Source organism: Arachis stenosperma, chromosome 10 (genome assembly GCF_014773155.1).
Source record: "Arachis stenosperma cultivar V10309 chromosome 10, arast.V10309.gnm1.PFL2, whole genome shotgun sequence".
NCBI lineage: Eukaryota > Viridiplantae > Streptophyta > Magnoliopsida > Fabales > Fabaceae > Arachis > Arachis stenosperma.
In genome coordinates, this window is record NC_080386.1 from 42,033,655 (window position 1) to 42,105,564 (window position 71,910).

At 34.4% G+C, this 71,910-nt stretch overlaps 4 protein-coding genes across 11 annotated transcripts; 1 reads left to right on the plus strand and 3 right to left on the minus strand.

Annotated features, from left to right (window-relative positions):
- Window positions 1–10,222: 10,222 nt before the first annotated feature.
- On the minus strand, window positions 10,223–13,395 carry LOC130956423 (uncharacterized). Of its 3 annotated transcripts, none has more exons than XR_009077099.1 (5): window positions 13,064–13,395; window positions 12,769–12,844; window positions 11,953–12,011; window positions 11,397–11,475; window positions 10,223–10,455 (listed from the first exon to the last, which is right to left on the minus strand). XR_009077099.1 is itself a non-coding variant. In XM_057883462.1 (5 exons), exons 1-5 carry the CDS (start codon window positions 13,210–13,212, stop codon window positions 10,426–10,428), a joined length of 384 nt encoding a protein of 127 aa, XP_057739445.1. In that variant the 5' UTR covers window positions 13,213–13,395; the 3' UTR covers window positions 10,223–10,425. The 3 variants fall into 3 exon arrangements, 1 of the variants encoding a protein (XP_057739445.1); XM_057883462.1 differs by having other exon boundaries at window positions 11,962–12,011; XR_009077098.1 differs by lacking the exon at window positions 11,953–12,011.
- A 13,599-nt stretch (window positions 13,396–26,994) lies between these two features.
- Window positions 26,995–32,981, plus strand: LOC130955407 (probable N-acetyl-gamma-glutamyl-phosphate reductase, chloroplastic). Of its 5 annotated transcripts, none has more exons than XM_057882254.1 (15): window positions 26,995–27,496; window positions 27,740–27,804; window positions 27,879–27,983; window positions 28,058–28,165; window positions 28,245–28,331; window positions 28,460–28,510; window positions 28,621–28,692; window positions 28,991–29,110; window positions 29,458–29,518; window positions 29,630–29,710; window positions 29,857–29,936; window positions 30,020–30,109; window positions 30,392–30,520; window positions 30,609–30,725; window positions 32,776–32,981. In XM_057882254.1, the coding sequence occupies exons 2-14, from the start codon at window positions 27,745–27,747 to the stop codon at window positions 30,714–30,716; spliced, it is 1,152 nt and encodes a 383-aa protein (XP_057738237.1). In that variant the 5' UTR covers window positions 26,995–27,496; window positions 27,740–27,744; the 3' UTR covers window positions 30,717–30,725; window positions 32,776–32,981. The 5 variants fall into 5 exon arrangements, with proteins under 5 accessions (XP_057738237.1, XP_057738239.1, XP_057738238.1 ...); XM_057882256.1 differs by lacking the exon at window positions 32,776–32,981 and adding an exon at window positions 32,088–32,300; XM_057882255.1 differs by lacking the exon at window positions 32,776–32,981 and adding an exon at window positions 31,328–31,442.
- Window positions 32,130–35,336, minus strand: LOC130955408 (serine/threonine-protein kinase SRK2E). 2 transcript variants are annotated; one of them, XM_057882258.1, is made up of 9 exons: window positions 35,031–35,336; window positions 34,869–34,943; window positions 34,425–34,526; window positions 33,945–33,998; window positions 33,743–33,811; window positions 33,411–33,503; window positions 32,974–33,078; window positions 32,768–32,866; window positions 32,130–32,423 (listed from the first exon to the last, which is right to left on the minus strand). In XM_057882258.1, the coding sequence occupies exons 1-9, from the start codon at window positions 35,199–35,201 to the stop codon at window positions 32,130–32,132; spliced, it is 1,062 nt and encodes a 353-aa protein (XP_057738241.1). In that variant the 5' UTR covers window positions 35,202–35,336. The 2 variants fall into 2 exon arrangements, with proteins under 2 accessions (XP_057738241.1, XP_057738240.1); XM_057882257.1 differs by having other exon boundaries at window positions 33,743–33,835.
- Window positions 35,337–61,763: 26,427 nt separating this feature from the next.
- Window positions 61,764–63,712, minus strand: LOC130958007 (60S ribosomal protein L13-1). The gene is made up of 5 exons (XM_057884881.1): window positions 63,617–63,712; window positions 62,907–63,022; window positions 62,618–62,751; window positions 62,256–62,414; window positions 61,764–62,128 (listed from the first exon to the last, which is right to left on the minus strand). The coding sequence occupies exons 2-5, from the start codon at window positions 63,013–63,015 to the stop codon at window positions 61,907–61,909; spliced, it is 624 nt and encodes a 207-aa protein (XP_057740864.1). The 5' UTR covers window positions 63,016–63,022; window positions 63,617–63,712; the 3' UTR covers window positions 61,764–61,906.
- Between the last annotated feature and the right edge of the window lie 8,198 nt (window positions 63,713–71,910).

Here is a 71,910-nt window from a genome sequence, read left to right on the forward strand (position 1 = left end):
AGAGCACCACCACCAATAACACCACAAAATATTCAGTAACAACATAGTATTCAAATTCAAGAACAACATCTCTTCTTCTTCATCACATCATCAACAACAACAACAATGAAATCAGAAGCAAAAACAAAAGAAACATAAATGAAATAGTGGCGACGAGTGTGGAATAGCGACGACGACCGTAAAGTGGCGAGCAATGAGGAGAAATGGCGACATCAAGAAATAGCAGCGACAGCGACTCTGTCTTCTCCACGAAGTCATCTCCACCACACCCGCTCATGGACATGTTTTTCTTCCGCGAACGGTTTCAAATCTCCTCTTCTTTCCTTCTTTGGCGGCGATTTCGGAGTATAAAGGCAATGGCGGTAGCACGACGGTTCCAGCGAGCTCGTGCACTCTCTCTCTCTCCCCCTCTCTTCTCAATCACTCAGATTTCTTTCTTTATTTATTTCAAAAAAAGGGTGTGATGAAGAAGAAGAAAAAGAATAAGGGAATTGTATTTTGGTCCGAAAGACGATTTTAAAAATAAGTTGAATTTTAGGGACGATTTTGTATGCAAAAATAGGTGGAAACCAAAATTTTTTTTGTCTTATACAAAACCGAAATCTTACTTAACCTTATTTAAAATTTAATTAACGTATTTTATTTATGATAAAAAGTACTTTTCTTACTCAAATAAGTCAATCCAAACTAACACTTACTTTTACTAGTAAAAAATTTCCAAACATGTTAAAAAAAAATTTTATTGAAAAAATATATTTTTTATTAACGTAAATGGCACCTAAACAAGTACTAAAAGGTCTACAATTAGAAGTGGCAAACGGGACAAAACCCGTTGGACCGACTTACGTAACCCGCTAAAAAAGGTAGGTTGGGTTGAAAATTTGAAACCGTCAAACTTAAAAAGTCTGTCTAACTCGCACCGTTGGCGGGCTTTGGCGGACAGGGCGGGCTTTCCCACTGGGCCAAGTGTTTTTTTTGTCATGGCCATTCAAATTTCTATGATGTTATTGCTCTACAAGAGGATGAAGATGATAATTGAATATGTTCTAAGTTATATTTTAGATTATGTTTTATGTTTGATTGATTATAAACGTGAAGATATTTAATTATATGTTTTGGATAATGTTTATTTTGTTTTGGACAATGTTAGTTTTATTATTTTATTTCAAAAAATTTAGTTTATAATTATGTTTATTATATATTTATAATTATAAAGACTTTAATGTTTGTGAATTTAGAAATTATAAATTTTTTTATTTCTTTAAAAATTTTAAATTTATTAAAATAATTGTTAAATTATATATATTAATTAATATTTAATAATTTATAAAAAAAAGATTTTGTCAAGATGAATAACACCATTTTAGTACTAGAAAGATTCTAATTTTAAATAGTACCTGAAGGAAAGAAAAGACACTCTTGGACCTCAAAGATCACAAAAGTTGACAAACATAACTAACATGGAACCTAAACGATCACAAATATTTCACAAACTTCACCAATGTCTTTGGGGGGCCACGAATGTCTTTTTTCATTTAGGAGCTAATTTGTTGAAACTAAAATCTTTTCAGTGATAAAATGGTACCCTTTTCTAAGACTTCAAAACTTTTCTACTTTATTATCTTCTATCACTAACGTCCTAAGTCAGTGTCTTAACACTAGAGTGTATTCTGGTTAATATGTAGGCTTTATTGGAGCTTCTTAAGCATGTGGAAAACCTTCACATCAATCCAAGGATGAAGAACCTCTTTGATATTTGGTCGAAGAATATTGGATCAATGAAGAGTTGGCCAATAGAAGTAAGTTTTAGAAACCCCCCCTGGACTTTATAACAGTTATTACTCATGGCAATAACATGTTAAAGCATGTGCATGCTCACACACCCAGACAAAGAATGCCAAGAGTTGTAACTGAAATTGCCATGACTTGTGAGAGTGTATGAATAATTTAAACTGAGGTGTGTCTGTCCTGCAAAAGGTTATAGAGATTTAGATCACCAACTACCTAACCTTTAAGGGTTAATGTGTTCAGCCTTTTATCTCCTTAGGCTTACCATCTGAGTCTCAGAAATACTTGTTTTTCCCAAGCAGAGTTCTTTTAGTTTAGTGCTATTGTGCTAATGCTGCATTTTCAACCACTCTTGAAGTTTCTTTCTGATTGTGGCAGTGTTTTTTTCCTTTTTATTTTATTGCACATGCAAGCTAGGTGAGAGCAACGAGGGTTCTAATTGTGTTCTTATTCACATTTTTGTTATGTTACAACTCTTTGGTGGATAAAACCACTTTATCTAGTGCAAACCGTCTCATCAAAATGCTCCACTTAAGTAAATAAAGAGTCCACTTCCATTCTGGTTTGTAAATAAACTATATTTTTCAATTTCGGAGATTGTTTATGAATTCATGTTGTCATAATAACATTAAGGCTTCAGTGTGTTATACAATTTCACTTGTGCTGCAGAGCAGATATAGAGTTCATGTGGAGTTCATCTTATTCTGTCTTGTGCATGGCAATACTGAGGATGCGTATCAGCTTGTCATAAGGTATGCATTATTCAATTTTAATGTTTATCCCTCGGATTTTATGAGAAATATCTGTTAAATTGTGATCCCATTGCCAAGAATGGAGTGTTGTGTTTCATAACATGTCATTGCTAGATAAGCAGATCAACATGTTTGTCTTAATTCCCATATTTTTAGGGCGTTGCATATTATTATATGAATTTTATGTTGCTCATGATGGTTGATATGTTATTGATTAGCATTACTATTCTAATCCTCTATACATTTTTGAACAAGTCTCATAACTTTCAATTGTTGATTCTGGTGCCTTGACATATTATTTAATTATTGTTTTCATTGACAATGCATTTTTCTCCTTCATCAATGATCATTTTCAGTTCGAAATTCCATCACCAGGTTTGAGAAAGACAGTGTTGTGGTAGTAAGGGGTTGCTGCTCTAATTTTTTCTTCCACTTATTCTTTTTTATCACACTTTCTCTCTCTCTTTTTCGTTTTTTTTAATTGTTTTCATTTCTCCTGTAGCCTTGAGCAAGAAAATTTTGATGTTGATCCTGTGTCAAAGACAATAATGGGCTTGACACTCTATATGCTGTGATATTCAGATTCTTCTATCCCCAAAGAATTTCAGTGGAGGGATTTAGACAAGGCTGACTTTCAAGAGTACTCACATAATACAATTGAATCCTTTCTAGTAAACTCCCAAAGTCATTGTGAATCAGACACCTCTGTTTTGAAGGATAAGCATATATCTAGGGATGTTGGGTTCAACAATGGAGATTGATGTTGATCACAGGAGAAAAGCATCACATCAAAACTTATAGCCAGAAGAAGGTTTTCACTCGAAGTCCAAAGAAAATGAAGGAAGTAGAGACTCCTTTTCCCACCGTGAAGGTCTTACACAAGATACCTTAAATGTTATTAGTAAGTTTTTCAATATTTGTTTTCTTATTTTTCTTTTTCCTTCTGTTGATATTCCTTCCTTTTGGCCATTCTTTTATTGGAACACATTTATTTGCTGGATCATTCACAATTGGGTCTGTTAGAATGCACATGCTTGCATATTGTTAAGCATTAATTTTCCTGCCTTCCTTTTTGTTTCATATCGAAGATATTTTCATAACCATTACAAGACTAGATTGTTAATGATTATTTTGCACATGATCTTTTATGACAATCTCTGTTCAGTCTTTATATCTGGATAATGAAATATTATCCAGCGTTCTTGTTTCACTAGGTGGTGTCAAGTGTCAACTATATGCATCAATCAAACATCGTAATATCCTACCATAAATCAATTTGGAGAAAATTGTCTGTGAACAATTTATTGATAAAATAATGGGATAAGTATGATTTTGGTCCCAACGTAGGGGTCCAAAATTTTTTTCGTCCCTTGCCTTTTTTCGCAACAAAATGGTCCCAAAGGTTCCGGTTTGTTTTAAAATCGTCCTTTGCCCCCAAAAATAATTTTTTAATACCAAAAAGCCCTTGCTGGTTGGTATTCCTTCCCGCGAAATCATTTTTCCTTCCCGAATCAACGCATTGTCTGAGAATAGGATTGTAGAGTGAAACGTTTATGTGAAATGATTGTTTGAAACCCTTGGAAGGCCTACCTGCAAGGACTATTCTGCGTTGGTAGCTTGAGAGAGGTTGCCGCTCAACTTTGTGTGGCGTTAACTTGGCTTCGTTCATACAGAAAGCCCTTGGCGAGGTAAGCATTATATGAATGTAATTTCTCGTTTGTTAATGTGGATTGTGCGATGGTGTATTGAAGGCTAGGGTTTGAACTGATTGTAGTTGTTGTTGTTCATAGTTGGTTGTCTAACTCCCTGTGTTGATTAATAGGGTTTTTCGGGGAGGAGATGGCGCTCTTCAACATGCGGGTGCACCATGGTGGGATATTTGGATATGAGAATGGTGCGCTCAAGTACTTGAAGGGGGCAATCTACAGTTGTGGAGGACATTGACGGCGATCGGTGGAGTGTGTTTGAGGCATACGAGGAACTGAGACGGCTTGGATACCTGAAATCCACCATCGCCGCGTTATGGTACAAAGACTCAACTGCGGATGATTTTGAGAGTCAATTGAAGCTGTTGAGAGGGGCCACAGAGGCAATTGAAATGTGTACCATAGCTGGGAGGAGAGGCTTTGTTGATTTGTTTGTGGTGCATGAGGTTGAGGAGGCCGATGGGTTCCAGGAGGTGGGTTTTCTTGACGTGGGGGGAGAAAGGGTAGGTGGTGAGAATGAGGAACCTTTGGGTGGTGGTCTGGATTTAGTGGTGTTCGAAGGGAATGTACAAAAGAGTGATGGAGCTAGGGTTGCTGCTGAAGCCGAATGCGAGAATAAGGACGATGGAGCGAAATTAGGCCAAGAGGGACATGAGGCAGATAGTGACGATGTTACCAGTGGTGAAGATAGTGATGACCCAACATATTTGCCATCTAATAAAGAGGAAAATAGTGTGGAAGACATCCACTTCACCGACAGTGATGAGGTCTACGACTATGAAAGTGGATTCGGTGAAGATAATGCCAAGCCGAAGGACTGTAATGCAGAGAAGGGCAAAAAGGTTGTAACTAGTGATTTGGATGATGAGGATGCAGTTGACAGTGATGAATTGGAGTAGGACCATGTAATTGCAATGCACCTCATGTACCCCTGCAGAAGCTGAGGATGATGGCCAAATTACCTCCATCGCAGTGGGGAAATCTTTAGGATATGCATCTGAAAATGTTTTCTTTCTTATGTGTTAATGTTTTGCAAGCAGTGTTTTTACTTTTGGTACTGGATATTTACCTTAAGAACATTACCTTAGTTACATTGGTTTGATTACTGTATTTTGGTATTAAGTGCTTTAGGACACTTGAAGTATTGCATCTCTGTGTTTTGGTATTATTTAAGTGCCTTAGGACACTTGAAGTGTTGCATCTCTGTGTTTTGGTACTAGCCATATGTAGGCAAACAGTTTAACTGTGTATGTTTTAAGTAGGCTACAAATGGAATCTTTGCCATTACTAATTACTAAATTTGCAGATCTTGTATTCAATGATTTTGTGCTTTACTCAAAAACTACATTTACATTATAAAATTACACAACTCCACCATTAAAGAAGGTGATAATTTGGGCATCAATAAAGACTACTTTCCTTCATTAAATCAAACAGTTTCAAACATGCTACACACCTAAACCACTTTAACACCACAAAATACCCTCAAACTTTACCCACACATAACATTCCATATGAAATCATCTATAACCTAGGTGCATTCCATTCGACTGCTTTAAGTTGTACTGATTCTGCCGAAATAAGAACAAAAACCCCACCCACCCAACAATACAAAGAGCACCAACAAACCAAAGCTTCGTCTCCACCTCCTTCAATCTTGCCTTTAATTTCGTTATCTTCCTCCTATTTCTTGCAAATTCAACCTCTTGCTGAACACCTCCAGTTTTCGGATCTGCCCATCTGAAGAAATCACAGCCATCCTGAACCTGACAGAAGCAACAGAAACATATGAAGAAATCCCAAATTCTCAGACCCACAATAGCAGAATAGGAAGAACACGTTACCTCATAGTATACACAACCCCAAAATCTTTGTCCCAGGTTATCCTACGTCGATGATGTTTGCAAAATCGGCCTCTCACCATGGCCACAGAGCAACTCCTTCGCATCTGAACGAAAACGTGAGGCTCTTGAGCTCTGGGCAGCCATGGACGCCGTTGTCTCCTGAATCCTAGCCGTCAACCTTCAGCAGCAGCTCCCGTCGTTCATCCTCCCTCCCCTACACTTCACATTCATTCAATTTCATTATTCACTCCTTTTATATTTATATTAATTAACATTATCAATATCTGTTAAAACGGTCGTAACGGAAGCTAACGACCATAGGGGTAAAATCGTCCGAGGGACGATTTTAAAACAAACTGAAACCTCTGAGACCATTTTATTGCGAAAAAAAGGCAAAGGACGAAAAAAATTTTGGACCCCTACGTTGGGGACCAAAATCATATTTATCCCTAAAATAATTTACTATCTTAACTTTTGTTCTGAAATAGTTCATATCGATAAAGTGTCAAGTAAGTTATTTTCCAAATTTCAAATAATTTCAAATGAAAACTTATCAGGGGAAATTAACTATATATAGGGTATAAAATCTGCTCAGAAAATGAATATTTCAAATTTTGAGGGGTTGTGTGCGAGAACTGGTATGAGTGGATGGTAGAATATGCTAACAGACTCCACTGCTAGCTCCACACTTTTTGTCAAGTTTCCCTTTCTATTGAAACTATCTCAAGCCCAATTCTCCTCTTTTTGAATATTGTTATATATTCGATTAGTTCAAGGGGATAACTGTAATTGGGGACTGTGAAAGTTAGGCATGCAACACATGGTTGAAGGGTTGTGTAACTGTGCTTAGTTGCCAAAAATTAGTGTGAGGGAAAGATAGACATGGATGATTCTATTTGAACTCGAAATAATGGTTTAGGTTTTTTTAAGTCATATCCTTAACTAGCACATGCACGTCTTCTTTAACATATTAAATTAATCCCTATGATGCTTTCTGCATGAAGTAACATTTGAGATACTGTTCCACTTTTTTTACTTTTATTTTTTCATTTCTAGCTGTTGTTGATTGGAGAGTGTGTTGAAGAAGCACTAATTTTGATTGAGAAAAAGTGTAGCAATGCACCATCTGTGCTCCCTATAAGGTGCACATTATATTCTCATTGAATCAGCAATTTCTGAGATAAGCAGGTCCTACTACTAATGTTTTTTACTTGCAAAGTTACTGATGCGAACATTTGCAGATTGAGGGCTACGTTCTTGGAGTGTTCTGATCGAAACAACTCTGACTTGATTGTCACATGTTTGAGGATATGCTAATGAAGGATCCACAAGAAAGTTATCCCTTACCAAAACTTATCAGAATGTACCAAAATGGTATTGTCACTTAAAGTTGCATATTTTATATTTGAAGATTTCGAGATGTAACTTCACCCAAAATTATGCAAGAATTCCATGTTAAATTTATCTTGCCTCTGTTGTTATATTCTCTACTCCCATATTAGCATCTTCAAATACAAATAACATGTTGTTTCACTGGATCTTGCACCTTACAGCTAGTTGCTGCGATATAGAAACATTTTTATGTCATAACTTCATTCGTCTATGCTATAAAGAAAGCGAGCTTGTAGTTGCTCAAGATTCAGCTTTTGTCATTAACCAATTTCTCCTGATATTTTGCAGGTGACTATAGACTTGAATCTCTGTTCGAAATGATTGTTTTACGTTTAGATGCTACTAGTTCAGAATACAGTACGTGGAGGATGTTATTTTCATGTTTCTTTAAACTCTCTCACTAGAAGATTGTATATCTTCAAACCATCATACTAATGAAGATGGAGATAGGTAGGGCTAGAAGTGAGTCAAGCCAGCTCATGAGCCAGCTCGAGCTCGGCTCATTAATAGCTCAATAAGCTAAGCTCGTAAGCTGGTGAGCCAAGCTTGAACCTGGAATTGAGCTCATAAATTAAATGAGCTGAGCTTGAGCTTGGATAAGTGATAAACCCCATTTTTAGGGTTTATCTTGTATTGAATTTAGGGTATTTTGATAACCTTTTCTCGCATTTAACCTATGAATTGGCATGGTTTTGTAATCTCTCCCGTATTTGTGTTTAAGTGTAAAAACATGCTTTTTAAGCCTTATTTTGATGAATTCTAGTTCCTCTTTGATTCCATAAGATGCCTTGATGTGTTTGCTAGTAATCTCAGGATGAAATAGGTTAGGCATGGATCAAAGGAGCAAGGAAGGAAGCATGCAAGTGGAGAGAAGCACAAAAACCAAAGAAATTGATCTCGGCCATGCACGCGCACGCGCACAAGGCGCTCGCGCGCACATTGCGAAACAAGCCAGGGACGCGCACGCGTACCGTGCGCGCACGCATCGATGACAGCACATGACCTCATTAATGCAACACGTGCCTGGCGATTTGAGAGGGTTTCTGAACCCATTTTTGGCGCCAATTGCTAAGGGAAAGGAATAAAAGGATGAAGGATTAAGGGGAAGGCATGAATCAATGAAGGAATCAATCATCTAAGTCTGATATAGAATATACTTAGGATTAGTTTAGAGTTTTAGAGAGAGAAGCTCTCACTTCTCTCTAGAATTAGGATTAGGTTTAGTTCTTAGATCTAGGTTTTGATTCATTTTCTCTTCTACTTCTACTTCCCAATTCCTTGTTGTTACATTCATCATCTTCTACTCTTTTGTTGTAATTTTCTTTATATTGTTCTTATACTTTGTTATAGATCTACTATTGCTACTTCCATTTTCTTTCAATTCAATAAGAGGTAATTCATAATAATCTTTCTTCATTGCTTTTCTATTGTTGATCTCTTGTTCTTGTAGTTGTAGATTCCTTTAATTCTTGCATTTAATAATGTTTACTTGTATTGCACTCTATGTGTTTGATGAAATGTCTCTTCTAGATATAGTGTAGGTTTTGTTCCTCTTGGCCTAGGTAGAGTAATTAGTGACTCTTGAGTTATCTAATTCCTTTGTTGATTGATAATTAGAAGTTGCTAATTGATTTGAATGCCTCTAAAGCTAGTTAATCCTCTAGGAGTTAATTAGGACTAGAGGAATCAACTTGATTCATCCACTTGACTTACCTCCATGGTTAGAGGTTAACTAAGTGGGAGCAATGAACAATTCTCATCACAATTGAGGAAGATAACTAGGATAGGACTTCTAGTTCTCATATCTTGCCAAGAGCCTTTTATAGTTGTTAGTTTATTTTCATTACCATTTACTTTTCATGCTTCTTATCCAAAACCCTAAAATAACTCACAACCAATAACAAGACACTTTATTGTAATTCCTAGGGAGAACGACCCGAGGTTTGAATACTTCGGTTTATAAATTTTAGGGGTTTGTACTAGTGACAAACAACTTTTTATATGAAAGGATTATTGTTTGGTTTAGAAACTATACTTTACAACGAGATGTTATTAGTGAAATTCTAAACTGTCAAAAATCCAATCATCAATAAGTTCAGCTCATTAGCTCGTGAACTGGTTCGATATATATATATATATATATATATATATATATATATATATATATATATATCACTACAAGAAAAATACCCATTCAGGTACACTTGAAAAGTGTAGCCAAAAGTGAAAAAAATGATGCCTTAGGCTACGGCTACGCTTTTTGGGCTACGGCTACGCTTTTTGGGGTGATTCCTATTCGGCCGTTGCCTATTCTCAAAGGCTACGCTTTTCTGCACCAAGGGCTACGCTTTTGGCGTTTAGGAATAGGCTACGCTTTTCAAGTGATGCTGTCCAGGACCAAAGGCTACGCTTTTCAGCTTTCATTTTTCCAGAATAGGCTACGCTTTTCAACGCTACTGCATCACTTGTAAAGCGTAGCCACATTGTATACCATAGCTACTTTTTATAAGCGTAGCCTTAGGTCCCTCCTTTTTTTTTTGTAGACCATGGCTACTGTATATAAGTGTAGCCTTAGGTCCCTTATTGTTTTTTTTTTAATTTTCTGTATATATATAATATTCTAATAATTATTAATACAACATAATTATACTAAATAATTTCTTTAAATAATAAAAATTATCCGTAACCAAAATATATTTATAATAATGATCCAAAAATACTAGAATGAAGTTAATTTTGAATATTCATACATCTCATACTAAAGTAAGCATAGTCATACCAAAATAATCATGATACATTTAGAATTTACTACTAATACTCTACGAAAAACTAAAATATTATATCTTACATAAGTATCTTCTAATAAAAGGCATTAGTCAACCATACATGTATCCATTCCTAACACTACTCTATCTTAGCCAATAAACCACAATAATAATCAGCTTAATCTTTATTATCATCCTCAATATTATCCTGCATAATTATATAAAAGAAATTAGAAAAATATTTATAATGACATTCACAATTATAAAAAATAAAAAATCAAACTCAAAACTATCAATGACTGATATCATTAATTCTTTCTGTACTGTGTGCAAGTTTCACCAATGCATAGTAGTATTTCACAAATCCAAATTTAGAATTCAAAGATAAAAAAAAAGCATAAGCTAGATAAAATGCTATAAATGATTGGGGGAACAAGCAGATTCACAAGAAATATTCAAGTTGCAGTTTATATCCAATCAATTATTAAGGAGATTAAATTGTGTAATATACAATGATTTGCCTGTTGGTGCTGTCCAATGTGACATTTGGTAATTGGTAATGGTAGTGTGATTACTCATTAGTCATTAACCACTTCTGGGGGATTGCTTGGGGGAACTCTAACTAAGCAAAAGGGGGCATTTTTTGCAATATTTTTATTTATTTTTATTTTTATTTTATAATTATATAATACTTTATGAGAGGAAGAAAGGTACTGAATGCAAAAATGGATGTCAGTGTTGAAAAGGATCTCGTGTTTTGCATGGAGAGGACATATCATATTATGAACAAGAGGGAGAGTTAATTTTTATACTCAATGAAATAGAACACACAGATGCTAATGTTTTGAAACTTTTAAATAATTATTATTTTTTTAATTTACAATTAATTACTTACTCTTCTTAAAATAAGTTTTCTATTAATAGTATTATTAAGAAGGCATCGAAGTTTGGTATTCCATTTGGGCCTATGATATTAAGTCATGATGATTATAGTATTACTAAATTACGAATTGAGATTAGGGTATAATAGTCAAGTTAGGGGAAGGCGTGTGTGAGGAAGGTGTGGAAAAAAAAAACAGGGCAAGTAATATCTAAATTACAAATTGGTGCAAGTTATTGCTAAATTATATGCCGCAATAAATAACTAACCTGAAATGAAGTTACACTTCTCTCTAACTTTGATATGTATTGCAGCTTCCTATGTGCAGAATGTCTATTTGCCAAGATTCTAATACAAAACAAATAAGAATTTTCAGTCAAAATCATAAAAGTGTAATGTAAAGCAATTTCATATAATAATTGTCAATAAAATTCATTGGTCAGCATTCATAATGAACTCAAGTGCAAATTATAGAAAATGCATATAATAATTCTCAATAAAATGCTAAGCCAATATCCCTAACTAACTGCACAGAGCATGCACCAAAGTAAAATTATATTGAAGCACTTAGCCAAGCACTTAGCCAAGCATAATTACAGAAAATAAGAGATCAAGTTTCAATTCCTATGTGACAATCATTGAATGTCTCCACTAATACGTTTAGCCAAGCATCCAAACTGATCATTTTCAAAATTTTAATGAGTCAGTGGTCCATTTCTTTGTTTCAAGTTTCAACATCCTTATAAAATCCCTGTTCTTCAATCATATGTAATTCAAATGCAAATACAACATACTTCTAAATTAACCACACAGAAAAAGAAATACCAAAATTACATGTCCAGCAGCCTCGTGGCTGAAATTTTGGGCAAAAGTGGAGTTTGTCCCTGAAAGGCCAAAGCATAAAAAGAAATGACGAAATGCAGAACTTAATTCCAAATTCTTCAACAATAATTTGTATCTTTCACCAATTAATAAACATAATTGTATAAGTTCACTCAACTAATGAACTCCGTCGACTAGTAACATGGTACCAAAATCAACATTTTGTAGACACAGTCATGAATGCAGCATAAACATTGTTGTTACTATAACCACTGAAACTGCATCAATGCAGGAATTGCAGCCATGTGAACCAATTTTTCTATGAAATTAATTTTTAATTTGATTCACATGCTAATGAGATAGAAATTACAACTTACAATATGAAACATGGTAGAGGAAAAGCATTAATTAAACATGTATTGAACATTCAGGATATGCAAATTATTTCAACAATAATAGCTATGCACATAGACAAATTGTGCGGTGTTTCTATTGAATATTGAAACCAAAAATTCAAGGAAACCCAATTGAATAATTCGAGCGAATTGTAAATACAGTAGAAGTTAGTATACTATTCAATGATCAAATCTTACGGATTAGAGAAAAGAAATTAACAAAAACACAAAAAATGCTTGACAGTTAGTACTATGGTAGTAGTAGTGGGCAGGGAATCAAATTTCTGGAAGCTTTGGTGGAAGTTATGCATGTCTTCCATAAAGGACTAATTAACTAATTAATTATATATCAACTTAAAAATAAGAACAGAATCAATATGGAGACAAAACTAAAGTGATGCAGCAGAGAGCAGACACCACTTACCACTCTTGGAGGAAAACAAAAATCAGTTCGAATGCGTCCTTTGGAAGTGTCACACCTAACTCTTTGAGCTCCCTTTCTGAAAAAGAACTCAACATACTATTATCTCTGAAATTACCACAACAATGGCGTATCTGGCTCATGCATCAACTTGGTTTACTCTCAAATTTCAACATTGTAATTGAAATACAAGAAATAAATAAGAGCATAGTAGCTGTGTTTGTGATTACCGACCGGAAACCGCTTTCAAAAATCGGAACCCCTGAAATTTCAGAACCAAATAGAAATTAATACATACCTAATCGACGACGTGAGCACAGAGACAACGATGAGAAGCGCAGAGATCGACCCCAGGAGCACGGCAAGCCCTAGTTGCGGCGGCGGCTTCAATCGACCCCAGGAGCGACGAGAGTGCACGGCGGAACAGCCTCCTCTCTTGCATCGCATCTTCGTCCTCTCTCTCCATCTTGTCTGCAAATCGTCTCTTTCTCCCCTCCGGGCTCCCTGCTCTGCGACGGCAATGGCGGCGGCTGCAGCGACGTTGCGGCGGTGACCCCCTCTCACTCTCCATTCTCTCGATCGCGCTCTCTCATCTCCGTGTCCTCCTCTCCTCCCTCTGGTTCACTCTTTCTCTCGGATCTGTGTGTGTGTGAAAGGGTGCGTGGTGGGGTGGTGAGTGATGGTGAGAATGAGTGTGAGTGTGTGGTGTGTTAGGGTTAGGGTTTTGAAGAATTAATTCGAAGGTGATTTGCGAAGGTGAGGGGTGAAACTTTTTCTGATCAGATGGCGAAAGTGAGGGTATTCAAATGTGAGTGTGATTTGGTGATAAGGAAAAGAAAAATTACTAAGTGTTTGGGTGCATTTGGTCTAGATACATTAGGCTACGTTTTTAAAGTGCACTCAAAATATATTAAATATGTTACTCTTTAAAAGCACTTCCTTTGGTATGAAAAGTGTACCCATAGATATTAACATAAGGCTACGCTTTATAAGTGATTTTTATTGTATCTAATGCTACACTTTTTAAATGATGCTATAATTGTGTTTCCTATTCTCTTATAAAAAGGGAACACAGAAAAAAGCGTAGCCCATTCTATGAATAGGCTACGCTTTTCAAATGTAGCTTAAAAAAAGTGTGGCTGAATGGGTGTTTTTCTTGTAGTGTATATACACATACACACACACACACACACACACACATCCTATATGCATTCAGTCTATACTTTTAATATTATATATATACATATAAAATAGTAATATATAATTATATATATTAATGATCTTAATTATTTAAAATTTTATATTTATTTATTACATATAATTTTGATGTAGGACATAAATAAAAAATTTATATTTATTGATAGATAAACAATATATAAAATTGTTCTTTTTAAATATTTTTTAAATATATAAGTTACAATTTATTGATATAAAATTATAGATTTTGTATTTATGTTTCTATTATTTGAGCCAGCTCGTGAGCTTTCGGTGAGTCGAGCTTGAGCTTAAGAAATAGACTCGATTGTTAATGAGCCGAGTCGTGAGCCAAGCTCAATTTTGGTGAGCTGAGCTTGAGCTTGGTCTAGCTCGACTCAGCTCGGCTCACTTCCAACCCTAGAGATAGGCAACATTATTCCTTTAGAAAAATCCCAAGTGTGTTTACACAGGAAATGTCCGGAATTTCTTGGAGGTTTCTGATGGCGGTTTTTGCAAACCACAAAATACCGATAAGTGCACCGGATCGTATCAAGTAATAAACTCAGGTAAGTGAATGTCGATCCCACGAGAATTAATAAATTAAGCAAGCAATAGTTAATTGATTATTCTAGTCAGACAATCAAAATTTGGGTTTTAAAACATAAACAGCAATGAAATAAAGGCAAGGCAATGAGTAACGTAAGGATAATATGATTGAAAGAGTTAAGGCTTTGGAGATGTTAAAACTTCTGGATTAATATTTTTCACTTTCCACCTTAATCATGTAAAGATATTTTTATGGCAAATCATTAGTAATTAATCCCAATTCCTTGGTGATTTAATTTCTCTTTAACCTAATTAATCGCCAATCCCTTAGTCAATTATTTAAGAAAAGAGTTGAAGAATGCCCACTGCTTTATAAAATCACAAAACTCATAAGAATCTCCGTTAGTTGATTTTATGTCATTTATCAATCCAGTTTCAAAAATTAAGAATTATGAGAATCAGTTTTCAAGCATAATTCAATTAATCAACTTTTTCAAGAAGTTAAAAAAATTCAAATCTAAGAAGAATTGTTTGTCAACATATTCAAACCCTTTAAGATGAAGAACGAAAACAAGTCTTAAGAAGTAGTCAATTACATAAATTAAAGGTAGAAAAGCGAATGTATTAAACCATGAAATTAACAGAATTCCTAACCTTAACCGAGAAGAATTAGAAACTCATATTCTTCAAAGAATCTTTAAGAAATTAAAATTGTAAATTTTAGAAGAAGAGAGAACGAGAGAGGTGAGAGAGAGAGTATACCCCTTCTCTGTGAGTGATCTCACTTATTTATACTAAAATTCCTACTAATTCAAATTCGAATTCAAATTCTAAAACTAATATTATCTTAACGAGAGTGGTTAAGATAACTTCCTAATTTAAATTTAAAAAAACAAAATAATATCTTTTTCTAATTAAAAATAAATTAAAATATAAATTAAATACATGAGACTGTGTTGCTGAGGACGTGGGGACCACCTTGGGTGAAGGAATTGGCGCTAAACTTGAAGTTGTGGCGTTTGGTGCCAAGGTTGATTCACAGACTAGTACTAAACGCCAATGTCATGGCGTTTAGCGCCATAATGCCAAAAAAAAAGTGTAAGAATCGGCTTAACCACTTTAATAAAATAATAATTTAATAGCCCGAAATAGGTTTGAAAAGATAGAAATGATATCTTAAAAATAAAAATGTGAAATTTGGTTTCAATGAATTTTTCTTAGTTGAAAAATGTATCTGTTGTGAAAATTTTTTGTAAAAATACGTACTGGAGCTTAAGCCGGCAGTACCGGCTCTAGTTTGCCTGGTACCATGTATTTTGGAAAAATTAAATTTACTGTTTTGAAAGGACAAAATAATTTAGAATAAAAAACCGGGCAATAATCTTAAAGGTTTTAGCCCAAAGTGGGCCAAACGGGTTAAAACCGCTAACGAGTTGGACCGGGCCCAAATCGGACCCAAGGTCCAACATATATATGTGTGTTTAATGAGCTTTAAGCTCATTTTAATGGGAAGAGAGAGAGAGAGAGTGCTTGGATAGGTGATGGTAGGGCGGGGGTGAAATTCCATTGTCACTATTCATCATCACCTTTTGAGAGCCATAACTTGAGCTACAGAGCTTCGATTGACGAGCCGTTTGCGACCACGCAAAGATCTTGATGAGCTCTTCGCTTTTATTTAGGCTTTGTTGGTAAGAACTCGAAACTCACACTCCAGTTTTCATCCCTTACATTTCTGTATTTTTTGGTTTGGTTTTTGAATAGATTTTGTAATTTTGTTTGTTTAGGGGTGATCTAGCATTGGAATATTGTTGGATTTTGTTCCTAATCTCGTTGGGTAAGGTAAGGTCTCACTAATTCCTTGTGCTTAGTTGTTTTGTGAACTCTAGGTTTGATGTTTGTATGTTATATGATGTTAGATTGAGTTTTGGTGTTTGTTGAAGTTGGTTTGAGGCTTTGGATCGAGCTTGATGGCTTCGTTTTGGTGTTCGGTGCATTTTGGGAATTAAGTAAGGTATGGTTTCGGTTTTCTTTATGTAATATGTATTGTTTCTGGACACTTAGGCTAGTGGATCATATGATAGATTTGAAATTGATTGTTGATAATTGTGATGTATAATAATTTTGATGATTATGACGATGTTGGTGAATGATGATATTGAATAATGAGAATTGTGTGAAAGGATAATAACTATGATGTTAAATATTGAGATTGAAGTTGAATGATGCTAATTATGAAGATTGGTAATGATAGAATGATATTTGATGAGTGTGTTGGTTGAGAAATGGTTTTAGTATGAGAAAGTTGATGATTGGGGTTGAGAATTATGAGGATAGTGTATTGTAAGTGGAAATATGGTAAGAGAGGTGAATTGAGACAAAATGGTAAGTGGTTGTGTATGGTGGTGTCTTATGATGATTGGGTATATTTTGGTTTGGTTTGGTTGTGAAATTTGGAAGTTTGAGAACCTAGTTAATTTTTGGTAAAAACCGGTTTTTGGTAAACTTTGATGGATCATAACTTGAGCCTCAATTTTTGAAATTGATTAAAATTTTATTGAATTAAATTTTATCTAAAGATATTTAAATTGATATAAAGTTTGATGAAAATGAATTTTTGTAGAGAAAGTTATGAACATTTAACGTTTGGTGTTTAAAACTGAAATTCTGCAACATTTAGTTTCTGGGTCTGATGCAGCATGTGTACGTGACCACCTCCACGCGACGCGACCAACCCTTTTGAGTTTGGTATCTTGCGTATGCGAGCAAGGTGCACGCATACGCGAGCAAAGGAAAATGCACCCACGCGTACACGTTACCTTTTAATAATGCACTCCTACGCATACGCATGGCTTACGCGTATGCATGACTCCCATTTTGCTGAACAAGTGTTTTCTTTATTTTTAAGGATTCTCTAACTTTCCAAACTTCCTCCCAATGATATTTAAGAGTACTATCTAGTAATTAGGCCCTAAGATTAATATAGATGAGTTAGTGAATTAAAGTAGAAATTTATGTATGAGTTTAGAAAATGGTGGATTAGGCTTGGTATGTCAGTTGGGTGGTTTTGTCTTGTGAACTAATAGGGAGCCGGGTTGATGATGAACATGAGATATTGATGTTGGATGATGAGATGGAACTTGAAAATGAATGCTTATGGCTAATGAGGTTGAGTATGTGATTGTGACATGCTTTGTCATGGAAATTCGCTATGCTCCTCGGGCAAGGGCTGTGGCAGTCTCCCGCTTGTCGAGGTATTGATGTCGTCGTAGGGGCTGTGTCAGTCTTCCGCCTACGTTCGGATGTAAGGGTTGAAGCTGGGCTTCCCACTCGTATTTTCTCACTCATGGAGAAGGTGGTAGAGCATTTATCCCTTGGAATTATTCCTCCTGAGCATGCATTTTCTCTCTGGTTGCAAGGTGGTAGGGCACTAACCCACGGAATCATGCGGCATCCAGAGGAAGGTGGTAGGACACTCTCCATCGGAACGTTTTCCTCTCAAAGGAGTGGGTGGTAGGGCACTCATCCCACGGAATTATTCCTCCTGAGTATGCGCAACAGAGAGACTAATTCGGGAGTTTCCGTCCGAATTTTGTGTCGGGTTTGGCACTATAACTGACATGTGATATCACAGCCAATAGGACAGACATTCATCATATGTATCTTATATATGCTTGCTTGCTTTGATTACTTGCGGTTTGCCTAAATGTATTACATGCCTACTTGCTTCTTGAATTACTTGCTATATTTGAATATTAACTGTATATTACTTACTTGCATTATCTGTGATTTATCTGGTGCTGAGGAGGTTAGGTAGGCGGTGGCGAAGGAATCGCATGGAGGGTAGGTTGGTGAAGGCTGTGGGACAACGGTAACTAGTTTTAGTTAGAAATCCCCTATGTTTAGATAACCCTTGTTTATTGTTTATGGTTTAAGTTATTTATTTTTGACAAGCATGGATATCTGTTTGGTATGAAGTTCTAGGATTGCCTTTGGCATCTCAGAACCTTATATCTTACATATTGGGCACTGTTACCATACTGAGAACCTCCGGTTCTCATTCCATACTTTGTTGTTATTTTTCAGATGCAGGTCGTAACCCACCTCGGTGAGTTGCGGGATGGTGACAGAGCGGAAGATCTTTTGTTATCTTTTTGGTATTTTTGATTATTTTGCTCTAGTACTTTTTCTCACCTTTCTGTTTTAGACTTTATGGCCTTAGAGGCTTGATTTGAGAGATAAGTTGTATAAGCTATTTTAAACTTCAAAAACTCTGTTGTGTTCAGTTTGACTAGCCGGCCTAAACTCTGTAGGCTGTAACTAGTTCTCTTCTTGGTATTTCATACTTATATATATATATATCTTGTTAACTTGATTATTGCCTTGTGTCTCCTGGAGCTATTTACAAGGTTTATATGTATTATGTCTTGTCTTATTCGTGCTTAAGCGTTTAGTTATCGTGTGTGAACGCTTCGCGTTTTGTATTTCCGCTTTACGTGACTTTGAGCTTTATTCCTTCATCGGACTTCTACTTATATATATATATATATATATATATATTGGACATATATTATATATTATAAGCTTTAGAACTGTCGTGGCATTTTGTTATTTTTTGCCTTACGGCTAGAGGTAACGCTTAGGGTAACGGGGTGTTACAGAAAGTATGACTCTATATCCTTGGAAGGCTCTGAAAGTTGGCTTTCTAATGCCACTGAAATCGCATTTTTTGAACCTCTGTAGCTCAAGTTATACTTGTTAGAGTGTGAAAAGGTATGGGTTGATAGCATCCACGAATTTTCTTTGTATTTGTCTTTAATTCTTGGTTTCTCCTTGAGCTTTTGCTTTCTTTTCCTAAAGTTTTTCTACAAGAATCATGAAGCCAAAAAATTAAAATACTTATAAAATAATCTTAAAAATCATATAATTACCAAATAAAAATAAAAAATTTTCTATAAAAAAATACTTAAAAAAAGTATTTAAGATGCTCATGCATCAGCTGTAGGAGCTGGCTACTAAGTAGTACTAACACATTTCAGCCGTAGACATCTTAATTCAGATGTTGAAGGTTAAACTTTGTTTTTAATTAAGATCATTATCAATTTATTGTATTATGAGTTTAATCTGATATGACTTTTAGTGTAAAGTGTTTAATAATTTATTTTTATCGAATTAGATGCTTATATTTATATGATTTTTTATATGACATGTGGTTTGAAGGTTAGACTTTGATTTTAATTACGATCATTATCAATTTATCATACTACGAGTTTTTTATATGACTTGCAGTGTAAAAGTGTTTAATAATTTACTATTATCCAATTTGATGCTTATGTTTATATGATTTTTGACATAACTTGTGCTTTAACTCAATTACTTTTGCTGACGTGACCACACAAAATTTAATATTTGTGTAAAATATTTTTACCGTAAAAGAACTTAAAAATTAAATCCAAAATTGTGTGTATTATTTTTAACATGCATATCAACTTCTTTAAGCATGTTGTAACATAAATACATAATCATGCACTATTGCTTTATTTCTGGCATGTTAATTTGTTTTGGCAAATTTTTACATAGTGCAGGTGATTCGCAGCTACTCACATACAAAGCAGCATGCGCATCCTATATTTATGGACAAGATTTTCACTATGTTTTAAAGGCTTATTTTGTATTAGAAAATGAAAATAATAAGGACATACGGTTGATTTTGGGTGAGCACAGGAAAAATTCATTTGAATTTTACCCACAATTTTAAAATAAACTGAAATTATAACATGATATGATTGTTGCATGTAGTGGTTCTGTGTAATTATTATTATGGTTAATTACTTTTTTCGTTCTTAAAGTCTCGCATCAAAATTAAAATCATTTCTGATATTTTTTTCTTATTAAAATCATTTTTTGTCCATAAACGACATCTTTCGAACAATTTTACCCTTAAACAAAAATAAAAAACACCTCTCTCTCTCTCTCTCTCTCTCTCTCTCTCTCTCTCTCTCTCTCTCTCTCTCTCTCTCTCTCTCTCTCTCTCTCTCTCTCTCTCTCTCATAACACTAGCCACCCCTTCATTCAAACAACAGCAACTCAATTTTGAAGTGAGAAGAGTGGGAGAATGCTTAAGAGCAACTTAATGACAAAAACAACACACCCAACCAAGCATTCCAATTTCTTAAAAATAACTATGTATCCGAGGTCGCACAATTGGCTGATGCTTAGTAGATTGGGTTTCAATCCATCAACAAGAAAAACATCATTAATAATAGAAGAGGAATTTTTACTTACTTTACCTATGGTCACGATTTTTCCTTTACCATTGTCACTAAAAGTCATGAAGCCTCCATTATATTTGTCAAGCTTGATAAAGAATGTAGACTTTCCGATCATATGCCTAGAACATCCACTATCTAAGTACCACATGTTGTCCTTCCTCTTGGATGCTAGACAAAGTTACATGAAGCTCTTAAGTGACCTTAGGTATCCAAATCTTTTTGGATCCTTTAATGTCAAACCATTTTCTTTGGCCAAGACCATTATAATTACCAACTATTTGTAGACTTTATCACCTATTTGTTTTTCAATTATAAAGCATTGAATGGAAAAATATCCATCCCAATTGCATAAGTAACATAATCTTTTGGGTTGCTGTTTTTTAAAAAGATTTGAGCTTTGAAATCTTATGTCATTAGAAGTGGAAGCCACATGATCAAATTGTGAACTTTTAAAAAAAGTTTCAAATTTTTTATAAAAGCCCAAACCAGCCTTTTCATAAAGAGGTCTTTGACTAGCCAACATGTTATTTAAATTTTCAGAACTTTGAGCAAACTGAGCTAGATTTTGTTTTAAACTTTTAACCTCTTTATGCAACCTGTCATTTTCTTCAAAACAGTTTAAGTATGCAATCACTAAATGCTATTTCTCACAACCACTAAGTTCAGCCTTAAGCCGCTTATTTTCTTCAATAAGATCAACAGTGGTTTCAGCTTCTCTTAAATTTTTTTAGAAAAACATTTTTAGCTTTTAGGATGTCAGTTTCCGATTCAAGATTATGACACTAGTTCAAAAAATTTCTTAATTTTTTAGTGAGATGATCAATCATGAGATGAAGATCTTCATTAGAGGGTTCAATGAAAATTACCGCATCAGTTTTGGTGTGGTTGGCCATAAAGCAGGCTTGAGAACTATGTTCTGAATCCTCATCTTCATCTAAATCATTCTCTAGATCTTTCCAAGGAGGCCATAAGCCCCTTCTTCTTGTCTTTGTGGGTTTTGTCTTCCTTCTTCAGTTTAAGACAATTAAACTTGTAGTATCCTACTTTTTTACAGTTCTGGCAGATGACTTTACTTAGATCCTTCTTTGGTCTTCTTGAACTACTTCCCTTGCTTCTTCCTTTCATTTTCATCATTCTTCTAAGTTTTTTGAAAAAAAAAAACACAAACTCGTCATCTGATGAATCATCACAGGATTCATCACCCAGTGATTCAGTACATGATTTTAAAGCAACTCCTTTCTTTTTTGTATCATTTTTTAAGTGAGTGATTTCAAAAGTAAGTAATTTTCCTCTTAGTTTATCATAAGTCATTTGACTAATGTTACCGCTCTCAGCTATGACTATAGCCTTCGTTTTTCACTCTTTTGTGAGACTTCTTAGAACTTTTCTCATGAGCACTAGTTTAGAGTGTGTAATCCCCATAGCATCTAAGCCGTTGATGATGATAGAGAATCTTTCGAACATATCATCAATGGATTCTCCTTCCTTCATTGAGAACATCTTGTATTCTTTACACAACATGTCTATTTTGGTTTGCTTTACTTGGATAGTGCCTTCGTATGTTACTTGGAGCTTATCCCAGATCTCTTTTGCTGTTTTGCACCTTGATACCTTTCGGTATTCCTCAAAGATGATTACACAGTTTAGCATGTTAACAGTTTTGGCATTGAGCTCTATTTTCTTTTTGTCTTCATCATTCTATTTGGCTTCAGTCTTGGGAATGACAACTCCATCTGATCCAGTTTTGGTTGGAACTTGAGGATCGTTCATGTTGATCTTCCATATGTTGTAGTCCACTGATTGAATAAAGATTTTCATTCTTTCATTCTAATAGTTGTAATTTTTCCTATTAAAGAATGGATGTCTGTTGTTTGATTGTCCTTCTATTAGAGTGTATGCCACCATGTTGAAACTATTGTTGCATGCCATCAGGATCTTTTCTCCAAGTTGCAAAGCTTGATCTCTTTGAGACCAAGCTCTGATACCAATTGATGGTTATCAGTGGCTAAGAGAAGGGGGGTTGAATCTTGGCCCCTTTTCCTTTTAGTTAAGGAAGTACATGAGATATTTTGATTTTGTTTCTTTACTCGGTAGGAGATACTTTTGTTTTGTCTCTTATTGGATAGAATCAGAAATAGAGATGAGAGATGAGATTGACATACAGATATATTCTGGTTTAGCTACCTAGTGCAATGTAGCCTACATCTAGTCTACATCACAACTTGTGACAGAATTTCACTATCTTTTCAACAGATTACAGTCACCAATTCTCCCTAGGATCTACCCAATCCTATCTGGGACAAGTCCAGATTCTAACCCAACCTGAACTTGACTAGGACTCAAACCTAACTTTCAATAGCGAAGTTCTAACCCAACTTACAAAGAATTTTTGAGACAACTATGGTTTTTTCTCCAAGTCTAGCTCATTGCCTTTTCCCATTCATTGACTTTTTCTTACAAACTTCACCATATTTGCCTTTTTCCAATGAAACTATGACAGACTAAACTGAGAAAAATTATAAAATAAGAACCATGAAGGAGAAGAACAAGAACAGCTCAGGGAGCTGTGAAAACCTAAACAAGTGCTCTTTCTCTCTTGCATTTAATCTTTGGCCATTCACCATTATTATAGAAGAGTGAAGCTTTCAAGGTTTGAACCAAGTTCAACACTTTAGGTTGTCTTCTACTCCAGCATCAGAACTAGCAGCGGGCGTGGTCAGAGGTGAGAGAAAGTAGAAGCAATGACATGCCATCTTACCTTTCTCTCTCAATCTTTTTCTTCAAAAAGCTTGAATATGGGCCGTTGAGCTTTGCTTTGGCCCCAAGTTTGATTTTCGGATGTTGATGAGCCTCTGTGTACATTGACTTCATTTTTTTCATTGTTGCTTGATTTGTGCTTGGAACTCAGCAAATTTTTTCAAAGTTTCTCGGTGAAGCACAAATAGGGAAACCAACTTTTTGTGATCCTCTGTTTACCCTATTATCAGAGCTTTTCCATTCTTTCTTTCTTCTTGGTGCAAAGTGATTTGACATGAGGAGAATGAAAGAGAGAGAAAAGAGAGTATGGTTTGGTGGATGTGAAAGTGAATTCAAATGAGTTATGGAGTTCAAGTTCCAGGAGAGTGAGTTTTGGTGGATCACCAAATGGGCTTGTGTTGGGATTTGGGCTCATTTCTTTCTTTCCTTATGTTTTCATTTCTAATGAAAAATGTGTGTTGAGACTTTTTGTTTATAGAGAATTAATGTGCATATGTGAACTAGATGGGTTCGGGCTTTATTTCATGCTTCTTGGGCTGGCTTTGATTAAATTATCTTCCTACACACTTAGCAAAATAAATCACACACAAAATTGATAATAACCCAATAATGTTTGGTCATCATTTCAAATTTTAGTTTTCCAAACTCAAAAGAAATAATAAAGTACTTCAAACAAAGCTTTGAGAAAGATACTATACCAAGCAGAATTAGCAATAACCCGGTCTAGTTTTTTGGCAATGTTTCTAAATCTCTAAATTCTACGGTACCAAGTGAAAGACCTTCTAGAATTAGGAATCTCCAAAAGACTACAATAATCCATCATCTTAACAAACTGATTAGCACGAGAATTATAAAAAAGTTAAATTACACAATTGGTCCCTATACTTTTAGTGAAATGGCAAATTGGTCCATACACTTTAAAAGTTTGTAATTGGGTCCCTAAAAAGAATTAAAATTTACAATTTAGTCTCCATCATTCAAAAAGTGTTTAATTTAACAGAATATTCTTAGCATATTTTCTATTTTAACAGAATATTCTGTTAAATCAACACTTTTTGACCGGCGGAGACTAAATTACAAATTTTAATTCTCTTTAGGGACCTAATTACAAACTTTTAAATTCTAGGGACCAATTTGTAATTTCACTGAAAATGTAGGGATCAACTGTGTAATTTAACCAACGGTAAAACTTTTTTTATTTACTCCTTGGAATGAACTCTATCCATTTTATTAGAGGCTCTCATAGCATTTCAAACTAAAATATTAAAGACACTATCCATAGAAAAAAATAACAAGAGAGAGGAGGAAATAACCCCATCCAAGCTAATGCTCAAATTTTGATGCTTCCTTGGTGCCATTTGAACAGTCACCCTCACACCTTATATTGATTACTTGAATGCTCTCTTTAGGAATTGGGCAAACTGCGGATGATGGTGAATTCTATAAGGAAGGAGGTCTTCAACGTTTGTATTTGTTATTAGTGATGGGTGTTGCCTTGTTAACTTGAGTAGCATCCCTACCCTTGTTTCTTTCAAAAGTTAGCAAAGAAAAATTACCATGTGAGAGAGAGGTGTTATTCTTGGTGGAGGAGATTGGCTCGGCTCTCAAAATGCCTATGTTCACATGTTTAAAATCAAGTTTAGAGCCCCAATTTGTTGAAGCAACAACAACATGAGAAGGGGTCTAGGCCCATTTGTTGTAGAAAGGGGAGTTGGGCTTTGTTGCATGTAGCCTTCCTTGCTCTGGCCCATTTTAGTCTTTCCCTTATGCTTTACTTCAACCCTACTCTTATTACTTGCATGCATATCACTCACGTTAAATGTATCCGGATTCTCCACCGTATTCTTCTCCAAAACCATTTTGTTTGCGATCTTCTTTGAATTCAAGTCAACATCATTAGCACCTTGATTCTTTCCAAATTCAAAGACGATGTCGGAGTTGGCTGCCACTGCCGTCACCTGTCTTTCATGCATCTTGGGATTTTCACTATCATTAAAATTAACACCTTGATCGCTAATAAGAACTTTCTTCTTGCAATCACTTGTGATATGTCCATAGTAATTACATACTTCACACACCAATTGAAGGCTTTCATACACAATCGAATACTCAACTCCATCAACAATATAACATTATGCACAATTAGAAGTTCAAGATTAACTTCGACACACGCTTTGTGAACTTTTCTCTTTCTGCAGAGCTAGTGGCAAGATCGACCTTAATAGGTTTTCTAATAACGGATGTGATCCTATTCATCGCCTTGTCATGATAGTACCATATCAGAAGACTTCTAATTCTAATTCATACCATAATTGCCCCCAAAAAATTTTTCTTTTAACCAAATAGATGGGCACCAAGATTTAACCGCAATGTAATGGCAGTCAATCATCTATGGGCCACCTGTTAAGACCTCTTTTTCATCCAAAAGATCAAATTTAGCCAAAAAAATATCCATGATCCACATTCAATATTTCATAGCCTCCATTGATCCTCTATGATGCCTTTAATTTGTGAGAAAGTATAGTGTAAGGGCTTGTTTGGATGAGCTTCTAAGAAAAGATCTTTTTTCGAGTTATCTTTTTTTAAAAGATCTTATGGAAAAGTAAAAATAATTTTATGTTTGGGTATCTCATACAAAAGACCTTTTTATTTATCAATTATGTTTGGGTATAACAATATAAAAGTACTTTTTTGTTTATCTATTACATGAAAAACATCTTTTTTTTTTAAGAAAAAAAAGATCTTTTAAAAAAAGATGTAAATTACAACTTCTCAAAAAAGATGTTTTTTTTATTTTTCTAGTGCTTTTACTTTTATTACTAAAAATTTGCCAAACACATTAAAAAATAAAAAAAATATTTTTTCATTGAAAAAGATTTTTTTTTAATCAAAATAATGAAACAAGTATTAAGGGTGTGTTTGTTTGAGATGAAAATGAGAGGAAGGAAAAGGAAGGGAAAGAAATTGGAAGGAAAATGATTATTTTCCCTTGTTTGGTTGAGAAGAGAAATGGGAGAGGAAGGAAAATGGATGGAAAAATATTGGTGGGGTCCACTAATTTTTTTTCCCTCCAACAATGGAGAGAAAATGGAGAGAAAACTAATTCTCTCTCTACTTCCAATATTACCCCTTTACTTTTTTCAATATATTTTATAATATAAGGGTAAACATGTCTTTTTATACCATTTCTTTCCTTCTTATTTTCCTTTCATCCAAACACATCTAAAGAAAATAAAAATCCACTCAATTTCTTTCCTTTCCTTTCTTTCCTCTCTATTTCTTTTCTTTCTATTTCTTTCCTTCCAACCAAACATAGCCTAAGTAAACCTTTTGTCCAACATAAAACCACAATAACATCCTTATAACATCTTTACTAAGTAAACCTTGGAAGTAGATTCGCTCACGAGTTTGTCGCAAAAAAAAAAAAAAAATCGCTACTTTCGGAATATCACTTCTTGTTACCCTCTCTTTACCACTTGAAGCAATCTTTCCTCTATTATCTCGTCCTATCTCCACAGTCGGCATGGCCAACAACCTCATTGTGTTTCGCCTTAACTCTTCTCTCTCGCTCTTACCTTCTCTCATTATTTGTTTAGTTAGATATTTTATTTTATTCTTTATTAAAAATTAAAAAATAATAAAAATTAACTTTAAATAGTTTAACATTATTTTATTTTATATTTTTAATTATTATTTATTTTTGTATTTTTTAAATACTATTATAATAATTAAATAGTATTAAACGTAATATATATGTAATTATAATTGTTTTACATGTATAAGACTATAAGTATTAAGTTAAATAAACTACTAAAAATTTTAATTTAATATAGATATTCAATTACATTGAAACCCCAACTCCCCTTACCTTTGGTTGCTGCTGCTACGAAAGCTGCCAGAGTCGCCGCCGGGGACATTGTTTCTCTCCTCTCGGGCGTAGTTGCCGGCCTCCGTCGTCCCTAGTAAGACTTACTACACTCTCAATTGCTGCATTGAATTTGCTTCATCATTCATGAGTTTGATTAGTAATTTATCAACATCTCGTGGGGTCAAAATCCAATTTAAAAAAGCTGACTTACTCCCTAAATTGGAATCCAAACACAAGTCTTTATTTCATTCATCACATTGCCACTAACTCGTGTTTTTTTATTTTCATTCAATGAAATATCTGAGAGCTGATCTCAAAACCTTTCTTTTTGTCTCAGAAGAAATGAGCTCCACTTCATTCACTTCACTTAGCTTCAACACTGCTTCCTCTTGGAACTTGAAGGTACCCACCCTTTCTTCTTCAATCTTGGAATCTTTTTAATATATATTTATTCTGTTGTGTCGTTTCGTTGAAAGAGACGTGAAGGAGGGAAAGCATATGTTAGGTGTGGGAGCCGTGCTTCTTCAGAAAACACTGTTCGTGTTGGTGTTCTTGGAGCTAGTGGCTACACGGGTTCTGAGGTAGGTTCAGTGCTACCTTAATTATTGCCACCATTGCCATTGTTTTGTGTTGAGTTTAGAGTCTTTTGTGTTAGGTTCTTAGGCTTTTGGCGAATCATCCGCAATTCGGGGTTGCTCTATTGACTGCTGATAGGAAAGCTGGACAGCCGATTGCTTCCGTCTTCCCCCATTTGGCCACACAGGTATGTATGTTTGATCATGTTAATTGCATTTGCTAGGTACTTGTCCAATGCTGATTCTTCTATCATAATGGAATTGCAGAAATTGCCAGATTTGATTGCGGTCAAGGATGCAGATTTTTCTCATGTGGATGCTGTATTCTGTTGTTTGCCGCATGGAACCACTCAGGTTAGCCATTTCAGAAATACTTATTTCTAGGAAATACTTTTCGTAGAGTCGGCTTTTTACACACGGTACCCCTGTTTTTCCTTGCTTTCTTTTCTCAAATCCTGTTTTTTTCTCGCTTTTTCTTGCAGGAAATAATTAGAGGCCTTCCCAATCACTTGAAGATTGTTGACCTTTCAGCAGTATGTTCTAAATAACAGTTCTCTTCCCCCAACCAAACTCTATAATTTCTTGTTCTTTAGAATATAAATGAAGTTTAGCGTATATCAGAATTGTAACTGAGATTGTGTAGGATTTTCGTTTACGTGATATATCTGAGTATGAAGAGTGGTATGGCCAACCACACAGGGCACCGGAGTTGCAGGTGAGTACATTTCAATGGCAAAATTCTCATTTTGAAACTGTTAAATTGCCCTTCATTTCAACAGAATCTTATTCAGCAATCTGTGGAACCTCTAATGATGCTTATATCCGCTGCATTCAGTGGCATTTAGTCATTAGGAATTTAACTTCTCGATCTTGATTTCTGTTGAATTCTGGGAATTATGTTTTTATTATTTGTTTTAGTACTGTAGTGTCAAAACTTAAAATGAATTTTCTTAAAGTCACCCTTGCCATTGTTTTGTTCTTAATGCTGAATTTACCTAATTTTCTGTATCCAGAAAGAAGCTATATATGGATTAACAGAGATTTTAAGGGAGGAAATAAGGAATGCACGCTTAGTTGCTAATCCTGGTTGCTATCCAACATCCATTCAAATCCCCCTTGTCCCACTGATAAAGGTTTGTAACTTAATATGCTTATTTCACAATGCGTTTAATATATAAGTAATTTCTGTTTCACTGTTTTTGTCACTTTTATGGTTGTATCCGTTTTCCTTTCTTTGTATTTTGAGTTGTCAGATATGGTCTAGGGTGTTAAGCTTGGGTTACTCTCCTTGTTAAGAAGCTTGTCTGTTAATCATCGCTCCAAAGATATTTATGTATATGGTGTTGCTTACTATATGATATGGTGTCCATGGATTATGAACTTGATAGAATCTTTATACTTCTTATTTGGAGTATTAAATTTTCTTTGTAATGAATATTGATTTTATGTTGCTATTTTCTAATTTTTATTTGGTTTACAGGCAAAGCTTATTGACATAAAAAATATTATTATTGATGCAAAATCTGGTGTGAGTGGAGCAGGTTAGAATTCTATTACACAGTTTTTGTATTCAATCTCAAATATAGAAGAAAATGTCTCAGCAATACCTGCTCATTCGAATAGTGGTTCTGCTACTTGGTTAATTACTGCAGGGCGTAGTGTCAAAGAAAATTTATTGTACACAGAAGTAGCTGAAGGTATCAATTCTTATGGTGTTACCCGGCATCGCCATGGTAGGTGTAATTTACCAATTGGAATTTAATTTATGCACTTTAAGATTAAAAAATGATGCCTCTTTTTATGCCTATCATATTGATCTCTATACTGAAGTTTAAAAGGTTCTGGATCTGTAGTGATAATCTTATTTTTTTATTTCCAGTTCCAGAAACCGAACAAGGGCTATCTGATGCTGCACATTCTAAAGTAACCATCAGTTTTACCCCACACCTGATGCCAATGGTGAGTCATGCCCTGGGATCTGTCTTATCTGATATTATCTTTCCTGCCTACAAAACTAATACATGTCCCTCGCCATTGATCAGATACGTGGTATGCAATCAACTATTTATGTGGAAATGGCTCCAGGAGTAAGCACCGAGGACTTGTACCAGCAACTGAAGCGCTCTTATGAAGTATGTCGAAATGTCACTTGTCACCAGAAATAGATGCTATTTTAACATTTTGTTGAATGCATAACATATGAATACGGGGGCAACCATGCTAAGACTACTGATCTAGCATTTGTTACTTAATGTTTATTCTTCAATGCCAGAGTGAAAAACTTCGTCACTCTGAGACCTCAGATATCTATTGGTGATGCCACCGAATATACCATCACTTTCTTTGGTTGCATGGTTTAAATTTCTCTGCTCCTTCTTACTTCCTCCGCCTTCTCCCTTTTACTGTGGTTTCAGAATGAAGAATTTGCCGTTCTGTTGGGGAATGGAGTAGTTCCCCGAACTCACAGCGTCAGAGGAACCAATTACTGTTTAATAAATGTTTTTCCTGACCGAATTCCCGGAAGAGCAATAATCATATCTGTGGTATGTATAAGCTCCTTAAACTGAAATATTTGCATAAGTAATTGTATTATTCTGTTTCGTCACTCTAAATATGTTCGTGCTGTTGTAGATTGATAATTTGGTGAAAGGAGCTTCCGGACAGGCTTTACAAAACCTTAATTTGATGATGGGGTTTCCAGAAAACCTAGGGCTGCATTACCAGTCTCTGTTTCCGTAGATGAGAGTGGTAACCCTTCAACAAAACTACCCCTAACACTTCAACTTTTCAAGCCTGTTTTTCCTTCATTCTCTTGTGTAAACTGCAAGTCTTCTCTTTTTCTTTTAGTAGCTTCATCTGCTTTTTCATTTCTTATGTGAAATAAAAGGGTACTGATAACTTGTTGAGGGATGCAGTTTTTTCAGGATGAGATTTTGAATATCAATTAATATTTTTGGTGGATTATTTTATCTCTCTTCACCTTATGTACAGTTGATTTAACAGTGTCTTTTTTATTTTAAAAAAGGAGTTTTCATAGATTCAGCAAGAGAGAAATTGATACACAACCCATGAAATTTGGAGAGTTGTTTGAGAGACCCTTATTAATATATCATTAAATAGATGCAAACAAAAGAGAGAACCTAGCAAACAAAAGAGTTTTTCTATCCTTAAAGTTTTGATTGAGCCTCTTCTCGATTATTTTCTTTTCAAGATGAATTATTTTTGGAGAGAGAGAACCAATTTTTATTTCACGGGTTGCCTATGAGAATGATTACTCAAAGCAAATTGTTGTCCAATTTATTTAGACATAAAATTCAGCATGAGTTCTAACTTTTTCTTATTTTCTATAGGTACGTGAGGTGAAGTATTCGTCCGCTTTTAGAATATTACAGATAAAAGAGAATGCATTAAAAATGGTATCTGTATCATTTCATATAACTCAACCAAGCATGCACTCAATATATAAGACGAAAATATAATATAATTAATATACGATGCTTAAAAGGAATTATAAGATAATTCCGCTATAAAGATACTTTATGAATGATATTCATACAGTAAAATTTTTTGTTAGAATATTATGTTCACCAAAAGTAAATTTACGTAGAAATTAGATTTGACCACATAAGACTACAAGAGTTACAAGAAAATTTTGTATGGTATTTAACCACATTTAATGTTTGCTATGTGAGGGGAGTGGATCCTCTCCAGTGAATAAAAAACTGGATGGTGTGCAGTGTTTAATCTAACCATTCATCATTCTCTCTCTTATTTATTTCTGGTCCCACTGTTAAAATTAAAGGTGAGAGATTGCACTGTATTTTGTCAAGTGTTGACAAAATTGGAGAGGATTCATTTCCGCTATGTGAGCCACTACAATCACTCAATTATTATGTTAAAAGTTACATAAAGTTTAAAAATAAGTGATTGTAATAACTCTAAACACACATTAAATATACATCAAGAACACATAAGTAGAAGCAACTTAAAGGGGAAAACTCAATCACAAAATCTAGCCTTTTACAAAGTGAGAGTTACATTTCCCAAACTGAAAGAAACCAGGGTATTATAATAATAATAATAATAATGATAATAACATTCAAATTGCAGACCCCAGAAACCAAATTATAGTGTTCCAGCAATGTTACTACATTACATAGCATAGACAATTTCTCCACTGCTATCAAGGTCAAGGTCAGGATCACTGTCTAGATCCTCATCCATGTCATCGTCGATGTCCAAGCTTCCGGTGAGGTACTGGTTGAGGGACTGGCTTCCGGCTGGAGGAATCATGGCCTCGGATATTATCTGCATGATCTCTTCAATGCTTTGCGTCGGTTGATCAGGCTCCTCATACTGGTTGCTCATTGTGTCCCCATCCATGAGATCAGCTGGTAGATTCTTCAAGAACCATTCATGGTTTTTGATCTCCGGTATACTTATTCTCTGTTTTCACAAACAACATTCATCATATGAAGTGTTAAATGTCATTATTTCTCCAAAATGCTAATTATATAGGGTCATGTATCTAAAGAACCCACACATAAACAGAGATAAAACTTCTAGAATCTTTTTTGTATTATGTATTATCTATTACGTGTATAATTATTCAAGTGTCTTTACCTATTAACTTTGGACTACAAACCAAAAATCAATTAAATTGTGACTCCGACAGTCTCACTTGTATTTGTTATTGGTAATTCATGACACAGATTCTCTTATTTTATTTCTCCAATTCAATTAGTGAAAATTTTCACTCTTTTGGAATGAGATTGATAATATTAATTGACCTGTGCAGGATCAGCAACAAAAATCCTTGAGATCAAATGGCGGCACTCAGGAGATATATGAACATAGTCAGGAATTGAGTATTGGACATTCAAAATCCTCTGCAACCAACATTCAATATTAGTATACCATTTAGAGAAACAAGTTCCATCCATCAAATAATTAAAAAAGAAAAGAAAAGAACAGAAAGGAGGAAGCAATGTGTTACATGTATTGTTTTGCGGAAATTTTTAGGTTCCTCTGGATCTTCAAATGGATAAGCACCAACCAACATCACATATAAGGTTACCCCACAAGACCACACATCTGCAATCTGAATCATGGTTCAGTTACAACATTACTACATTACTACATTCTGTTAGTATATCATATCAGTTTTACACTTGCATGCAATCACATAATGACACATCAATAAAAATAATTATTTTTACATTGATTTTGAGATTAAATGACTATGTAAAATATTTTACACTGTGAGTATATCAAAATTAAACTCTTATTCATACCATTCTCTTCTTCCTAATCAGCTAAAAGAATTCGACTTTCACGACAATCGTAGCACATAGCTTTTAAATAGAATTCTATCGACGTGACAACTATACTTGAAAGAATATAAATTTCGATTTAAACGTAATGAAAATTTACCTTGCCATCATATTCCTTCTTAAGCAAAACTTCAGGAGCAATGTATGCAGGGGTGCCAACTGTAGATTTTGGTTGTGAATGTAGCACTGAAGACTGGAGAAGTAATCAAGAACAATTGCAAGATGCATAAGTGTCACTAATTCCACTCCCAAATACAAAGGAAAAATTATAGAAATCTGCTTGATCTTAGACTTATAGAAACCTAGAGTTTGAGAGCCAAATCTATAATGTGATTAATATAGTTCTGTATAATTTAGTTTCTAAGTACATTAATAAAATAATAATAATAAAACTAAAAGATAAAGAGGACAATAAAAAGAAGAACATTATACCTTTGAATAACCAAAATCACAAATCTTCAAGCGAGGAGCTGGACTACCATCCAACAATGTATTTTCCAACTTCAAATCACGATGACACACTTGCTTTTTAATTATGAAAAAGACAAATAAAACCAAATATTCAAGTAATACATATCTTTAAATAACTATAAGTGTAGAAGAAATAAGGAAAAAATGTGCTCAACTTATGTACCATTGCATGACAGTAGCTAACCCCAGATATAAGTTGTTGGAAGAAGAAACGTGCCTGCGCATTATAACATGTAATTAATAATAGCCATTAAATGTAAAATAATACATAATAGAATAAATGTTTCCTATATTCTTTATTTTTTTTACACATTTCGTCTCACATATAGTATAAAAGTACGTATTATATTCCTTTGTTTTGCAATGTATTATTTTAAAAAACTTTATATGCACGTATTATACACTAGTGTACCAATAAGTACTATCTTATTGATTTATTTTTTATTTATTAAATGTATAAAAGTAATAAAAATAAAATTAGTTGAAATAACAAGTTAGGTAAAACTTAATTAAAAAATTGAGTACAAATCCTAAAAATAGGAAAAAGATATTTTTATAACTTATTTATTTAAAAAGAAAATTATACAATAATCTTTTTCATATTCCGATAAATAAAATGATGGAGTTAATAGAAGAGGGGTACCTCGTCCTCACTAAAGCGCCCTGCATTGCATATTCGTTCAAATAGCTCTCCTCCCGAGGCATATTCCATGACAATAGCCAAATGTGTTGGGGTCAGTATAACCTATAGTTGATCTAATTTAGTAACAATAATATTACGAGAAGATTGAAATAATTAATTAATCAAAAATATTATTTATACATTAAAATCAATCACTAATATATTTATGGATAAATATATGTGTAATTTAATTTATTTTTGAATAATACTATATGTACATTAAAATCAACCACTAAAATAAATTACTAATATAAAATACATGTTAAAATATAAATACATATTAAAAATATACATATTAAAATACATATGTATTTATATTCTAACATATTTTATACTATAACTGATATTAATAACTGATTTTAGTATACACTTAACATAACTCTTACTTAATACATATATACATACCTCCTTGAACCTCACAATATTGGGATGCCTTAGTGATCTGTGATTTATAATTTCCCTCTGTACATTTTCATCGATCTGTTTTGTAATAACTCATTACTATCCATATAAACTTATAAAGTATATTACTTAGAGTGCATAAGAAGAAGAAGAACGTATAATTACCTTTTCACCCCTCTCAATATACTTAACGGCAACAAGTTGGTCGGTGTGCTTATCCCTCATGAGCCTGGCGACTCCGAAGTTTCCAGAACCAATATCTCTAACTAACTCATAGCGATCACTCTCATGCATTATGGGTATATCCATTCCTCCTCCTCCGCTTCTATGATCCATTTTTCACAATCCAAGAACAAGAAGATGATGATGATAATGAAGAAAAAGAAGTGGTTGAGGATTGATGAGAGTTGGGTGAATGTGAAAGAGACCAAAGATATGGAAACGAACTTGCAAGAACCTAATAAGCAAGGAACCTCGTGAACTCTACACCAACTTCATCAATTTCACTTATTATTATTATTACTATTATTATTAATGTTATATATATAGACACATAAGCTCCTGAATAATGATACATTTTCTCCAAGTGTTTTAAATGCTACTTTTTATATATTGGCTTTCACAACATCTGATTCAACAAAGTTGTAGCTAGTTAGAAATTAGATATTGATTTTATTCATATGGGAACACTAATCATACACTTTTTCTTTCTGGTCGGTTCCCAATTTCACTAATCATTTCATGCCTTATCATCCCCTAAAAGACATAATTGCCCTTATCTTTTTATCTTAAACTCCTTTTTTTTCTAATTGGAATCGGTTAAATTTTTATGAGAGATAATTCTTGATGTTAAAGTCTAAATAAAAAGATAAATTTTTTTCTATATTTTTTGTTTTTACAATTTTGTGAAAAAATAAATAAATGTAAGAATTTAAATAAATTACAAAATTTTGAAAATAAAAAATATAAATAAAAAATGAAAATATAAATTAAAATCTTTTTATTCATTTCTATTCATTTTTTAAATTATATTATTTTTAGTATTATCTGTCTTCAAAACTTTTTTTAAAGAAAAAATGAAAATAATAATAATAATATATAATTTTTCATACAAATCTAAAAATAAAAATATCAAAAAACTAATTAAAGTAGTGGTCAAGTTTTTTGGTTGTGGATTTGAAGGATTAGTGATGCAGGGCAAAAAAAAGGGGGGATAAAAGAACAAAAGAAAATCAAGTGATGAAATGACGACCAATAATGTAAATGTGTTTGGTTTACAAAAATAAATAAATAAAGAGCATAGGAAATGAAAAGCATTTTGGATTTGCAGAGAGACTAGAAACATGTTGCAATTGCAGTACTGCACCATTATATATATTGTTCTTCGTGTGATGATTGGGATATAGTTCGTCTTCTAGCAGTTAATTCTGATTTTTTTTTGTCTGGAAAGAGTTATATTTTGGTACAGCAAAATAAAAAAAAAGAGGTATCTACGCTTAAGTAAGTAAATGTGTGAAACGCGATCATATCTTAATAAAATATCTTACTTCTTATATGTGAGGCGAGATATTAACAGTTATGTTTCACGAATAATTTGTAATAAAGAAGAATAGTATCATATCAGAACGTTATGATATTCATTTTGGTATATAGAGCCGAGTTATAACATTTGAGCGAGTTATAATGTACGGAGCTCGAGTTATAACATTTGACCGAGTTATAACAGCCATATCATAATCCCTAAACTTGGCCTAACAGTATTTTGATAAAGCAGGTTGAACTTTTAGAAAATGAGTTATAACTCTATGAGTTTTATGGATATAGAACTCCTACTTCAATATACTCGGATTAAAATTGAAGAAATAAAAGAAGTCAATAAATAATTAAATAAATAAAAGTTAAAAAAATTTAATGACATCATTAAAAAAGAGTGTTACTTTTTTCACTTACCAATGCCATTGATACCGTTGTTGTGATAGGATGCTATGGTTGTGATCTTTGAGATGGAACTCAACCAGTTTTATTAACTTGGATGTAGTTTTTATTTTGGAATCAATTCTCATAAATTTAACTTTTCTTCTACCAAAACGTATTGAATAAAGTATTTATAAAGACATGAGTAAAAGAGGTGAGTACCACCTTCTGTTTTTTTTTTTTTTTATTTTGTTTCCTTCTTCTACTCTTCTTTTCTGTTCGTGAGAGGTATGGATAATGAAAGGGAAAAAAATATATAGTACATATAAATGGGTGAATGAAAATGTGAAGATACAAGGGTCATTGTTTGTAAATAAGGAGAGTGTTAGTGAGATAGATGTGACAAAAATAGTGAGGACACGATCAGGAGTTAATGTTGAGTTGTTAATATATTCTAGGGTTGATCATGTGTTTCATAGGAAAAATGATTTTGAATTTTTCTACATGTATAGCTGTGCTTTTGAAGAACTGCGAGTTAAACTTTCATTTACCGTTTTTCAATGTAATGTGCTAAATCAGTTAAACTATGCCTCTCGCAGCTTTACCCAAATAGTTGGGTGTTTTTGCAATGTTTCGAAATTTTGATAGAGATTTTAGATTTAAAACCTTTATTAGAGTTGTTCTTTTCCATGTTTCAAGCAAAAGGAGTTTGGAAGAGGGGTTGGATGAATTTAAATAGTACACCTGATTTTTCCATTTTCAAATTGTATAAATTGTCGTTCAAAGATTTTAAAGAAATATTTTTAAAAGTAAAATGTGCCGACTGCCGAGGATGTTTTTCCGTTTTATCTGGATGAAAATCTTGGTGAAAAGTTTCCTTTTTCTGGTGTTTTCAGCCACAGCACATTCTGAGCCTAAAAAAATTAGTTTGAAAAATAAGTGTATAATTAAATATTTGGTGAAAGTTGTTGATAGAAAAAATTTGATATTAGATTTTGACTTGCTTCCATGAGAAGACAATAAGCAAGCTGCAATAAATTATTTTGGTAAGATTTGATATAGGAAGACAAGAAGTTGCCCTAAGGTATGTATAGTAAGTAATATGTTGAATTTCTTTTTTTATTTTATTTTTTTTAGGTGAAAAATATCCAGAGTCTCGGTTGTGAGCTTGAGAGCTCGTTTTAGGACAAAAAATTTTGAGAGGGAAGGTTTGTCGTCGAACCTTAACAAAAGAGGCAGAGAAGGGGAGATGAACTAATCCCACCAAAGACAAAAGAAATTCATTTTCAAAAAGAGGAAGTCAGACCTTATTGACGTTGACTTGTCCGATGATTTGACTGAGAAAAGGAAAGATATACCACTGGAGGAGCTTACTACTTTTGCGGATAATAAAAAAAGCTTCATTGTTTTGCCGAGGATGCTAATGGGTCCTCAATTTGGGATAACGATTTCCTTTTTATGGTTGTCGCCGATGAAGTATGTCAGTCGTCTGCCGAGGTGGCCTTAGCTAATAAAGTTGGGGATGTTGTCATCGATCAATATATGCAGGTATAATATGTATTACCTTTATATATCAGTAAAGTGAAGGTGTGTAATTATTTATTTGTTTGATTTAAGTGCTCGGCTTGTGCTTGGCCAATTTAGGTCGGAGTCAGGAGGTGAAGCATAAAATATTGTTAGAGTAAGCCGACGAGCTGAGCAAGCTGAAAAAAGAGTTGGAGTTGAAGAAAAAATTAGTAGCATATCTGGAGGTTAAACTTGCAGAAAAAGAGGAGAAGTTAAAGGTTATGAAGAGCAATTATGAGAAAGAGTCGGAGTTGCTGAAGAAGAAGAATGGTGACTTGTCTAGCATGAAATATCAGATTATTGATGTTACTGTGAAATTGAAGGATATGGAGAAGACTAAGCAAACTGAAATATTAGATGCCTTTGTGGAGGGATTTGAGCATGCTGTCATGCAAGTAAATTTTTTGACCTTGGACCAAGATTTTTCTCAAATGGATCTGGAAAAAATTGTTTATAATGGAATTTTGGTTAACGATGAGGAGGGAGTTGAGGAAGGAAATAAAAATTTGAGATAGTGGTATAGTTTGTTATATTTATGACTTTCTTATTTTGTATTGTGATGAGTTTGTGGTTTGGATGAAACTTAGTTAGCATTGGTTTTATTATGATAAAAATCATGTATATTGGGCCAAATATATTGGCTTTTGAATAGCTAGTTGCTTATATGACTTTTTTGCATATTTTGGTGTTTTGGAATGTGGTAAGTAGTTGTATTTGAATTTTGAAATGGATTGGTTATATCCACTATACGAAGAATATTGCTCGGGAATTTGATTGATCTTGATAGATTAGTAATTATAGAATTGATAGATGGATAGCTGTCAGTTGTGATAGGAGAAGTTTGATTCCCAAAAATGTCATCATTAATAGATGAGATTGCAATGTGCATTGAGCATTTATTTGTAAAAAGATTTGTATGACATGAGTGATTATTTGTGTTTTGACAATTATATCTCGAAGAGATATAGATCGGTAGAGAAAAAAAGAACAGTAATTGATAACTCGGTTATGAGAAAAGACGAGTATATAATATTGTTGACCCTTGATTACACAGGTGCGGGTAGGCTTGCCTCGTTAAAACCTTTCCAAGCAAAACCCATCTTGAAAAAATATTAGAAGTAAGAAAAAGAGTACAAGTATGTCCCTATCTTTTAACTATAATAAAGCTTTAAAGAGAAAATGTTCCAAGCATTAAGTAAAGTTGTACCATTTAAAGATTGTAAACAATATGCGTCGTTTCCTAGTATTTCAATAACTCGAAAAGGGCCTTCCCAATTTGCTGCTAATTCTTCATGTGCTGGAGGTCGTCTTACTTGTTTAGTTTTCCTGAGTACTAAGTCATTGACTTGAAAGGATTGAGGGCAGACTTTTTGTTTGTATCACCGAGCTATGTGTTGTTACATAGCTCGGTGACATAGTGCTGCTAAATCTCGAATTTCTTCAATAGTATCTAAATCAAACTGCCAAGCTGCATCTTGTAAACAAGAATTAATGAATTGAGTTCGGAGTGATGACTGAGAGACCTCCAGAGGAATCATGGCTTCAGATCCATAAACTAATCTAAAAGGTGTTTCCTTTGTTGTTGAATGAACGGTAGTGTTGTACCCCTACAGAATTTTTGGTATAAGTTTGGCCCAGAGCCCTTTTCGCATCATCTAGTTTTTTTCGTAAAGCATGTAGGACGGCCTTATTGGCTGCTTCTGCTAAACCATTTGTTTGTGGGTGTTCAACTGAAAAAAATGTTGTGTTATCTTTAGGTTCTGTAAAAAAAGGTAAACTTTTGATCGACAAACTCGCGACCATTGTCAGTGATAAGGTGCCGATGTATACCAAATCAGCATATGATATACCTCCAAACAAAAGAAATTATCAGCTGAGACGTTATTTTAGCTAAGGGTTGGGCCTCAATCTATTTGAAAAAATAATCGATAGCAACTACTACAAATTTTACTTGACCTGGTGCTAGTGAAAAGGGACCGAGGATATCAAGCCCCATTGATGGAAAGGCCAACTTACTTCAGAGTTATGCAAGACCTCAGCCAGTATGTGTATGATCAGAGAGTATTTTTGATAATTGGGATAAGCTTTCACTTCGCACTGCAATCTTGTTGTAACATCGGCCAGAAGAATCTGGCATGAAGTATTTTGGAGGATAGGCTTTAAGCTCTCACGTGTGTGCCATAAATGTCTTCATGAACTCTAGAGCTAGTTCGGCATCTAACCTGGAAAGACATTTTAACAATGGACAAGTAAAACCCCATCTATATAGAAGATTATTGAATAGTGTAAAAAAGGATGCTTGTCGTCGAAATTGCCGGAGATTATTAATTCCTAGTGGGATATTTCCAGTTTTTAGATACTAGATATAGGATCATCTCCAATCTTCTTTCTGAGTGACACTTAAAACCTCGTTTAGACTGATACCTGGTGTGAGCAAGGTAGATTGATAAAGAAAATAAGTGTGTGATTGTGTGCTTGCGAGTTTAGATAAAATATCAGCTCAGTGATTGTGTTCCCTAGGGATATGATGGATTTCAAACTTTGAAAAATTAAAAATGAGGGATTTTACAATTGCCAAATATTTTGCCAATAAAGGGTCTTTGACCTGGATGAGACTGTTTACCTGTTTTACGACTAGTAAAGAGTCACAATATACCTTTAGCTCCGAGATATGTAGATCAATTGCTAACCTTAGGCCCGCGATTAGAGATTCGTACACTGTCTAATTGTTACTTGCCTTGAAAGAGAGATGTAAATAATGTTCAAGAACAAATCCACTATCATCTTCAAGGAGAACTCTAGCTCCACATCCTTGTGGGTTAGATGCACCATCTACATAAAGAGTCCAGTCAATGGAATGTTAGTCCAAATTGGGAGTAATGAACTCGGCGACAAAGTCTGCTAAATATTGTGGTTTGATTAGCCCTCTACTTTGATATCTGATGTCAAATTTGGAAAGTTCAACTGACCACTTTATAAGTCGGCCAACTAGTTCTGGTTTATTGAGAACTTGTCCTAGTGGTTGTTCAGTTCAAACATTGATGACATGACTCTGAAAGTATGGTCGGAGGCATCAAGCTGAGAATACCAAGGCGAGAGCGAGCTTCTCTACCTTTGGGTGACGAAGATCGGCATGCTGTAGTGACTTGCTTACAAAGTAAATAGGTCTTTGCACATTTTTCTTTTTGTAACAAGAACATAGCTTACAGCCCAATCAGTAACAGATAGATAAAGAAAAAGTTCCTGCCAATAATGAGATTTTTATAAAATTGAGGTTTTTGAAAGGGTGACTTTTAGATTTGAAAAAACATTTTCACATTCATTATTCCAATTGAAGTTGTTTCTCCTTTTCAGTGTTTGGAAAAAGCAAGAAGACTTAAAAGGTAAACAGGGTAAAAATCTGGGTAAGGAAGCGAATCTCCCTGTTAAATGTTGTACTTCCTTGATAGTTTGTGGACTTTTCATCTCAATATAGCTCGACATTTGTAGGGATTGGCCTCTATATCTCGGCTTGTAAACAAAAAACTAGAAACTTGCCTCCTTAGCTTGCACACCAAAGGCGCATTTCTCCGGATTTAGTCGTATGTTATACTGTCTGATTTGATTAAAGATTTCAGTGAGGTCGTTGACAGGCTTGTTGCTGAGCTTTGTTTTCGCCACCATGTCGTCAACATAGACCTCCATGTTCTGCCCAATTTGGTTAGCAAACACCTTATCCATAAGGCGTTGGTAAGTAGCCCCTACATTTTTAAGGCCAAAATGCATAACTTTATAGCAATAATTACCGTATTCATTTCTAAAGGCAGTTTTATCTTGATTAGAAGGATGCATTAGGATTTGGTTATAACCAGAGTATGTATTCATAAAACCTAGTGTTTCAAAACTTGATGCATTATCAACTAAAGAATCAATAGATAGTAAAGGATGTGTCTTTTGGGCATGCTTTGTTTATATCAGTAAAATCAACACATATGTGCCATTTACCATTATGTATTTTTACCATGACTATGTTTGCCAACCAAGTTATGAACCTGATTTCCTGTATGAAGCTAGCATTTATGAGTTTTTTATTCTCTTCCAATGATGCCTGTTTTTTCTCACGACAAAGTTGCATTTCTTTTGGGTTATACGTCAGACAGATGGATTCAGTGCCAATTTGTGAGGGATGACCGAAGGATCAACCCGGGTATGTCAGCAGGAGTCCATGCAAATAGGTCGGCATTTTGATGTAGGAAGTGTTGAAGTGCATCTTTCTCATTTGGGTTCAGAGTTGTACCTGCATAGGTGAATTTATTTAAATCGTTAGTTAAATAGATTTTTTGTAATTCCTTCATTGGTGTTGGTCGTTCAAGGAGCTCGGTTCTTGGATCAAGGTCGGCTAATGCTAGGAGCTCGATTGAATTGTGGACAGCGTTTACTTGTTAGCCTATAGCTCGCTTTGGAGCTGGTGATTTCAAACTGATGTTGTAGCAATGTCGAGCTTCACGATAATCATTGTGAATAGTTGCAATGAGGTCGTCCGGCATAGAAAACTTGACACACAGCTTAATTATAGACACTATAGCACCAAATTTATTCAAAAAAGGTCGGCCAAGTATTAAGTTATAAGGACTGAAACAATCAACAACAAGATATTGAATATCGGAAGTTTTGGTTAGAGGATGCTCACCTAGTATAGTTTGTAACCACACAGATCCTGATACCGGTATACATTCACCTGAGAATCCCACTAGGTCTCCAGTGGATAGTTGGAGTATGTTATTGCTCAGCTTTATTTTTTGGAATGTAGAGTAAAATAGGACATCTACACTGCTTCCAAGGTCAAGCAATACCTTATGTACTAATAGATCTCCTAGTTAGATAGAAATGACAACTGAGTCATCTAACTTGGTGCCATTTGTATTGAAGTCGAACGGTTGGAATGTCATTTTTGAAAAATGAGGAGGGGGTTGGGATTCGTTGAGAGTACCCTCTAGCGAGAGCATAGCTCAGTATGTACGTTTTCGGGCGGAGTTTGAGGCCCCCGACTAGCGAAGCCTCAAGATATACCGTTAATGTTACCTCGTGGTTGATCAGGGTGAGTGTGAGTAGTTTTCTCCTTGCCCCGGGAATATTGTCCGACAGAAGAATGGTCGGCAGAGTGTCCTGTGCGTTTTTGAATATGGCCACCGATGTGGGTGTGTTTGGCAAACGCCTTGGCAAAGAGAGAAGTGCATTTAAGTCTCTTGAACGTTTCTTTTTTTTTATGTTTGGCAAATTTTTATCCCATGCAGAACTGATTCCACCTCTGAACGCACGTTCACATGAAGCTAAAATTTATTACTTCTGCGTTCATGTTCATGGTAGCTGATGATTGAATTTTTGCCGGTATAGAAATTATCAAGTAATCAATCGTAGTATAGTCTAAACCGACGCAAAATCCATCATCAAACAAATCTACAATCTATAATCGAGATTATTAGTCCCGAGTCGTTCTTCCCTAGGAATGCTACAAGGATGCATGTTATTGGTTAAGTGGTCTTTTGTGGCTTGAAGAGTGTGGCATAATAGTGCTAATAAAAGAAAACAACAATCAATCAATATTAAAAACCTTGGCCAAGGTTGAACATTGGAAGTTCCATCACTATAGCTTCCCTCAATTGGGATAACAAAGGAGTGTTGCTTCACTTAGTTAACCCCTAATTATAGAGGAAAGTCAAGTAAAAGTAATTAACTCAAGTCACAAGTCCTAGTCTTACCTTAGGGAAGTCTAGCTTTAGTGCACTCTAAGTCAATTAGCAATCCTCAATTCTTAATCAACAATTGACATCCATTATTCAAGTGTCTCCAATGACTCAACCACTAGGCCAAGTGAGGGAATGCTACTCCATATCTAAAGTTGGCATTTTCTCAAACACTTGGAGAGCAAGAATGAAAGACATAGTAAAATTGAGAAGAGATTTAGAACTAAAGCAATTCAACACAAGAGATTAACAACAATCAACAATGAACAACAATGAAAATGAGATCTTCAATGAATCAATAGAATCCAAAACAACAAAGTTAAACCTAAGATCTACAAGAATTGAACAATTACAAACACTAATTGAGATTAGAGATGAGGATCTACAACATGAACAAAGTAAATTGAGAGTGGCAATAGATCTCACCAAGGAACGGTTGAGAATTGAGAAAATGAAGATGAATCCTAGAGAGAAGTTGGAGTTTCTCTCTCTACAAATGTAACTAACTAAAAATATCTATCTAAGGATCTCCAATTAGTCTATGGATGTGAATGTATGTTCATCCCCTTCAATCCTTGGCTCTTATATGCATTTTGGCGCCAAAGTTGGTTGCTAAAACCTTCCAAAATCGCCAGGCACGTGTTGCAATAAAAGAATCATGTGCGGACTACGACGCGTGCGCGCACGGTACGCGTGCGCGTCCCTGGCTAATTCTGCGATGTGCGCGCGAGCGCCTTGTGCGCGTACGCGTGCTTGGCCAAGATCAATTCTTTGGCTTTTTGTGCTTCTCTCCACTTGCATGCTTTCTTCCTTGCTTCCTTTGATCCATGCCTAGCCTATTTCAACCTGAGATTACTAGCAAACACATCAAGGCATCTTATGGAATCAAAGAGAAACTAGAATTCATCAAAATAAGGCTTAAAAAGCATGTTTTTACACTTAAGCACAAATATGGGAGAGATAACAAAAACATGCTAATTCATAGGCTAAAAGTGGCAAAAGGTTATCAAAATACTCTAAATTCAATACAAAACAAACCGTCAAATTGGGGTTTGTCAGTAGCTGGTTAGCATTGAAAAATTAGGTGAGAAATTTTTTTTTTTCTACCAACCCTACCCTTTATTTTCTTCTATAAAAAAGATACCAGTAACCATTACCTTCATGGCTTCACAGTAGTTCTTTCTAATTCTTCGTATTTATTCGTTCCAATTTTTTTTATCAAAATCTTTCAGATTTATTTTAATCACTAGTAAGATGAATATTTTAATTTTCTTTATTATTTTTAGTACTCTCTTTCGTATTTTAATTTTTATGTTTTTTTATTCATATGATATATGTTGTTGGTTTTATGGAATTTTTATTGTTTCATGAATTTTTTTTCTATTCTTTGATGTACTTTATTTTTATTTTGTATAAAAAAATTTATTTTTTATTCGGCTTTGTAAAGTTTGTAGTTGTAATTATTATATACTACGTTTATTATCAAAATTTTGTATAATATGAATTATGATCCTATCAAAAAGGACAAAATAAATGAAAAACTAATTAAGTAACGATAGAATCATAAATGATGAAAATTTATAGTTTAAAATAATACTAAATTAAAGAGGACTGATAGTACTAAAAAATTATAGAATATTTTTTTGACATTAAAAAATTTAGGTATAATTACTCTGTTGGTCCTTATAATTTCATAAAATTTTCAATTAGGTCCCTATACTTTTTTTCCTTTTAATTGGGTCCCTGCACAAAAACTTTTTTTCAATTAGGTCTCTCTTGGCAGTAATTGGCTTAATTTTATAAGGACCCAACTAAAAAAAAATTGCTGCATGGACCTAAATAAAAGAAAAAAAAGTGTAGGGACCTAATTAAAAAAATTTTGGTGCAAGGACTCAATTAAAAAGAAAAAAGTACAGGGATTTAATTAAAAATTTCGCAAAATTATAGGGACCAACAGAGTAATTAAACCTAAAATTTATAGTACTCTCTTTTATATTTTTATTTTTATACTGTATTTCTTTTATTTATATGATAAATAACTTTTATATTATTTTTGTTAGTGTTCTGACTTTTCATGTATATTATTATTTTTTGCAATTTTTATTATTTTTTGTTCATATTAATTTTTTTTATCATTTACTGTTCTTTATGTCTAATATTTTTGTTTTGGTTGAAATTTTTTATTTTTTATTTGGTTCTATAAAATTTATAATTATAATGCTCGTATACTATATTTTATTGTAATTTTTTTATAATATAGATTATAATCCCATTTAAAAAGATAAATTAAATAAAAAATTATTCATAGATAATAAAATATATTTTTCATTTTAAATATAAAATATATTTTATTAACTTCTATATGTTACTTTAATTTAGTAAGTAAATATTAATTTTATTATAAAATTAATTAATAAGATTTATTTAAATATTTAAATTAAGTGGATAGGATAATATTAAAAAATATTTAAATTAAAATCTCTTTTAGCAATTTTTCATCTAAAAGTGATTTTGAGTAGTATAATCTAAACAACATTTATTTTACTATAATTTGTTTTGATATAAAGATTGTCAAACATAAATCACGTTAACACAAACTTACTTTTCATCAAATTAATTTTGCGAAATTAATTTTATACAAACTTTCGTTTGCAAACTCTAATCCAAACACATACATACTTATCCAAATGTCCCTGTCGAGCTAGTCGCTCTAATAGATCTTTGGTTATGACGCACTCATTAGTAGTGTGCCCATGTTTCTGATGAAAAATGCAGTATTTGGATTTATCTACATTTTTTATGTCCTAATAATTTTTGGCTTTTCAAGGAGGCTTGACGAGCTTTGCATTCAGGATTTTTTTTGTTATATCCTCTCTTTTAGTGTTGAATTGTGTATAAGAATCATAACAGGGTTAATTTAAAGTTCTTGTTGTTATCCCGAGATTTATCCTTGTCCTTATTATTGTGGGTTTTTTCCGACTTTCAAACTTGACGGAGTTCTTCAATCTCCATTTGACCTTTAGCTTTTTTGCGAAACTCGGTAAGCATTTTTCGTTTTGCTACTGTGATTGCTTCTTAGAAATTTTTTTGCCGAAGTCCCCTTTTGATGGCATGTAAATGTACTTCGGGATGGAGATCTAGATAGTTACCGCCACCTTCGTAAAACAAGTAATATAGTATCTCAAGCTTTCATTTTGTCCTTGCTTGATTGTGTTCAAGTAGTTGGAATCATGTAGATAAATAGAAGATGCAGCGAACTGATCTTCAAACAGTTTCGCCAATTCCTAAAAATGAAAAATAGAATCTACAGGCAAAGAACAAAACCAATCAAGTGTAGGACCATCTAAAAAGGTAGGAAAACAACGACATAAAACAAGATCAGAAGCACCGTTTACTATCATTATAGATCGAAATTTCTTGATGTGCTTTTTCAAGTCGCCCAATCCGTCATAAGGAGTTAAAGTCAACAGCAAGTGAACCTTTTAGGCATTTGAAAATTCATGACATCAGCCGTGAATGGACCAACGACATTGTCCAATTCATCGTCGTCATTGGCTTGTGGATCTTCTTCTTGCCATTGAGTTTCAGATACGTGTGTTGGATCAGAATTGTCTTCCTCATCCTCTGGTTGCTCATTATGACCATCATGATTTTCAATCCGAACATTGGTTAATTCGGCTATTTGATTTGTCATTCTTTGGTTTTCTTTCGTCATGCGCTAATTAGCTTGTTATGACTTGGTCATCATCCGAAGAAGCTCGGATGGTGTTGGAGGAGGTTAGTCAGCTATAAGCGAATAAGAAAATTTTTGGGCCTAAAGAAAAAAAAGATTTTTATTTCTCGGGCCCACGGTGGGTGCCAATTGTGCTCGTGTGATGATCGGGGTATAGCTCGTCCTCCAGCAGTCAACTCTGAGCTTCTTGTCTGGAAAGAGTTATACGTTGGCACAGAAAAAACAAAGAAAAAAGGTATCTACAAAAGGCATTCCAACGCTCAAGTTAGTAAATGTGTAAAACGATCATATCTTGATAAAATGTTTTATCTTCTTTATATTTTTTTTGAAAGTAAAAGCTCAACACTCAAGTAAAGAAAAGTAAGATAAAGAAAAGAACGATAAAGGCATAACAACTCCTATGTGAGATGAGATATTAACAGTTATGTTTTAAGAATAATTTGTATTAAAAAAGAATAATATTATATCAGGATGATATTCATTTTAGTGTATAAAGCCAAGTTATAACGTTTGAATCTTGATTATTGACGCCAAAATCGGAATTCTTTTTATTACATAACGGTTAAAAAGTAAAAAGGAAGTACTAGAAATTGTTCACATGTTTCTTTGTACGGAAGCGGAACATTTTTTTCCGAGTATATACCCATTTTGGCCCTCAAAGAATTTTAAATCAGACATTTTAGTCCCTAACTAAAATTAATTACTTGATTGGTCCCTAACAATTAATTCCGTCAGTCACTTAGGTCCTTGACTCCGTCAACTCTAACGGAAGATAAAATGGTCCCTGATAACTCTAACAGGGATAAAATGATCCCTAATAACTCTAACAAGGGACAAAATGATCTCTGACCCCTTTATTCGAAAACGACACTGTTCTTCCCTAATTTTTATCATATCTCGCATAACTCTAACATTCATACTCTCCTTTTTCACCTTCACAATCTTCTTTCCATCTTTTCCTTTCTCCTCTTTAGCTTGTGTAATTGTCACACGTGTCGCACCTACCTCAACATGTCATGGACCACACACTTCCTAAATTTTTGTGATTGGTACATCCACCTCCTCTGCACTTCACCCACCAAAAGCATCCACTTCCACGTCTTTGATAACATCACCTCCAACTCCGACAACGTCCACGATATCCTCAAGACCAAGTTCCACAACTACTCCAAGGGCGCGCCTTTCTCCACTCTCCGGCAAACAATATAGATTGTTGGACATTAGGACATCATGAGAAGATTCTCCTTCGACATCATATGCAAATTCTCATTTGAAATAGATACCGAGTGCTTCATTCCTTTTTTTCCGGAGTCTTAACAAATGACTTGCTGTCTGGATTCTTGGGATCCATCGAAGACGACAACTAGTTGAGAGACATAGGCATTAGTTTCCTGAGTATGAATTGGTTGAGAACAAGTTGAGAATTTTTTTTTCTTTTTTAGATAATTATATCTCCACCCAATTCCAAACAAAGTGGGCGTAGTTCCAAAAAAAAACAGTAACAAAAACAGAGCAATAACTACAAAGAAAACATAAAAACTAGCATAAAACAGCAAACAAGGAGCAAAAGAATATAATGATTTTAGCTCCTTCAAAGACACTTCAAGATGAACCCGATCAGTTATACCACATCAAATCATGATAATTCTCCTTCTAACTTTTACTCTGGAGAATTATTGGCCTTTTTCATAGATTAGTAAATCATGCATCAAAGATCAACTTCATATGTCTTCTTATTCACCTTAGACTTGATATTTGCACTCATAAGTACATCAATTACTCTTATATTGTCGATCTTGACACCATCAATTTGTGCATTCTACTACTTCCTCCTTTAACTTCTCTAATACCAACACACCATTATTAAAGACAATGTTACTTCTACATCTCCATGTGCACTATATTACAGAAAAAAATAATACCATCCACACTTCCTTCATATCTTTTCTTATCTTTCTATCCATCCACACCTCAAAGCATTCTTTGGTGGTTCCTGGCCAAACTCAAATCACACTCCAATCCATCAAGATTGATCTCCACAACTTCCATATACGATCACATGAAAAAAACAAGTGATGCACCGTCTCCAATCTATCCTTACATAAGACACAAAAGGATTCCGCTTCTAGTACAATCTTAAACTTACATAATCTATCTCTAGTATTCAATCTTTCTAAAATTACAAACCACATTGATGCATGAGCATCTTGTCTATCTTTTTCTAGTGAATTTTCACTTAATTTGTTGAGTTTAATTAAGAATTAATTATATTTTAGCCACTATGGATGCTATTTTGTGTTTTGTGCAATACTGTTTATTTTAGGTAGCATTCGGCGGAATTTGATGGAGTTTCTACAGCACAAGAATCAAAGGAGATGGCTGTGAGGAGCGACGCACACGCGTGCCTGACGCGTGCGGGTGATCTGGAAGTATCCGTGACTGATGCACACGCGTGAATTGAAGATTTGCTCAGCGATACGTCCGCGTGACCGACGCGTCCGCGTGACTTGCAAATAAGACCAGCGACGCGTACGCGTGACGTGCGCAATCTGCAAAATTTACAGAAATCGCTGGCGTGGATTTTGGGCCGCGTTTTGACCCAGTTTCAAGCCCAGAAAACACAGATTAGAAGCTGCAGAATGGACAAATCAAGTGGTCTCCATCCATTAACTGAAGATCTGTTAATTAATTCGAATTTAAATTCAAATCTTATCTTTTAGGAAAAAATATTATTTTTAGATAATTAGATTTTAAATTTATTAGGATTAGTTATAAATAGGAATTTAGATGCCATCAGATAGAACTCTGTACATTTAGACACGGTACATTTTTGACAACCCTTATTTTTCTCTGAACCATGAGCAACTAATCGTCCATTGTTAAGGTTAGGAGCTCTGTCTATTTTCATAGATTGATTTGTTTGATCTTTTTAATTTAATTCATGTCTTGATTTATATTTTAATAATTGTTTTCGTTCTTTTTTTATGAATATGGGTGGAACATAAGTATGACCCATGTTCTAATTGAGTTCTTGTAAAACTTAGAAAAGCTCTTTACTTGAACAACAGTTGGAAAACATATTATACTGAATTTCTAATTGTTTGTATTTAACGAGATACGTGACATATAATTCCCTTATTTTTGGATAATTAGGATTCTTTTGGCATATAAACTAGAAATTGATTATCACCCTCTAATTGGAATTAATTGACCAAGGAATTGGCAGTTAATAAATTTTAGAGGAGACTAGGAAGGTCTAAGGAATTAGCGTCTAATCACATATAGTTTGCCATGAAATTAAATCTTGCATGATTAAATTAATTAGTAATAAAAGTTAATCCAAAAAATAGATAACTCTGAAACCTTAACTACTTTCTCAAATATTTTATTCCCAACTCATCGCTGCTTGCTTTCTGAAATTTTTAAAGTACTGTTTAATGCTCTTTGAATATCTCAAAACCATTTTCTGCTTGCTTAACTAATCCTATCAAATGCTATTGTTGCTTGATCCATCAATCCTCGTGGGATCGACCCTTACTCACGTAAGGTATTACTTGGTATGATCCGATGCACTTGCCAGTTAGTTTGTGGTTGTAAAATACCGCACCAAGTTTTTGGCGCCGTTACCGGGGATTAATAGTGATTAACAACTATTAGTTGTTTGATTGCTTAGATTAGGCGTTTTAGTTTTAATTTTATTTAACTTTTGTTTTATTATTTTCAAAAAAAATATATAAATAAATAAATAAAAATATTTTTCACTCTTATTTTCCATGAACCCCCCTCCCCCTTGTTTCGTTTTAAATTTTTTTTCTTTTATTACTTGATTTTTGAAAAAAAAAATTTTAAATAAATAAATAGGACCAATATTTTTCTTAATCTCTGAAATTAAGTTTGCTGTTGACTATTTATTATTTTTTCTATTTATTTATTTATTTTATTTAGTATATATTTTTTTATTTCTTTACACAGGTTATCTCACTGGGAATTCTCTACACTCTGACGTAGAGATTTCCATTTTTTTCTTGTTTTCTGTTTGTTTATGAGCAGGAACAGGGATAAAAAACCTCTTTTAGATTTTGATCCTGAACCTGAAAGGACTTTCAGACGGCGTTTACAACAAGCAAGACTTTACAAGGCTGCAGGGTCCAACATGGATCATAATAATGCTGTTAATGCCAATGTGGCAAATCCAGATGGGAATGAGCAACCCAGAAGAATGCTTGGCTCTTACTCTGCTCCTACTGCAGATCTTTATGGAAAAAACATTGTGGTACCTCCTATAGTTGCGAACAACTTTGAGTTGAAGTCACAATTGGTCATCCTAGTGCAATAAAATTGCCAGTATCAAGGTCTTCCCCACGAAGTCCCAAATCAATTAATTTCAAATTTTCTGCAGATTTGTGATACTGTGAAGACAAACGAAGTGAACCCAGATGTGTACAAACTAATGCTCTTCCCGTTTGCTCTGAGGGATGGAGCAAAACTATGGCTAGATTCCCAACCCAAGGAGAGTTTGGATACTTGGAACAAGGTTGTCACTGAGTTTATGACTAAATTTTTCCCACCAAAGAAGCTGACTAAGCTTAGGGTGGCGGTTCAGACCTTCAAGCAAATGGAAGGTGAAACTTTTTATGAAGCTTGGGAGAGATACAAGCTACTGACTAGGCAATGCCCTCCAGACATGTTCTCTAAATGGACTCAACTATATATCTTTTATGAAGGCTTGGGTGAAATATCCAAGATGTGCTTAGACAATTCTGCAGGAGGTTCACTGCACAAGAAGAAGATACCAGAGGAGACTATTGAGCTGATTGAATTGGTTGCAAGCAACCAATATTTATACTCCTCTAACAGAAATCCTGTGAATTCTGAAACCCCTCAGAAGAGAGGCGTGTTGGAAGTAGATGCTGTTAATGCTCTTCTTGCTCAGAACAAGCTGATGTCTCAGCAAATAAATCTACTTACTCAATAGATGGGTGGCATGCAAGTCTCAACTATCAACACCCAAAATCCACCACAGGAAGTCTCTTATGACATGGCAGGTAATTTTGTGCAAAATAATAATTATGATTATGCTCAACCATTTTTTGAACAGGTGAAGTACATGGGGAGTGGTCCTAGGAATCCTAACAATGACCCATATTCTAAGACATACAACCAGGGATGGAGAAATCACCCAAATTTTGGATGGAGGGATCAACCTCAAAAACCTCAGAACTTCAACAATAGTTCTCAGGGCGATGTTGAAGAACTGATGATTGATGGTTTAGAAGTTACAATAAATTCTCGTTGTAAGTATAGTTTCTAAACCAAGCAATCAACCTTTCTTACAAACGTTTGGCTGTCACAAGTAACAAACCCAATATAATTTATAAACCGAAGTATTCAAACCTCGGCTCGTCTTCTCAAGGAATTGCAGGGAAGTATGCTTTATTATTGGTTATGGAAAACAGTGTTTGGGTTTGAAAAGGTTTTGAATGAGAGAAATGGTTCGCTGAAATTAAGAAATTAATAATTGATAAGACTTTTGGCAAGGTATGAAAACTGGAAGTCCTATCTTAGTTATCCTTATCAATGGTGATGAGAATTATACTGTTGCTCCCACTAAGTCAACCTCTAACTATGAAGGTCAGTTAAGTGGACAAATTAATTTAATACCTAAATTCCTAGTCAACTCCTTGGGGAAAGACTAGAGTTATAGGAATCTAAATTAATCAGCAAGAATAATAATTATCAATCACGATGAGTTTGATAACTCAAGAATCACCAATTAATCAACCAAAGCCAATAATAAATAATCTAAATTAAAAATAAGAAAAAACAATCATGAGTCTGAAATACCTCAATTTATATCAAATAAAGAAAATCATTACATGAATGGTCATTAAACAAATAAAAGGGAAAATAAATAAATAAGAACATTGAACCTGAGATGAAGAAGATAAAAATATTCCTAAGTTCTAAAAATCCTAATCCTAAATCCTAAGAGAGAGGAGAGAACCTCTCTCTCTAAAAACTACATCTAAAATTATGAAAAGTGAATTATGATCTGATATGAAGTGATGTCTTGGGTCTCTGAATGTTCCCTGACTTTAATCTGTGTTTTTGAGCCAAAAACTGAGTTGAAATGTGGCCCAAAATCTGTGCCAGCGACTTCTGTAATTCTGCAGATCGCGCACGTCACGCGACCGCGTCGTCCACGCGATCGCGTCACTCAGCGTTTTTCGTACCCCGCGTGCGCGTCGTCCACGCATTCGCGTCGTTCATGAAGCTTCCAATCTGCGCGGTCGCGTCAGGCACGCGAACGCGTCACTCTGATTTCTTCCATTTCGCCCGGTCGCGTGAGCCATGCGACCGTGTGACTTCTCACTGGTCATCTCCTCAATTCCTTGTGTTCCTTCCATTTTTGCACGCTTCCTCTTCATTCTCTAAGCCATTCCTGCCCTATGAAGCCTGAAACACTTAACACACAGATCAAGGCATCGAATGGTAATAAGAGAGGATTAAGATTAGCTAAATTAAGACCAAAGAAGCATGTTTTCAATCATAGAACTAAACTAGGAAGGAATTGTAAAATCATGCAAATCATATGAATAAGTGGGTGAAAAGCTTGATAAAACTACTCAATTAAATACAATATAAACCATAAAATAGTGGTTTATCAGGTATCCAGTAGAACAATGATTTGGAAGCAATATTGACAGGTTTTAGACAGGAAACCAGAGCATCCATCAAGAACCTAGAAATTCAAATGGGTCAAATAGCCACCAGAGTTAATGAAATTGATCAGAGGACCACTAATAGCCTTCCTGGTAACATAATTCTAAATCCAAGAGAGGAATACAAGGCTATCACCTTGATAAGTGGACAAGTGGCAAGTACAGAAGCACAAGTTATACAGGAAACCAGAGCCTCCATTAGAAATTTAGAGGTACTAGTGGGCCAACTGAGCAAGCAAATACTTGAGAGGTCTGCAAGTACATTTCAAGGTGATACAGTGGTGAACCCAGGAGAAGATTGCAAGGTTATTCAATTGAGAAGTGGTAAAGTAGCTGGCTCTGAGACCAAGGCCAATGAAGAGCTAGTTGAAAAGGAAGCTCCAGAGGAGAAAAAGGGAGAATTGGAGCACGCCTCTCCAAAGCGTGCGGACAATCCATTCCCAAACTCTCTTGACACTCATCCTACATTGCCAAAGGCTCCTGAGTACAAGCCTAAGATGCCATATCCTCAGAGATTTCAAAAGGAGACTAAGGACAAGCAGTTTTCAAAGTTCTTGGAAATCTTCAGAAAGTTACAAATCAATATTCTTTTTGCTGAGGTTTTGGAGCAAATGCCTATCTATGTCAAGTTCATGAAGGAGCTGTTGTCAAAGAAAAAGCGTTTAAAGGGAGATGAGACAGTAGTCCTGACTAAGGAATGTAGTGCTGTCATTCAGAATAACTTGCCAAAGAAGATGTCAAATCCAGGGAGCTTTCAAATTCCATGCACCATTGGGAGCACAACCTTTGAGAAAGCCCTATGTGATCTGGGGGCAAGCATAAATCTAATGCCCTTATATATAATGAAGAAACTGCAAATCCAAGAGGCACAACCCACAAAGATAGCATTACAGATGGCAGATAAATCTATGAAGCCTGCATACAGATTAGTGGAGAATATCCTGGTCAAAGTGGGTAGGTTCTTCCTCCCAGCAGACTTTGTGATTCTTGACACAGGGGAGGATGAGAATGCCTCTATAATTCTAGGAAGACCATTCCTAGCCACGGGAAGAGCTCTGATTGATGTAGAAGTGGGTGAATTAGTGCTTAGAGTGCATAATGAGCAACTGGTCTTTCATGTCTTCAAAGATATACATTCAACAAGTGAAGAAGAGAGATGCATGCAGGCTGAGCTTATTGATTCAGACCTTCAAAAATCTCCTGATGATACACAACAGAATTTGCAGCTCAAACCTCCCTTGGCAACAATCAATAAAATTCCTCCTGACATCAAACCTAAGTTTGGTGTTGGGAATGCATCATCTACCAAGGAGGAGGTTCCCAAAAAGAAGAAAGTACCCAAAGGATGGAGAAACAAAAAGATTCCCACTGAAGGTTTCTCCCCAGGAATGAAGGTGGTGTTGACCAGCAATCCAGCATGGGTTTATACAGTAATCAGAATCCTTTCTCTGGAGCATATTGAGCTACATTATGGAGACACAGGAAAGAAGTTCAAAGTAAGGGGTGAAGAGCTGAGCCTCTATGACCCTCCTCCCTAGAGGAGCTGACCGTCAAGCTAGTGACGATAAAAAAGCGCTTGTCGGGAGGCAACCCGATAATTTCGTATCCTTAGTTATTTTTTGTAGTAGTAGTTTTCTTACTTGTTTTATTTTTACTGAGTTCTTACTAATTTTCTGATCATGCAGCTATTTTATCACAGGAACCGAACACCTCAAGCTCTATATATAATTCAAAAAAAAGCATACGATGCACAAGCGTCACTGACGTGAACGCGTTGATCATGTGTAAGTGAAAAATAAAATTTGACAGAGAGTTGAGCGGGAATGGAGCCGGAACCAAGCCTTTAGCACAAACAACCCACGCGTCCCCGTACCTCACGCATGTGCGTCGTTTGTGATTTTCGCCATTCACGCGGGTGCGTACCCGACGCGAACGCGTGATCTACAAATTCGACGTAAAAGAGTGTTTGGGCAGAGAGTTGTGCTGGCTTGGGGCAGGAAGTGTGCCAAAAGTACAAGTTAGAGCACGCGGACGTGTGACTGACGCGTCCGCGTCAGTTGCACATATGGCCATCCACGCGAGCGCGTGCACGACGCAAATGCATCGTATGAAAATTTGGCTCCCAAGCCATGCGAACAGAGAGTCGCGCGGGCGCTTGGCTGGCTTCGCGCGAATCGCACAAATTGTCCGCGTGCTTGACGCTTACGCGTCATTATGAAAAATTCGCGACCCACGCGTACGCATGCTGCACGCGTACGCGTCACCGTTGCCGCACCATTTTCACTTTTCTTTCTCTCTCTCCCAATCCTTATTCTCTCTTATTCTTTTATATTTATATTCTTCTTTCCTCTCACAATTTATTCTTGTTTTCAGTTCTTATTTGCTTGAGGACATGCAAACCTTTAAGTTTGGTGTTGACGATGCGCTTATGGGTTTTCTGGCACAAAAGGGAGGTGAATCATCTTCACTAAGGAACACAACCTGAAGAATAAAACGACCGCTAGGATAACTAAGGTGGTTGAGTTCCTTTCATTTTTATTCCTCCCCTCTTTTTCTATGTTATGTTCTGGCTTTCTGCTATTTTGCTTTGTTTGTTGCATGATCTTTTATTAGTTAGAATCCTAGGACTAGTTTAGTTTTCTTTTAATTGCTTTAATGCTGAAAAGATGTTTCATGTACCACTCACTGAACTTGAATCTAAAAAAAAGAAAAAGAAGTGATGTATTGCATGAGAAATTGAGTTAATTTTAAGAATAATCCTATTTACTTAAATGTGGTGGTATTTTCTGTGATTTTTGAATGTATGATATGAACAATGCATATTTGAATTTGAGTCAAGGGATGTTGGTGTATAAGGAACAGGAATCTAGAGAATTATTATGACTTCTCTGAAATAAACAAAAATTTAATCCTTGAAGCAAAAGAAAAAAATTTATAATAATTAATAAATAAAAGCAAGGTCCAAGGCTCTGAGCATCAATGACTAGGGAGGTCAGACATGATTAAAAGTTCAAAGAGTTATTTTCCTAGTCATATGCTTGTGGTGTGATTGTGTCAAGTAATCCTTGAGACAGAACACTTAGAGTCGAGACCAAGTGCATTTAACAGGGTATGCCAAAGGCTTTGAGCACCACTGTCTGGGAGTAACTGAAAGAAAAATCAGAACTCAAAGAGAGTTCCCCAATTAAGTGCTTGTGGTGTTTCTGTATCAAGTAACTCTTGAGACAAAACATTTAAAATCACGGCTAGGCTCAAGGTGCAAAGCACCAAAGAAAAATAAATTAAAGTAAATTTTGCTGTGTTCAAGGATTAAAGTGAAATATAAAAGATCAGAGAATTCATAATATTATCCGAATTCTAATTCCGAATGATATTTACATTCTTCTGATTCAAAGGAGAGTGAGATGCCAAACCTATTCAGGATTGCAGTTGTAAACCCCACTATAAGAAGAGACACGAGCTTAATCGAACTCTCATTCTCACGCAAATTCACATCATAAGCTTATATTAGTTTTGGTTGCTTGAGGACAAGCAACAGTTTAAGTTTGGTGTTGTGATGCGTGAGCATCTTGTCTATCTTTTTCTAGTAAATTTGCACTTAAATTGTTGAGTTTAATTAAGAATTAATTATATTTTAGTCACTACGGATGCTATTTTGAGTTTTCTGCAATACTGTTTATTTTAGGTAGCATTCGGCGAAATTTGATGGAGTTTCTGCAGCACAAGAATCAAAGGAGATGGCTGCGAGGAGCGACGTGCACGCGTGACTGACGCGTACGCGTGACGTGCACGATCTGCAAAATTTACAGAAATCACTGGCGTGGATTTTGGGCCATGTTTTGACCCAGTTTCCAGCCCAGAAAACACAGATTAGAAGCTGCAGAATGAACAAATCAAGTGGTCCTCACCCATCAACTAATGATCTGTTAATTAATTCGAATTTAAATTCAAAATTTATCTTTTAGGAAAAGATATTATTTTTAGATAATTAGATTTTAAATTTATTAGGATTAGTTATAAATAGGAATTTAGATGCCATCAGATAGAACTCTGTACATTTAGACACAGTACATTTTTGACAACCCTTATTTTTCTCTGAACCATGAGCAACTAATCCTCCATTGTTAAGGTTAGGAGCTCTGTCTATTTTCATGGATTGATTCGTTTGATCTTTTTTAATTTAATTCATGTGTTGATTTATATTTCAATTATTGTTTTCGTTCTTTATTTTATGAATATGGGTGGAACGGAAATATGACCCATGTTCTAATTGAGTTCTTGTAAAACTTGGAAAAGCTCTTTACTTGAACAACAGCTAGAAAACATATTATACTGAATTTCTAATTGTTTGTATTTAACGGGATACGTGACATATAATCCCCTTATTTTTGGATAATTAGGATTCTTTTGGCATATAAACTAGAAATTGATCATCACCCTCTAATTGGAATTAATTGACCAAAGAATTGGTAGTTAATAAATTTTAGAGGAGACTAGGAAGGTCTAAGGAATTAGGGTCTAGTCATATATAGTTTGCCATGAAATTAAATCTTGCATGTTTAAATTAATTAGTAATAAAAGTTAATCCGGAAAATAGATAACTCTGAAACTTTAATTACTTTCTCAAATATTTTATTCCCAACTCATTGCTACTTGCTTTCTGAAATTTTTAAAGTACTGTTTAATGCTCTTTGAATATTTCAAAACCATTTTCTGCTTGCCTAACTAATCCTATCAAACGTTATTGTTGCTTGATCAATCAATCCTCGTGGGATCGACCCTTACTCACGTAAGGTATTACTTGATACGACCCAGTGCACTTGCCGGTTAGTTTGTGGGTTGTAAAATACCGCACCACACATTAGCAACTCAATCCGTGGAGGATTTTTTTTCTTGTGAACATTAAATATATAGAGTGTGCATTGTGTAGTTTGAAGTTACAGTGCTAGACTTTTAGTGTTATATGAGATATGATGGAAATTGAGAGAGAACAATGTCATTTCCGAACAGATGATATCAGGGACCATTTTGTCCCCTGTTACAGTTGTCAGGGACTATTTTGTCCTCCGTTAGAATTAGCGGAGTAAATGACCTAAGTGACTGACGGAGTTAATTGTTAGGAACCAATAGAATAATTAATTTTAGTTGGGGACTCAAGTGTTCAATCTAAAATTCTTTGAGGATCAAAATGAGTATATACTCTTTTTTTTCCAAGCATTGTGACCGTGTAGATTTATATTAAAAATATAAGCGGTTGACACTAATAAAATGCTGGTTGTGGTGGACATGAACTGAAATAAATTTACGATGGGCAAGTGACCGGTCCACTTGTTTGGCAGTCCAGAGGGGTATAAAATTCATTTGTTGCCCAAATATACTGTTATGGATAATAAGTATTTGAAAGAATTGAATAGCCTTCACCTCTTTAAGGAATAACCAAAAAATATTAAACACCGATATAAGAATGGGTACATTATTTTGTGATTGCAGTTGAAATTAAGATTGTTAATTTAATATTAAAAAGAGCTAATTTCTCCATCATCCTAATTAATTAAAAGTAAAAATTATTCTTTTTAGTTAGCATCAATTAAAATAAACAACTGGTTATTTAATGTTATATAATCAATAAGTAAAAAAAATTATATTTAAACCTAACAATTTATATTTTCTTATATGTATATCTTAAATATTAATTAAATTTAAAAAATATTATATATTAATTTTCATACTAAAATATCTTTTTAACTAAGAAAAGATTAAACAAACAAATTTTTCAAACCAAGTAAAATCTCTAAGTCCACGCTCTTCTTCTTATTTATATTTTTGCTATTTTCTTTTTCTTTTTAGTTAAATTTCACATAATTAGTTTAACGATTTATTTAATTGTAAATGACATGTTAAAAAATTTCGGTATCAAAAATAAAAATTTTTTTGTATCATAGTTAGAAAATTTTGGTGATATTTTTTATTTTCTGATAAATTCTACACAATTTAAAACCCTCATTCCTCCTCCTTCTCCTTCTCCTCCTTCTGGTCCTCATCCTCGTCATCATTATCATAATCATAATTCTTTTTTCACTGTCTTAATAAGAACTTATGTCACGGTTAAGAAATTTCAGTATCAAAATTAAGAAACTTATTATCTTACGGTTAAAAAGTTTCAATGCGTTTTTTATTAAATTTGATAAAACTCAAAACTCGTCTTCCTCTTTTTCTTCTTCTTCAGTTTAATACCACACAATCAATTCAGTGATAACAAAATACAACATTTAGTTAAAAGTAAACGAAATTTTTAGTAAATAACATAAGAAGTCTCAAAAAAAGTCTAAAATTTTAACTCAACCAATAAAATACATTCAAATATGTTTGAATAAAAAAAATATATCAATTTATTATAAATAACACATAAATGACTAAATTTATTTATAAATTTAATATCACACAATTAATTCAATGATAAAAAAACACATCATTTAATTAGAAATGATACAACTAAAAAATACATCATTTGATTAGAAAATGATACAACTAAATTTCAATATCAAAATTTCAAAATTCCTGTCAATTATAATGTTACGTTTTTTTTATAAATTCTACATAACTCAATAGTCAAAACTCTCCTTCCTTCATCATATATATAACAATTATTTTGACATATCATTGTAATGATTTTTAAATTAAATAAAATATATTAATATTTGTGTATATAGATTACAAAGAAAAAATGGTAATTACTCAAATGATAAAATAATTGTTAAAATAATATTAAATAATAATTTACTTAAACATGTCAAATGCAATTTCTTGTTAAAAATGGCCGAAACAAATTACTAAATCAGAGAAAAAGCTTCATTTTGTGTAAAGAAACATTAAACCAAAAATAAATTTGACATTTGTGCAATGGAAAATAGTGTCCATTGCCACAACCAACTCCATGACAGGTAAAATAAAAAATAAATACTCGGTGAGATCCAATTGAAATTTAAATTGATGAAATAAATATTAGAAAAGTAATAAAGTGGACTAATGCCATCCATCGGCATTTATCATATGTTAGAAATTTAAATTGCATGTAGACATTTTTTGTTCATCACCATGTGATTGAAAAAAGGTAAAATTTACCGATCATGGGATGGGGCTTAAAGAAAACGAGGTTACTATGCAATAAAACCAAATCGGCAATAATAAAACTCAACATGAACACAAACATTGCAAAACTAACAAAAAAATCCAGACAAACTAGTGCACTAAAGAAACCAACAAACTTCAATATTCAAAAAAGAGTAAAGGATCCATGTTATCCGCAAAACTAATCTCAGGCATAATCGTGTCTTGCAACAACTATAATATTGATTGATAACAAAATCTGATCCCGGAGGGTCATTACTTCTTTTCTTCCTTTTCTGCCTCAGCAGCCTTCTTGAGTCTAGCACCATAATGCTTTTTGTTTGTGCGTTCAAGACGAAGCTTGTAGTAAGCCTTAAATGCCTTCATTTCATCTGTAACCTTAACAAGCTCTACTGATGGCCTCTCCCTCACAATTGGCAAGCATGAACCCTGAACTTGGGTGGCATTTGCAAGTTCCTCAGGAGTAGAATCACCAGCCTGCAATATACAGATAGTATGTATTTCCAGAAAATTTTTAGTCACATATCCTTTGCAGGAGTTAAATTAAAATCGAAGACAGAAGAACTCACATCATAACCAATTCATATGCTAAAATTAGTATTACCTTAACCTTGCGTGCACGTCTTGGGAACACAACCAATTTGGCCTTGTATGTTTTCAGCCGCTGAACATTAGCCTGCATACTCTCCAAGGAACGGTTCTTGCGACGGTGATCAACAGCAATGCCTATGGTTGGAGCTAGCTTTTTCGGAATACCTGCAGCCTAGGATGTGAAACAAGATTTGCATACATTTAGAAATATATATAAAGTAAAAAAACAATGTGGCAAAGCAGCAAACCTTGTTAAATTACAACATTAGAAACAATCCAGTTTTCTTCCTCTCCACTACCCCATTAAACCCAATAAACAATTAGCAATTATAACTTGCAAGAAAGATAAAAGACATTACTTCAATCCAATTTTACCTTCAGTTCTTCAAGAGAAAATCCCTTGCCAGCTCTGACTTTCATGTTGTATTTCAAAGTCTGCCCATGAACAACTGGTCTGAGAGGTCCAGCAGTAGGCCTGGGAAAGATCTTCACAGCTTTTTTCTGGCGAGCTAAGGAATACATAAACATTTAAAAAAGTTAAATGAAAAGTAACCAGCATGAATCTCATCTGACTACATAAATGCATTTTTAATATTAAGGTAATCCAAAATAAATTATAAATTATTAAATACAATTAACAATAGAAAGATGCAACCGAAATTACCTAACCGTCTTCTGGTCTTCCTTGCTGGTTGATTGAACCAGGTCTTCACATAGTTTTGCCAATGCTTACGGAAGTGTCCGTTAGGGATAACATTGTTGTGCTTCACCATGGCTTACCTATACAAGGCAATCAATGACCAAAATTACAAAACAAACACAAACTATATACTTCTCTAAATACGGATACCTAAAACGTAATGCTCAATAAGACAGTATAAAATGCTAAGAACCCTGTAAACTAAATTGTTGAGATTCAAGCAATCAATCTACAAAGACTTAAAATCTATTAACTAAAATTTCCAATCATAACGAAAAACTCCAACCATCAATACTATAAATCTAGCTAGCATTTCTTCGGCAAAACACCAAAGCTTATATTATATTAACAGGTATAACTGCTCACACATCACTGGAACTCAAAGAAACTAACATATTTCAAATCAACAGCTCGAAAAGCATTCACATCGAAGTAAATACCGAACAGTAAGAAGTTCCATTTCATGGTCTTAAGTTAATACTACCGCACTGAACACTCTAAAATTTGAACAATATCGGAAAACAGCATAAAACAGCCGTGACAATACGAAAAACAAAGATCTCGAACTGGGGAAGTAAGACAGATAAATAGATTATAGCATCGATGAATTGAAATGGTACATCGATCGAAGGGTTGAAGAAAAACCGAAGAAGAAAAGATGAGAGAGCTGCTACCTTTAGGGTTCTTGATACGCAGGGGGCAGCTCAGGTGACTAAGAAGTGTCGTTAGGGTTTGTGAAGGCTTTTATAGCAGCCTCTTCGCTTCAGAAATCCTAAATTGGACGGTCAGATTTAATTGTCATTGGACGGATCCGATTGCATATTACTTATGGTATAGATATGGGCTCAGGCCCAAACTAAAAAAAATACTACTTATCCTTTAAATATCATTCTTTACTTAATCTTTTAATTTAATATTTTATTAATTTTAATTTTTTAATTAATTATGTTTCTTATTTTTAAGTAACTACAATTAATTTTATTTAATTTAAATTTTATAAATAGCACAGAAGTATACCCAATACTTTTGTAATCACCTGAAAAACACGCGAGAATAGTATTTCAATTTTAGAACAATTCAATTAGTAAGTATGTTATTCATTTTTTCTAGTTTTCAAATGGAAAACATTTCAAGGCTTTATAAAATAGCATTTTTCATTTTCCATTACCAAAAAATTCAAAATATTCACCCACCGCAAAGTTTTTTTTTAGTTAAACTCTGTATTTTAATTGGCAGTAAAAAAAACTGGAACATTATCAAATTTTGTTTATGCACTAAACTGGTAAAAAAAAGAATATCAACAAACAGATCATCTAAGTGCTTACAGAAGAGCAAATTATTTTATATCTCCTTTCGACTTTAGAAAATATAGTTTAATTAATTAATTAACTATATATATATATATATATATATATATATATAAATTTTTTACTTAAATAAATGTAATAATTACTAAATTAAATAATTTTAGAAGTCATTACCGAAATCCGTCAGCTTCTCTTATTTCGTTTATACTATAAACGAGATACATGTAAGCTTATCTTGTTTACATTATAAATGAGATAAAATTGGGGATGACTATAAATATATGTTGTTGACAGCGTTTGACTGAGCTCCAATTTAAACTTTTCAACCACTTTCGCCTCTCTTTTACCCATTTTTGACCATATTATATATCGATAAATACGACGATGGCGCGCGCAGCTAGTAATGATAGAGACATCAATAGGTTGAACAAAACTTCGCATTACGTCGGAGCGGCCGACTTTGCGGTTAGTTCTGTTGTGTTGAATTTTATGCAATCCCATATAGATATATGTGTATATGTAGCCATGGTTAGGGTAGTCGTCAAGAACTAGAATATAGTTTGTATAGTTAGGAATATGTCACTGGTAGAAATTTGGAACTCTATTTTATTTCACTTGTATTAGGTTGTTACTATATAATTATTAGTTTGAAACTCTATTTTATTTTTTATAGTTTTGTCAAATTTATAATTAGATTTTTATATTTTTAATTTAGTTATTATACTATTTTTAATTTTATAATTAGATTTTTTATATCAAATATATTAAAATTAACATAATAATATTTTTTCGAAAACATGTAATTAAAGATCTAATTATGTTCTTAATTATAAATATTTTTAATTTATAAAAAAATATTTATTTAACTTTAATATTTTTTATACTAAAAAGATTTATTTACAAAACTAAAAACAATGTAAAAATTTAATAAAAAATATAAAAACCTATTTAAAAATTTAGTATAAATCCGAGCCTCACAGGTAAGCTGCCTGACTAGGATGCCGATCGGTTCCCTCTTCTGATCGGTGCTGAGGACCTACTGGCTGTCCGAGACTGCAATCTTCTCAAGAATCTTGTCCCAGTCCAAGGTATTCAGGCTCCAATCATGGAGTGCTTTGTCGTAAGCACATGGCTGCTTCAGCTTGGGAGGGATTTGCAAAATTTCAGCAATGTTGGCTTTGGTGATTGGGATTTGTTTATTCCGCAGCAGCACAAACTTCAAAGTCACTAAGTAAATTCGCGTAGAACTCCATAACCCAATTCTCATTTATATCTCCCAATGGTCGCTCAAGAAAAACCCCATCCACGAGTCTCAATATGCTCATTCACCATTCTTCAGAGATCAAGTGGAAGCTTGTCAAGCTTTAGTATCCACTCAAAATGAGGCTTCTTTTTCAGCTTGAAGTGTCGACCTTAGAGTTCACAATATTTGCTTGCACACTTGTTAGGATTCCTCGCCAGAATTTGCATGTCTGGGTGGGCCAACACCACGACGTTCTGGGGCATAGGCTGCTTGGCCCTGGCGGTCGGTTTCTTCCCTTTAGTAGATAACATCCTGAAAACATTCAACAATCCAATAAGCAATGAAGCAAAGACACTAGAATAACACCAGTTAAGCAGCATAAAGTAGTAAACCAGAATTTCGATATACTAGCACCACACAGCTCAGTAAGCACAAGCAACAATATAATGACAATAAGCGGTAACTCATGCAGCAAGATGATTGAACAGATTAAAATCAACGATATATCAGCAAGGTGGTGCACATATCACATGAATTCAGAAATGAAAAGCTTGTATCATTTAAGTTTATTTAATTTTATTGTCATTTGAATTCTTGCCTTTTTAAGTTCTTGTTTTATCAACCCAACCCCCGTGAATCTCATAACCAATAATTGAGCACTCGATTGTAATTTCTAGGGAGAACGACCTGGGACTAATACTCTCGGTTATTTTTATTGGGTTGGACTTGTGACAACCAAAATTAAACTTTGATTGAGGATTGTGTGTTAGTTGGGAACTATACTAGCAATGGAATTATTTTGTGAAAATTCCTAACCGACGATAATCCTTACATCAAGTTTTTGGCACCGTTGCCGGGGAATTGCAATGTGTGCTTTTTATTGGTTATTGTATATATGTGAATATTGTGAATATCTTGATTTTTTGTTTGTTTGCTTGTTTTGCTAGTTGTAGGACTTTGCTTTCTTTGTTTCTTGTTAGTTTTTGTTTTCATTTTCTCTTGTCACTATAAATTCTCACCCTTTTGGCTATGAGTTTGGTTCAAACTATGTTGTAGGAAATGGAAGCTTTAATGGAGGTATGAATCAAGGACTTGGAAATTAAAGGTGGGACGAGCCTCAAGCATATAGACAACCTTCGTGGCAACAACCTCCTCCAATTTCTTATAGGTATAACCCAACTCCTAATGCTTACCAACCTAATAAATGTGATGACCTTCATTATCCTCAACATAGCCCTCAACAACCCTACTCACAAGCCCCATACCACCATTCACCTCTATATGATCCTAACTCATACCCATCATACAAACAACCATATGAACCATACATGGAGCCACTCCCATTCCAACACCAATATCCCCAAGAACCACCAATTCCATATACACCACCTCAAGACTTTTACCAATATGAACCACCTTCCAACTATGACACCTTTCCTCCAAATAATGAACCCTCTCTTCCACCACTTTCCTTCATTTGATGAAGTTCTCCATACCTTCTGGCATGAACAACAAAGAGATATTAGCTCTTATATCCAAAGGCAACAAGAGGAGCAAAAGGAGCTGAAGAAGCTAGAAATCATGGTTGCTACCATGGCGGAAGCCGTTAACCTTATGGCCTCCCACTTAAGCTTATGCAATCAAGGCACTCCCATTGACGAATATTTGAGTTGTTTGATCACTTTTTAGCTTAATATCTTTTCGAAAATCAACTCGAGCTTAGTTAGTATTTCGTTCAATTCTTATATATAACCATCAAGACATTAGTTCCTTAGAGCAAGACTTCTGAAGCAGGAGATGAAGCATGTGAGTACGCAACATCAAGGGGAGTTTTGGAGCCTTAATTCTTGTTGACTGTACTGCCTGTAATTAAGTTGATGCGCTAGAATGCACCATTTGTATGGATGGCTAAATACGAAGAAAGCTTTCTAACTTCGAGAGAAATATTAATCTCAATGCCAATATTCGTGATACCCAAACTTAATGAACTACTCGAAATTACTACAATATATTATCGAAGGGCTTAGAATGCACGCTGATGCAACATCATGATGTAGTGGCAGACCCCCTGAGCAAGACATCTCTGAGTGTTGCTTAGATGCTGATTAAGGAGAAAGAATTGTTAAGTGAGTTTAGAGTCTTAAGTTGAATGTTGAGAGTATGGTTGGAGGTGTAGGATTGAATCAATTGTAGCTTTAAAATATGGTAAGCCTGAGATACGGAAAGTGCAGCAAGATAATAAGGAATTACAAGGATATTGAAGTCTGTTGATCAAGAAAATCAAGAAGAGATTGAGGGAGACAGAAAAGAAATTTGAAGGAATAAGGAGAGGATTTCTCGCCGAATATCGAAAGTTGAAGCGTAAACTATTGTTTAAAGTTCTCAATAGAGGATGTTCGGTTCATCTTGGAATTACTAAGAGATATCATGATTCAAAGAAGATATTTTGGATGGCCGAAATAAAAAAAAATACGAGACGGTGCTTGGGACTAAGTGTTTTACATGTTGGAAGGTGAAGATAGGGTATCGGATACTGTGCATCAAGAAGGTAGTGAGGTTAAACAGAATTGCTAATCACCTCTATATTGATATAAACCTGGAAAAATCAAGCGTTTTAGGTCCCAAAAGGGTAAACGAGACGACGGAGAGAAGATCAAGCAAACTCGAGCTAAGATTTTGATTGAGCAAAACCAATAGAAAGGTTATTTGGATAAAAGAGGAGAACACCTAGAGGATTTGAAGAAGGAAATTACGCATTATTGAAGGTTACTTCAACAAACTGAAATCGGATGAGCAATTAAAAAGTAAGGAGTTGAACCCGATGTATATTGGGTCGTTCAAGGTGTTGAGACGTATTGATGGCCAGTGGCATATCAAATAGTTTTACCGTAGTATTTTTTGAACCTGTATGATGTATTCCACATTCCATAGTTTCAGAAGTACACATCTGATGTCAATCGCGTTTTAGAATCTGAACCAGTACAAATGAGAGAGAATCTAACGCTTCAAGTAACTCCGGTTAGAATTGACAATACCAGTGTTAAGCGGCTATGCAGAAAAAGAGTTTCGTTAATAAAGGTTGCTTGAAGTCGAGCTGGAATTGAGGAACACGCCTAAGAACTTATGTCAGAAATGAGAGAAGACTGCCCTCACCTATTTTTTGGATAACTGAATCTGAATTTTGGGGACAAAATTCTTAATTAGGTGGGTAGGATGTACAATCCGGTAAATTAATAAATAATTGACTAATAAATTAATTATGAACCAAAGAAATTAAAAAATTAAATTTTATAATTTAAAGATGTAAAAATATTTAGAATAGGATTTAAAACGCAAATTTTAAAGGTTTTGACCCAAAATTAGGCCAACGAGCTAAATCAGTTGGACAGGGCCCATATTGAGCTCAAGGCCCAACCTATATAACCACCCATCATCCCCCCTCCCTTCAGCCACTTAAACCCCTCATTCTTGGTTCCATGCTAAAATGGAGATGGGGAACATAACCTAAACAATTCACTATTCACTTTCCATTTCAATCTTCCATAACTTTCAATACAGAACTTTGATTGACGAGCCGTTAGTGGCTACTGATGCGTGAGCATCTTTCTTATCTTTTTCTAGTGAATTTGCATTTAAATTGTTGAGTTTAATCAAGAATTAATTATCTTTTATCTACTATGGATGCTACTTTGAGTCTCGTGCAATTCTGTTTATTTTAGGTAGCATTCAGCTGGATTTAATGGAGTTTCTGCAGAAAAAGAGAAGAAGGCGAGTGATGACCAGCGAGGAGCGACGCGTGCGCGTACCTGACGCGTGCGCGTGATTTGGAGATTTGCATAGCGACGCGTGCGTGTACCTAACGCGTACGCGTGACTGACGCGTACGTGTGACATGCGCCACGTGCAGAAAACACAAAAGACGCTGGGGGCAATTTCTGGGCTCCATTTTGGCACTCAAGTAAGGTGCAGTTCTCTGCCAAGTTAGGCGTGGATCCAGTGAAGCCAAGTGGTCCCCACGTTAGAAGGCGCGGATTATTTAATTAATTCTGATTTAAATTTAAATTTTAAAATAGGAAAAGATATTATTTTAATTTTAGAAATTAGATTTTAAATTAATTAGGATTATATATAAAAGATAATGGGATTCTATTCCAATTTACATTCCGTACTTTACAGTTCACCTGAATCCTAGTTTTTCTCTCTAAACCATATGCAACTAAATCTCCACTGTTAAGGTTAGGAGCTCTGTCTATTGTATGGATTGATACTATTATTTTTCTATTTTAATTCATGTATTGATTTATATTTAAAGAATTATTTTTATTCTTTATCTTATGAATTTGGGTGGAACGGAAGTATGACCCTCTTTCTAATTGAGTTCTTGTATAACTTGGAAAAGCTCTTTACTTGAACAATAGCTTGAAAATAATTTCTCCTAAATTCTAATTATCTGGACTTAACGGGATACATGACATATAATCCTCTTATATTTGGATAATTAGGATTTTTGTGGCATAATAACTAGAATTAAACTTCACCCCCTAATTGGAATTAATTGACCAAGGAATTGGCGATTGATGAAAGTTAGAGGAGACTAGAAAGGTCTAAGGAATTAGGGTCTAGTCACATATAGTTGCCATGAATTAAATCTTGCATGATTAAAGTAAATTAATAAGAAAAGTCAATCCGGAAAATAGATAACTCTGAAGCCTTAACTGCCTTCTTCATATTGTTTTTCCCAACTTATTTACTTGCATGTCTTCTGAAATTCTGAATTTATTGTTTATGTTTTTGAATCTTCAAAACCATTTTCTATTTGTCTGACTAAACTAATCACTCAATTATTGTTGCTTGATCCATCAATCCTTGTGGGATCGACCCTCACTCACTTGACGTATTACTTGGTACGACCCGTGCACTTACCGGCTAGTTTGTGTGTTATAAATTCTGGACCAAGTTTTTCGCGCCGTTGCCGGGGATCGATAGTGATTAACAACTATCAGTTGTTTGATTACTTAGATTAGGCGTTTTAGTTTTAATTTTATTTAAATTTTGCTTTAGTATTTTCGAAAAATAGCTCTAATATTTTTCTTAATTTCTGAAATTAAGTTTAGTGTTCCCTAATTAGTCTTATTTTAATTTTTCTTATTTAATATTTGCCTAATAATTTCAAAATTTTTAGTCTTAATCTTAATAGTAATTTTCGAATTTTAGTGTTTTTTTATTCAATATTTTTATCTCTTTATTCAGGTTACCTCATTGGGAATTCTCTACACTCTGACGTAGAGAGTTCTATCTTTTCTTGTCTTCTATTTGTTTATGCGCAGGAACAGAGACAAAGAACATCTCTTAGACTTTGATCCTGAACCTGAAAGAACTTTCAGACGGCGTTTGCAACAACTAAGACTTTACAAGGCTGCAGAATCCACTATGGATCCTAACAATGCTGCTAATGCCAATGTGGCAAATCCGAATGAGAATGAGCAACAAAGGAGAGTAGATGACTCTTACTCTGCTCATACTACAGATCTTTATGGAAAAAGCATTGTGGTGCCTCCTATAGCTGCGAACAACTTTGAGTTGAAGCCACAATTGGTCACCTTGGTGCAACAAAACTGCCAGTATCATGGTCTTCCCTATGAAGACCTAAATCAATTTATTTCTAATTTTCTGCAGATTTGTGATACTGTGAAGACAAATGGAGTGAACCCAAAGGTGTACAAACTCATGCTTTTCCCGTTTGCTTTGAAGGATGGAGCAAAGCTATGGCTAGACTCCCAATCCAAGGAGAGTTTGGATACTTGAGACAAGGTTGTCACGGAGTTTCTTACCAAATTTTTCCCACCTAAGAAGCTGACTAAGTTTAGGGTGGAGGTTCAGACCTTCAGGCAGAAGGATGGTGAAACTCTTTATGAAACTTGGGAGAGATACCAGCTACTGACTAGGCAATGTCCTCCGGACATGTTATCCAAATGGACCCAACTAGATATCTTTTATGAAGGTTTGGGTGAATTGTCCAAGATGTGCTTAGATAATTCTGCTGGTGGTTCACTACACAAGAAGAAGACATCAGAGGAGACTATTGAGCTTATTGAATTGGTTGCTAGCAACCAATATTTATACTCGTCTAACAGGAATCCTGTGAACTCTGAGGCTCCTCAGAAGAAGGGTGTTATGGAAGTAGAAACTCTAAAGACTATTCTTGCTCAGAACAAGCTTATGCCTCAGCAAATAAGTCTACTTGCTCAACACATGGGTGGCATGCAAGTCTCAGCTATCAACACCCAAAATCCACCTCAAGAGGTCTCTTATGACATGATAGGAAATTTTGTGCAAAATGATAATTATGATTATGCTCAATCCTCTTCTGAACAGGTCAATTACATGGGGAGTAGTCCTAGAAATCCCAATAATGATCC

Coding starts and splice junctions, on each gene's coding strand:
- LOC130956423 (XM_057883462.1), bottom strand. CDS start 13,212: ATGCGATGCAAGAGAGGAGGCTGTTCCGCCGTGCACTCTCGTCGCTCC. Junction 11,476..11,961: donor GCCACGAGGCTGCTGGACAT/GTAATTTTGGTA, acceptor GTTTTGTATTAG/AATCTTGGCAAATAGACATT. Junction 10,456..11,396: donor GAAGTGTAACTTCATTTCAG/GTTAGTTATTTA, acceptor ATAATTATGCAG/GATAATATTGAGGATGATAA.
- LOC130955407 (XM_057882254.1), top strand. CDS start 27,745: ATGAGCTCCACTTCATTCACTTCACTTAGCTTCAACACTGCTTCCTCT. Junction 29,937..30,019: donor CCCCACACCTGATGCCAATG/GTGAGTCATGCC, acceptor GCCATTGATCAG/ATACGTGGTATGCAATCAAC. Junction 30,521..30,608: donor GAGCAATAATCATATCTGTG/GTATGTATAAGC, acceptor GTGCTGTTGTAG/ATTGATAATTTGGTGAAAGG.
- LOC130955408 (XM_057882257.1), bottom strand. CDS start 35,201: ATGGATCATAGAAGCGGAGGAGGAGGAATGGATATACCCATAATGCAT. Junction 33,504..33,742: donor GTGATTTTGGTTATTCAAAG/GTATAATGTTCT, acceptor TTACTTCTCCAG/TCTTCAGTGCTACATTCACA. Junction 32,424..32,767: donor TTGTTGCTGATCCTGCACAG/GTCAATTAATAT, acceptor TTGTGAAAACAG/AGAATAAGTATACCGGAGAT.
- LOC130958007 (XM_057884881.1), bottom strand. CDS start 63,015: ATGGTGAAGCACAACAATGTTATCCCTAACGGACACTTCCGTAAGCAT. Junction 62,752..62,906: donor GAAGACCAGAAGACGGTTAG/GTAATTTCGGTT, acceptor TGTATTCCTTAG/CTCGCCAGAAAAAAGCTGTG. Junction 62,415..62,617: donor TTTCTCTTGAAGAACTGAAG/GTAAAATTGGAT, acceptor TTCACATCCTAG/GCTGCAGGTATTCCGAAAAA.